The sequence below is a fragment of the Adiantum capillus-veneris genome, chromosome 17 (assembly GCF_014529385.1).
Source record: "Adiantum capillus-veneris isolate H3 chromosome 17, ASM1452938v2, whole genome shotgun sequence".
In the NCBI taxonomy this organism is placed as follows: domain Eukaryota; kingdom Viridiplantae; phylum Streptophyta; class Polypodiopsida; order Polypodiales; family Pteridaceae; genus Adiantum; species Adiantum capillus-veneris.
In genome coordinates, this window is record NC_140947.1 from 90,428,890 (window position 1) to 90,500,978 (window position 72,089).

A 72,089-nucleotide genomic window follows, 5' to 3' on the forward strand; every position below is an offset into this window, starting at 1 on the left:
AATGTACACAGCTGTATTTACAGTTTCAGCCCAGAAATGATGAGGCATGTTCTTCTCATTCATCAATGCACGTGCAGCCTCTGCATTGTGCCTCTTTTTCCTTTCTGCGACCCCATTCTGCTGTGGAGTATATCTGCATGTAAACTGCTTGCGTATACCATGCATTCGCAGAAAATCTAAAAAATCATTGGAGAAGTACTCTCCCCCTCCATCTGACCTCAATGTCTTGATTTGCATATCTGTCTCCTTCTCAATCATGACTTTGAAGTTCTGAAAGTGACCAAACACTTCACTTTTGTTATGCATGAAGTAGACCCATACTTTCCTTGTATGGTCATCAATGAAAGAGACATAATACATGCAACCATGTATACTTGCAATATCGGTTGGACCCCAAATATCTGTGTGCACCACCTCAAGTGGATTTTTACATACATTGCGCTCATGTGGAAATGAGCCCTTTGACTGTTTTCCAAACCGGCATGCTGCACACACTTTATGCATACCATTGACCTTGAATTTGGGCAAACCTTTTACGATCTGTTTTGATTGCATGCTGCGCAATCTCTGCTCATTAACATGGCCAATGCGTTTGTGTCAAATGTCCACATCAGCCACAACACCTGTGCCTTGTGCAAATAATGTAGCTTTTACCTCAGGCATGTCTACATTCAGCGTAAACATTCTGCCCACACATTTGCCCTCTCTGATCAGCTTACAGCCATTCTGGAAATCTTCTACATAACAGCTATTTGGATTGAAGCAAACCTGCAAACCTTGCTCAACCATTTGTCCAACAGAAACAAGATTCTTTGTAATGTTTGGGACATGAAGTACATCTGCTAAGTACTTTGATTTCCCACTCTTCGTATTTAGAGGTATGTCCCCTACATGAGCAATGGGGTGAGCTGTGTCATCTCCTGTCTGCACATAGCCTGACACATCTGGTTTGCACATATCTCTAAACCACTCTCCATGAGACGTCATGTGATTAGAGGCACCTGAATCCACATACCAAACATCATCTTGGGTGGAATTCTCTGCAGTCATTGTATTCATTACATGCTGCATAACAAACATGCGCTCGTTTTTGCTGTCATCTGCATCTCTGCTAGTAGATGCATAGTTGCCCTGTTCTCTCTTTCCACTTGCTTTTCCCTTTGGACAGTCACGTGACATGTGACCTCTTTCACCACAAGTCCAACATTCTTTGTTATCTGCAGTATGTTGCTGCCTGCTTGATCCTGCACCACGACCTCTTTGACTCCCCCTGCCTTGAGACTGGTTTCCCCTGCCACCTGTATTGTTTTGATTTGATTGACCTTCTTGAAATTGGCCCCTGCAACCACTTGGGCCTCGACCACGACCTCTACCTCTACCTCTGTTGGAGTTAGAATAGAAGGCCTGTTCAGACCTATTTCTGCCACGAGAAGAAGATGTGTCAAGACCAAGGTTCTTCTCCTCAAGAATAAGCATAGAAATCAAATCTTGGAACATGGGGATGTCGTCTCTTGTATTCATGGAAGACCTGAAATGTACATACTCATCTCCTAGACCATCCAAGCATGCACGGACAATGTCATTGTCTTCCACTGAGACTTTAATAGATCCAAGAGCCTCAATGATACTCTTGATCTTCAAAGCATAATCATTGATGGAGAGGTTGTTCCTCTTAACCTGATTTAGCTCCGACTTTAGTTGAAGCTTCCGGGCTTTGGTGTTCACCTCGAACACTCTGCCTAAGTTTTGCCATGCAATGGCGGGGCTTTCAGCATCCTGTAGATAGCCCATCATGCCATCTGTGATGCTCATAGAAAGCCAATACATCACTTTGCTCTGGCCTTGTTGCGAGTCCCTCAAAGATTTCCTTTGTTCTGCTGTAGCATTTGTCTCGGGAATCTCTGGTTCCTTTTCATTGTCTCCTTCTACATAGTCCCAATAACCTTTTCCTTTTAGGAAATTTGTTATTCTAAACTTCCATGCAGGATAGTTATTTTTCTCAAGCTTCTCAGTGACAATCTGACTGAAACCGTCAGACATCTTGAAGCACTAAGACAAAATAGCTGCAATCTGCAAAAACGTGCAAATCTGTTGAACCTGCTATCGTGGTACCTGTAACGCTTTCTACACTCAACGAGTGTCCACAATCAAGCGTACATACAACCAATGTACTTGTACAGTAAATCTCTGTGTACTACACTTTGGAGACCTATTCAGAAACTTGTCGTGGATTGTGAACGAAGGGATTGTGATGCTCTTGCTCTCTTAGCCTCTCTTGCATGCACCAGGCTCTGATACCATGTAAAGAATGAGGATGCAAGAGAGCTACACAAGACAAGCACAAAGCACACAGAGATGGAAAGCTTCTTCTTCTTCGCACAGAAAAGAGAGTACAAAATGACTAAGTGCTAAAACTGAAAAGTAGCACATATGTACATGCGGTCACTAAGCGTGAACACGCTAGAAGCGCACTAGGCTGGCACTATAAGTGTAGTCCAGCTTTAGAATCACTGGCAGAGATCCTCCGTGTCGGTCACCTAACGCGCCAGTGAATAAATGTCGTAAGCGGCCAAGACCCGTAGTGGATGCCAGCTCAAGATGTAGAGCTCGACATCTCAACAAAATAGAACTGCGTCCTCCTTGAGATTGATAGAATGTTGATGCAGTTAATTATCAATGTAATGGAAATTGCCTATGAACTTTGAGAGTAGCGGAATTAATAAATTGGGTGAAGCGCTTTTGAGAGATTCTTTGTGAGCATAGTGGTTGAACTTAATTGATGGTAGCAACATAAACATGGTACTTAGTTAACTTGGCATGAACAATACTTTTGCAAGAGAGAAATTTTAGAGAACGTGACAATAGTTGAGGACTGATTCATATGGACTAATATGGTGTTATATCCATCATGCAACAAAAGAAAAAGGTTGCATAGAAGAGCCTTGACCTTCAAAGAGAATGATTGAGTATTGTTTACATTTCCCAAAACACATCTAAGCCATACAACGGGAAAGGGGACACAAAGATGTCCAACGGGTCATCAAAAATATTATGCTAAGCTAGCTAAAAGATATTATGGCCCATTCCAGATCCTCAAGCCAATCAATGAATTGACTTACAAGTTAAGGTTGCACTTGGCTCATTCATAATGCTTTTCATGTAAGCCTTTTGAATCCTTATAAGGGTGAGCCACCCAAAGACCTAGTGACCAAAGATCCACCCGAGTTTGAAGGTCAAGAAGAGATCTTGCAGGTCGATAGTATATCCTACGACTTGAGGAAAATGTTTTAAGAAGTGGTAAGTCTAGCGGTCGATGGTTTAAGAATTATCCTTTCGAAGATGCAAGATGGATGCAAGGCATCTAGTTAAAGGATAATGCAAAACTTGTAAATGCTTACAATGACTTACATCAAAGGTAAGAACCAAGTATGAACAAGCATAATTTACAAAGAATTTTCTCTTATTTTGACTCTAAGATTCCTTTTATATATTCATAAGTTTTTTTTTAAGTATATGCATACAATGAATCATGCTTGCGGCAAAAATGGTTCTCTCAAGCACCAAGTAGACTTTGCCAATCTACTCTAAAAGATGCAAGGGCTTTAAAAAATATGCTTGCGATAGCTAAGTCTTCCAAGCACCAAGTGGAATTAGTCACCACTGTGGAAGGATGTCAACGCGTAAAAGAGATCCTCTATCTAAAGTAAAAGGACTAGCAATGACTATATTTTCCCTACTCTAGTCGAGGTAGACTATGATTTCAAGGGAGAGGTAATGTGAAAGGACGAGAGTAATGCGTGTGCTAGTCTCCACCTAACCATGCTATCTTATAGCCTACCCCTAGTGTACACATTGTCCGACCGTGTCGCTGGCCTTGCCCATAGGATCCATGTCCCCCCCCCCCCCCCCCCCCCCCCCCTTTGGAGAATCGTTTTCGTACTCGAAAATGAACGTAGGAAAATGTTTCTTAAGTGCAGAGACATTCTCCCATGTAGAACCTTCTTCATGTCTATCTAGCCATTTTACCAACACCTGTCATCTGACATGTGTCTGGTGCGAAGCTCACAAGAATCCAAAATCTTTTCGGGTTCATGAGGGATGCTTGGTGGTTCGATAAGTTCAACTAACATATATGTGTCAATGACATTATCATTTTGTCATAAACGGCTAACATGAAAAACAGGATGAACTCGTGAGTACTCGGGAATAGCTAACTTATAGGCCACTTGACCTATACATTTGAGGATGGTAAACGGTCCACAATAGCGTGGTGAAATTTTAGCAACTTTTTCCGTCTTCAGACTTTCTAAATGCTCCGAAACTTTGAGGAAAACCTTGTCTCCTTCTTCGAAAGTAGCAAGATGATGATGCTCATTTGCGTACTTATTACATCGATCTTGAGCTTGCTTAATATTTTGTTGAGCAACTTGAAGCATATCAAAATAGTCTTGGAGAAAATCCTTTGCTTGTTGTATCTTCTCCTTAGCCAACCCCACCGTAACGAGTGATCTGGGTTGAAAACCATATAAAAGAATAAATGGACTAAACCCTGTAGTCACATGCTTTGAACTATTATAAGCAAATTTCAATATAGGTAAGTAGTTTTCCCAATTGGTTTTCTTCTTGCTAACGTACATTTGTAGCATATCCTCTAGCACTTGATTAACTCTTTTGGTTTGACCATATGTTTCTAGATGATCAGCCGTACTAAGATTAAGTGTAGTTTCCAACTTTTGAAACACAGCTCTCTAGAAGTGATTATCAAACTTTCGATCTCTGTCACTAATGATACTAGCTGGAAGACCATAGAGTCTATATATATGCTTTACAAATTCCGTGCTACTTCCGGCGTCTTAACCGTAGTCTTAGTGGGAATGAATCGACCCATCTTTGGTAGACGGTCTACAATTACCCATATGGCATCATGACCACGATTTATAGTAGGTAGTCCTACCACAAAATCCATAGAGATACTCTCCCACTTACCTTGTGGAATCTCTAAAGGATGTAAAAGGCCACCTACCTTGAGGCGCTCTTCCTTATTTACTTGGCACTATTGGCAGTTTAGTACATACTCTTAAACATCATGATGTAGGCCTGGCCAATAAAATTATCGTCGAACTAAGGCATATCTTACGAATACCTGGATGACTAGCACTAGGACTATCGTGACACTCAAATAATATTTAACGTCTAGTGTCCGAGTCCTTCGGCACACATACTCTACCCTTGTGGAGTAAGTAGCCATCATTAATGAAAAATTTATTCCATCGCTTAAGCTCTTCCTGAGTAAGGGTGGAGCTCTATGTGTTGAAATTTTTATATGCGCGTGCAGAGACATGTTGATCTGGTTGTACAGAGACATATGAGTGTGAGGGATCCCTTCTTAAAATTGCACTCCACACTTTAGCATATGATTGATCTTGTGCACACTTGCCACGTAATGACTCCTAAAATGCACTCTTTATTTCCATGAAAGCAAGTGAATCAATCAGGGGAATCCGACTTAGTGCATCCGCTACTACATTATATCGCCCCTTGCGATATCGTAGCTTACAATCATAAAACTTGAAGCATATCTGTCCATCTAGCTTTACGACCCTTCAAGTCCATTTGAGTAGTACACCATTTAATACTCTCATGGTCAAAAACTACTTCAAACTCGGCACCATATAAATAGTGTCACCACTTTCTTAAAGCGTGAAGTATGGCATAGAGCTCTCTCTCATTGACATAATAATTTTGTTGAGCTCTATCCAATTTTGTACTTTCAAAGGCTATAGGTCTTCCCTCCTAGAGAAGTACCGCACCAGTTGCTTTATCACTAGCATAAGTCTCTGCCACAAACGGCTTAAGTGGGTCAACGATTGCTACGATGGGAGCAGTAGCTACAGCTACCTTGAGTTGTTCAAAACTGCGTTGTTGGGCTTCTTCCCAAGAAAAGGTCTTACCTTTTGCTTTAAGTTGATCCGTCATAGAAACAGCGATTTTGGCATAATCACGGATATATTTTTGATAAAATCTAGCCATGCCTAAGAAGATTTGAATCTCCTCAATCGTGTTGAGATGTGGCCATCGAAGAATGGCAACGACCTTGTCAGTGCATTTTGATGCCAGAATAAGAGATCACATGACCGAGGTAATGTATCTCTGTTTTAAAGAAATCCCACTTGCTTTGCTTAGCATACAAAGTGTGAGCTCGTAGCTGTTCGAACATTAAACGTATGTGTTCTATGTGTTCATCTTCAGTCTTACTATAATTGAGAATGTCATCAAGGAAAACCACAACAAATTTTTCAAGATATGGACGTAAAACACTATCCATGAGTGTCATACATGTAGCTGGAGCATTGTTTAGACCAAAAGGCATAACCAAAAATACAAAATGTTTGAACCATGTTCTAAAGGCGGTTTTAGAGATATCTTTCAAAAGGATACGCACCTGGTGGTAACCTGAACGAAGATCTATCTTTGTATAGTATCTTGCCCCATGGAGTTGATCAAACAACTCCTCCACTCGAGGCAGAGGATACTTGTTCTTGATGGTTATGGCATTTAATCTGCGATAATCTATGCACATGCGCATAGTATCATCTGTCTTTTTTACCAATAGAATTGGTGATGCTCAAGGCGAAGTGCTAGATCTAATGAAACCACGGGCGAGGTAGTCAACCAACTAACTCTCAACCTCCTTGGCCTCACTAGCACTCATACGATAAGGTGATACTCACTGGTTTAGTGCTCGGCAGGACATCTATGTCATGCTGCACATCACGTGTAGTGGGTAAACCTGACAGTAAATCACTTGAGAATACATTACTATACTCCGTGAGTAAGTGAGTCAGCTTTTGCCGTGCAAAAGAAGAAAGTAAACTAGAGTTATGTTAGGATGGAGAATCTTATAATTCCTGTAATATTTATTTTACAACAGTTGCACGTTGCTCAATAGAATTAAAATTGAAGCACTTTGCTCTTTAACACTTTGCTTAAAGTTCATTGCACTTTGCATACCATAACCAGAATTCATAGCACTTTGCTCTTGAGAATTCACAAGACTTGGAGACAAGCAGTAACACAAAAAGACTTCAGCTATTAAATCTTCTTTTTGAAAAATAGAAAGCTCCACTGTACATATAAGAGGTGCACATGGTGTATTTTTCTCATCAAGCAAAAGCACATGGCCATAAAGGATAGGGAGTTGTGTTCATAACTAGTGTGCAATGTGTTTCTTAAACCATGCAGCCACTCCCATCCTAAACTACATCAACACCATCCATGTTCATAACTTGAAATTCAAGCATCATCGTATGATCTTGAACAATAAGCTCAACCCCTTGAACTACCGTGTCCCATACTTCTTTATCATTTCCAGACATCTATTCTACCACATACCTGTAGGAGCAGGGAGTCTGTGTAAGCTTCAATTTCTTGACTAGCTTATAGTTCAAGAAGTTATAACTTGCACCATCATCCACTAAAATACAAACACGTTGTCCGTAAATAGTGTCGTGCATGCGAATCAACTCATGGGGACCAAAGGTGGACTGCCACATTGAAGCAGGCACACAACACTTGTGCTTTTCTTCCATAGGAAGAACCTCTATAGCACAATAATTAGGAGATGAATTTAATGTGAGGCATTGCACCGTGGGCATGGCCTTTTCTTTTCCTTGCAAAAAAGGACAATCCTTCTTGTTATGTTGGTCCGAAAGACATCTGAAACACAAATTGTGTTTCTTTGCACGCTCAAAATCAGCAGTGTTGAGAGGCCCAGGTGGAGTATCTCGTGATTTCTTAGGCTTCTTAGCCTCTTGTGTGGACGTGGAGAGGTACATTGTCTTTTATTCCTCTTGGAACGTGTGGGAGATCTACCTCGCCATTGACTCTTAGCCACATTGCTCTTAGCAAAATTATTCCTAGAGTAGAGAACATTTTCCTTCCTCTTTTGGTTATCATCATATCTTTGGGCATGACCGATGGCTTCTTCTGAAGTTTTTAGATATTGGGTCTTGACATGAAGACGGTAGTCTTTGTCAAGACCCCTATTAAAACCGTGTATCTTTTGGAGTTCATCTAGACCTTCTAGTTTTAATGTTATTCCCAATACTTGGAAAGGTACTGACTGAGAGAGAGGCCAAACATGTGGCATGCATCCCATGCTAACCAATTCTTATCCTCTTCATTGGAGTCCAAAGAGTGAAACGCAGCCCAAGACGGAGGACGAGCATCTATTGGAAATGCCATCCATCACTTATAGGCCTTACCTTTAAGAGATAAACTTGTTTCCACAACTGTCTTTATATCCGGGGTGTGTCTCAACCTATGAATACCACTCCATTTGTGTAAGAACGTATTAACCGCATCCTTGTTGCGATCACGCTCTTCACCGTGAAACTCAAGAATAGTGATATTCTTAAGCAATGCATTACTACCTTCTGCATCTTCTGAAGCACTTGTCTCTTGGACTCCTTGAGTCGTGCAAGCTTGGGTTCCTTGAATAATGCCACCTAGGGCTCCTTGAGCCATCTGTGAATTCATAAATTTCACAAGTAGCTCAGTAAGGTTGGTAACATTTGTATTTAGTGCAGAGAGATTGCGTTCAAGTACGCTTTGGCGATTTTCCAAAGTCTTGAAAGCAACCATGTCTATAAGGCCATGATCTCCTAGATCATCATCGTCAGGCATATTAATATCGGTAGCACACGTGGTGTCCAGATTTTGATGTACGAGCTCAAAATCGAAGTGTGTGTAGGTGGAATATCCTCGCTGCCCATGGTAAACACACACTAACGTAGAGAGAAAAAAAAACGTCAACTTGTACCTTGTAAAGCTTGAAGTCTTTATGTTTTTTATGCTCGATGACTTTTGCGATGCATGCGAATCTTGCCTTGCGAAAATTGTAGGCTTCACGTGTCGTTCGTCGTAAGAACACCTTCGTTGATTCTTCATAAAAACTCGTTGTTTTTGTGAAAGCTTTTGTTCACTTTGATTGAAGGAAAACTTGTTTTTCTTAAAGAAGTTAAAAGGAATGGTGAAACTACTTCCTTGAAGTTTGTAGCTTTCCTTGTCAACTCAAGTATGCTATCTTTCCTTGTTATACACAACAAGGTTCAATAGCTTGAATGGTAGAGTATTGGCCTCTTATCCTCATGGGGTGGGTTCAACTCTCCTTCATGCAAGGGTTTAGAGGACCTTCCTGCGCGCACCCAATGGTGCCAACGGAGCCTCGATGTCGTAGAGTTGCTAATCAAGTTTGCCTTCGTCATGCGTTGTGGAGGACATAGATGGAGCGGCTGCAGTCGTTGTCCATTGATTGTCTCCTCTTGGTGCGCACAGAACTTTGTGCATGTCTTCTTTTTGTTGCGTTGCGGAGGCGTTGTTATCCATGTCTACAGATCATGGGAGAGAAGATGTGTATCGCATACACATGCAAGCCGCTTTCTCCCTTTCCCAAGAATAGCTCGGATACCAATGAAAAAACGAGAGTAATGCGTGTGCTAATCTCCACCCAACCGTGTTATCTTATACCCTCTCCCTAACGTGCACACTATCTAACCGTGCCGGTGGCCTTGCCCGTAGGATCCATGTCCTTTCATAATGTCATGAAAATTAATTTCTAACCTTTTAAAAGTATTTTCCATCTTAAATTGAACAAGTCTTGGGAAAAACAAAAGAGAACAAGAGAACTTGATTAAAGTGCTTATGGCCTTATTTAGGTCAAAAGCTTGGAACTAAAGAAAGTTTATAAAAGAGCAAGAATAATTGCTATATAATTATCTCAGGTCAAAGGTACAAAGCAAAGAAGGATAAAACTATCCCGCGCAACCTTAATCAAAGGCACAGGACAAAGGGGGTTAATTAGAGCAATTATATGAGTCTAAAAATAGAAACTAGCTGTATAAATTATTAGCAATCAAAAATACTCATTAGACTCAAAGTATGAAGTTTGAAAATCCTTAGGGTAAAATTTAAATTTACTAGAGAGAGTTTGAATTTAGCAGGTTTAAGAATCAACTTTTCATCCGTATTGTGCTCTTTGTCGAAAGTTGGTAGTGCAAGGAAAGAAAGTGGGCAAAATGTTTGCTTCAAATGCAAATGTACCCAAGGCGAATGATGTCGTGTTTGCACAAGGTGCAACTCTTATGGTATCTTTGTCAAAGAGCACAATAAGGATGAAAAGCTAGTTGCATAATGAAAGAAAGTGGGCAAAATGTTTGCTTTGAATGTAAATGTGCCCGAGGCCAATGATGCCATGTTTGCACAAGGTGCATGAGTTATTGTAGGTGTGTGTGTGTGTGTGCGTGTGTACTACACACACACACACACACACACACACACACATATGTGTGTGTGTGTGTGTAATTTGAGACAAATGACCATGCGTTTTACAATTCAACAATGGCTTGAAGACATTTTTAGTTTCAAATGCAACATGTGCCGATTACACTTCTTGAAACTCCAAAACTTGTCAAGGATGTCAAAATGCAACCGAAGATGCAATGAAAACACATCATACTAGCCTTCCTTCCGGTGGACACCTAACCTCCAATCTGGGTCAACTCCGAAAAGATCCTATGACACTAGATAATACTTGCAATGCCACAAACATATACAAGGCAACTATGGAGAAGAGAAATCACTAAGATAGAAAGAGAGGACATCAAAGAATATGAGAGAGGGCTTTCTGTTGCAACTTGCACGCCACCCCTGTAGAACTTGCAAAGCTGCCCTTGCCATACATGTAACCTGTCGCCCTACCCTTGCTCAAGTGCACTTACAGAGCTCGTCTGCTACACTCAATCCCTCATTTACCCTACACTCTTGGCTGCTACAACTCGACGAGCTGTCCAATTGCTTCAGATATACATACATGTATGTATATATGTGTAGACATACATGTATATATACATATATCAATTGATATGCCATACATTCCTATTCCTCTCACTAAAGGTACGAGAAGAATGATGTTGACAACACTTGTGACCCTTGACAAAATAGTTCAAAATCCTGACCAATGTAACTTCCGGGACAACATGGTGAAAATACTAGAGTAACTATTCGTCAAGATAAACGGGCCCCTATGACTCAAATCCTAACAATGCCAGACATTGGCACTACCTTTAACTCCGATCTCGGGGGGGGGGGGGGGGGGGGGGGGGGGGGGGAGGAGAGGAGAGAGAGAGAGAGAGAGAGAGAGAGACTATAGACAAAAAATAAAAGAATAATAAAACACTCCTTTGAAAATTTAAGGGTGCTCCATTGTACACACGCTAAAACTCCCTCTGCATGCACCCTCCCTTTCTACTGAAAGGTAGCGCCAACAAAGAACGAACAAAAACCCGATTCCCTAAAGAATCAACAATCTGCAACTTTCTCACACAGTTCTCTCGGATCCAACACTCACCTCAATATCTTGGAGGCAACGTGAGACAACATGATCTAATGGCTCTACCCACTGCTCAATATCAAAAACTGTCGAATATTTCTCACAATGGCCTACACATACGAAAGACGACGCCAGGTTAATGCCTCTCTTATAAGAAATAGGAAGAAAAGAAAGTCTGCCATCGTAACATACCATGTGGCAGTAATCCAAAAGCTTAATTCGACATCCACAATTGCTCCAAAAGGGTATGATGCTTTTACTGATCACTACTCTTCATGTCAACACATGCCACCAGAAGTCAAACTTGCCAGAAGAAGCATTTAATGTCTTAGGTGGTGAGAGAAGCAAATCTTCAAAAGGCACTAGTCCCAAAACATCAAGCTCCTATATAGAAAAGCAAAAAGCTAGAGCTGCCCTTGTTCTCAGAGTCGTCTTCACACAAGCTTTCAGTTAGTCTCATAACTGTTACCGGGAATCCAGTGTTAGGTGTAGTGAGAAAACAAGGTGAAAAAGTCGCAATGGCCCACAAAAGACTATGTGACCCACTTTTCAATATCCCCTCTATAACATCGAAAAACAAAATGTCCACTCTCTCTCTAACGGGCTGACATATATATAAGACAATGCTTAGTTGATGCCCCTCTTACAAGAAAAAGGAAGAAAACAGGTTTGCCATCATTGACTTGCAAAGTGGCACTAATCGACAAGCTTTATCTGAACTTTCCACAATTGCTCCTAAGAGTTCCATGCTTTACTAACCCCTTCTGTAGCCAAAAAGATTACCAATACTTTCTTATCTGCAAAGCACTATCTTTTAACTTAATACAAAGCCCTTTCTCTAACTGTTAAGCATTTTGCTGGACACGACAAGGCCCATGTTCAATATGATACATTTGTGTATACATTCGGAGAGCGGCTTGTATCATGTACCTTTAAGATATCCAAGCCATAATGACAATGGAAACTGTGCAACTGCAATAAATAAAAGTAAATAATGGTGCCTGCTAGAGTCCCTCTCATAACTTCTCACTTCAGCAAAGACGACGCGCTTCATTGTCTTTACCAAGAAAACAGCCATACAAAGACTAGTTAACGGCATGAGGACGTAATACGAGTAATGCCACAACATGCGTGCCATCACTGAGAGCGATACACCAACAAAGGCATAGCCCCCATATGAGAGTATGTCGAATATCGCTGCATCACCGTTACCAAGAGCATAAAGAGAGAGCTTGATGAGTGTAGCATTCACCAACCAGCCAAGTAGCCCTTTGGTAAACTGAATACTGAGCACATCTGGGCTAAATCTGAAAGTTTCAAAGAAATTTTGCTTAATCAATCTTAAAAACGAATAGAAGCCTAAGAAGAGATGAATCAAAACCTCAACTTATAAAACCAACTTGATACACAGATAAATCATCATTGTGCCGCTTGGTAAACTACAGGGCCCATAATTTCATGAATGGGCTTAGAATTGATTGGCCATTCATGAAATTATGGGCCCTGAAGTTTACAGAAACTAATGGGGATTAGAAAAAAAAAGGGACATGAATGTTGATGATGAATATAAACACAAGTTTTGAAACTGTTTTGATAGATTGATGAAAAAAATCAAAGACAAAGAAATTGTACAAGCAAATATTAGTGACTCATTCTGGTGCAAAAAGCACAAGAATTAATTTCTATACCTAGATGAATCCAGGATAAACCCTTTATTCCTTTACTTTGAGTTCTTGAAAGGTCTCTGACGTTCTCTAGCAGTTGAAATGTGACGAGCCAGTGACCTGGCATTAGAAAGCCGGTGCACTCACACATTCGACAAATGCAGAGGGCAGCAGCAGGAGCTCTCTCTCTCTCTCTCTCTCTCTCTCTCTCTCTCTCTCTCTCTCTCTCTCATGCAACAGGACCATCGCCGAGCATGTATGCCTAAAGCTTGTCTCTCTCTCTCTCTCTCTCTCTCTCTCTCTCTCTCTCTCTCTCTCTCTCTCTCATGCAACAGGACCATCGCTGAGCATGCATGCCTAGAGTCAAGAAAGCTCGTAAAGAAGGGGAGAAGGCAGTATATGGAGATGGTAGGGCCCTCATTGATGGCAAGACTGTCGCATAAGGACTTGCGGCCTATGCGACACGCTGAATTTCAGCCAAGAAGGTCAACTTTCACGCGAGATTTTGCAATTTCGTCGCCAAAGGACTCGTCCCCGGACACTAGAGAGCTCCTGGCAACCCAAATTGACACAAAAAAGGCTGAAATTAGGTCAAAAACAGCAAATTACAGGTTATGACAGCAAAATACAGGTTTTGCAAATGATGTATTAAGGTGTGGGAATACTTTAGGTTTTGCAAATGATGTATTAAGGTGTGGGAATACTTTTGCTAAGTCCTTGATACCCGAAAGCTCTGAAATTGCCGAAAAACAAGACCTAAAACAAGTGTTTTAAGCAAATTTCAGATTTACGCAGGTTTTTGCAAGTGTTTTTATGGTGCGATTACATTGGGGAAAGTGCAAATTGATGCAATCTACGCACATTTGACAAATTTTGGCAATGTATGACCATTTGTGGCTCAATTTCATGCAATTTTGATGCTACAAATTGGGGCTTTTGCTCATGCATGCTTCTAAAGGCTGCGTATTAGCTTTATGTATGTTTTGTGAGGCTAAAAACAACTAAATTTGTTGTTTTAGAGCACAAATTCGCTCGCTGAAATTTCCTGCGCATAAATTTCAAAATTTGATTTTTGTGCCCAAATCGACCTATTTTGCCCCAAATTGCTCATGTGACCATTTGGAGCTGTAGTGCACATCTCTGTGAGGCTATACTCCGATTTTTGCGCATTTTGCCTAAAAATTCAACGTATTATCCCTCTTAATCCGTGCAAATGGCCTCATCTTCTTCGAATGTGAAGAACCTCTTCGAGATTAGGAGGTTCGATGGAACAGGTTTCGATATTTGGAAAGACAGGATTCAAGGAATTCAAGGATTCGTATTTCTTAAGGATTGCAAAGGGGCACTTGAACAAGTGAAGCCACAGAATATGATGGATGAAGCATGGGTTAGCATGAACAGGAAGGCCGTTACATACATTAAAATGGCCATGACCGATGAGACCATCATTGATGTGAAAGGTCTCACAACTGCTTTTGATGTGTGGGAGAAGTTAAAGGGAATGTATGAAAATACAACGTCTGTCAATGTCACCAGCGTGTGACTACTATCTATCCTTTTTGTTGATTTCTTTCTTATTATCTATTTACTTTCACTTTTTGGAAACACCCCTCGGGAAATCTAACTGCCCTGCATTGCATAGCTAGTGTGGAACTGTCCAGAGGGAGTCCAGGCCTGAGGGCAAGAGAGCACTAAGGTTGGACAAGGACTATGGTTAGCCAAGTGGGGTCATTGACTAGCCAAAGTGGAATCCTTTGCTACAGAGGCTACATTTCAGTTTTGGATGTGGCCACAGTGTACAAAGAGGGTCGGATGACCTAGAAAGATACAATGGCAGCATCTCCTAAAATTTAGGGAACTGCTATTTTGGGACCTGAAAATGTCTTCGCGTCATTACGTGCAGTTTGACATGGGGATCATTTTGTTACTCTGTGGCCAAGTCAACAGAGGCTGCAGGTGAGATATTTTTAGACCCGAGGGTCTAAAGCGGGAAAATGCACAAATGAGTGACACTTGGCACTCTGAGGCCAGTTTACTACTTATAGAGAAGGCAAAAACGTGATTTATAGCTGGGAGGCTCATTTTGCAAGTCTCTGTCACAGGTTAAGAGCTATGGAGTGCTTGCTTTCCCTCTTATGCACAGTGCGGTGCCAGGAGTGATGCCCTGCACGCTACGCACTGCCCTCTCTCTCCCCTTTGGCAGTATGTTATGCCCCTCTAGTGGGCTTTTCATTTGACCAATGTACAGTTGTGTGGGTTCATGCGCGATTGCCGAGGCAAGAGCCTCTTGCACAGGTACTGGATTAGCTAGCGGCTAATCCCCCCGCAGGTACAGGTGAATTCGGAGAGGTTTCACGCCAGAAATCTCGTCCGATTCAAAGGGCAAGTAGCCCTACAGGTGCGGGAGCTCGAGGACTTGCTAGGGATGCGACCGGCACGCGGAACGGAGCCCGAAACAGTGAATTACAGCCTGCTGTGTATTTTTGCAGGTTTAGGGTTTTGGCCCTAAACGGACCCTAATACCCCCAGGAGGTTCGGGGACGCAAGGGGACCGCTGTACAGGCGATCTGGCGCATTTTCAGGGCTGAAAACAGAGAATTCAGCGTGCTGCAGATTCTCGCCAGGTTTTGCAAAGTGCCCGTATGCGTCGGGAAAGTCAGTCAATGCGTGGGAATACTGACCGTGAAGGGTTCTAGTACAGTTATGCTGCCGAAATCAGGCTGGAACAGTGGAAATTCAGCCGAGTTTGTGCGGGGCAGCTTGTAGGGAACCACAGCGTTTATTCCCTCTTTTGAACAATAAAGAAATACCGAAAGGGGCGCCTAAGTTAGGGGCCAATCTGGTGTCCGTCTACTCATACAGGTGCAATCTATCAGCCTGTATCCCTCTCCCCTTTGTTGTGTCTTGAAAGTACAGGTAAAATAGACGACTAATAATGGGTGAAAGCTAAATCAAGGTTTGAAGTAAAGTCTACCGCCCTTTTTGGATTGAACAGGCCTGTCAACCAGGTGCACTTGATGTGAAAACTTGTTGGCATGCAACTAAATGAGTCCAAGAGCACGGCAGAGCACTTGTCATTGTTCGCAGGTACTTTGTTGCAATTACAAGATTTTGGCTTGCCCCCTTTTGATGATAAGCTAAAAGCTATCTTCTTGCTTATGACCTTACCTGAGTCATGGGAAACTTCGGTGGTTTCGTTGTCCAATAACCCCAATTTGACCTTTGATGGTGTTAGGGGTTCTATCTTGAATGAAGAAATCAAGAGGAAAGCAAGTGGAGAGGAAGGCAGCTCTACCAACATGGTTAGAGACAGGACAGAAAAGAAGAATGCTTATGCACAAAGGAGTAAGAGTAAGAGTAAAGAAAGGGGAAATGCAAGCAAAGGCAAGGATGATGTGACTTGCTATCAATGTGGCAGGAAAGGTCACAAGAAACCCGATTGCAGGTACTATAAAGCTGAGTTAGAAAGGAAAAAGAATGGCGGAGACAAAAAGAAAGAGAAGAAGGAAGTCAAGGCAGATGCACAGGATAGCTCAAAGGACAAAGAGAAGGCCAATGTGGCTTCTAGTGTCGTGATTGAGGAGCTGTCAGATGTAGAGGACATCTAGTGTGCCACTTTGTCAGATGATGATATGACCTTGATGCCTCTCTAAATGTTCATTCACAGGACATGCAGATCACCAAGAGTGATCTTATTGATGCTTTGTTGACTGTCAATGATCCATTGTCCCAGACTTGGATTGTTGATTCCGGTGCTTCATTTCATGTGACTCTACTTTTGATGTAGGCAAGCGTGGCCATGTATACCTTGGAAACAATCATGCATGTTCCATTGAGGTATTGGCACTGTGCATCTCTCCATAGATGGCACAAATGAGCTTGTCTTGCATGATGTTAGATATGTGTCGGGAATCAAGAAGAGTCTGCTTTCTGTTGGTCAGATGGATATGCATGGTTACAACATCTTGTTTGAGAGAGGATCATGGAAAATGACTAAAGGCTCAAGGCTGATTGTAAAGGGCACAAAGAAAGGGACACTTTACTGCATGCATGGGAAGGCCCTGTTGGGCAAGCAAGTTTATTGCATTGGCTGAAATTAACTCTCACATGGAGTTGTGGCACAAGAGGCTTGGCCATATGAGCCAAAAGGTTTGTACTTTGAACAAGCTTGATGCTAAAGGCACAAAGCTTGACTTTTGTAATGAATGTCAACATGGCAAGAAAGTAAAGCGTTCTTATTACTCTGGTGTCTCTCGTAAATCTTGTGTGCTTGATCTTGTACATTCTGATGTATGTAGCATGCCTACTAAGTCTATGGGTGGTGTATGTTATTTTGTCTCCTTTGTTGATGATCATTCTAGGAAAATTTGGGTTTATTTGCTTAAGTCTAAGGATGAAGCCTTTGCTGCGTTTAAGAGATTTCATGCATTTGCGACCACCCAAACAGGTAGAAAGCTAAAATGCTTGCGTACAGACAATGGGGGGGAGTACACAAGTACTGAATTTAACAAGTTTTGTGAAAATTTGGCATTCAGAGGGAGCTTATTGTGCCATACAGCCCCTCTTCTACTGGTGTGGCTGAAAGATTCAATAGGACACTTTGTGAGAGAGTGAGATGCATGTTGTCCACAGCTAATCTCTGTCATGGATTCTGAGGAGAAGCTTTGAAAACTGCAATGCATATATGCAATTGATCCCCTCACGTGTCTTTGAAAGGTGACATCCCTGAAGAGGTTTGGTCTGGCAAGCCTGCTTCATATGATCACTTACGCATTTTTGGTTGCAAAGCTTTTGTGCATGTTAGACCTGAGTTGAGGAGTAAACTAGATGCGAAGTCCATTAAAGGCCTCTTCATGGGATATGGTGAAGAAGGCGAAATGGGTTACAGGATTTGGTTACCTCAGCTCAAAAGGGTTGTCCGCAGCCGGGATGTTGTTTTTAATGAGGCAAAGCTGCTTCAAAACAATTGTGCCTCAAAGCATGACCATAGAAGGGTGAAATTTCAGCATGACCAACCACCTGTTAGGCCTATTTTTGACCCTCAGGATGCACCACAAATGGCTGAAAATGTAGATGATCCAGTGGTATTTGAGCCAGATGATGTTGGACAGCAAATTGAGGCTCCTGAAGGGCATTTGCAGCCAAAAAACAATGCTGAAAATGGTGCTGAAAATGATGTACAGCAGCCCATTGTTGATGGTTTTATCGTGCCACCTGATGTAAACCCATTGCCGGATAATGTGGACCATTGGGTGAGGCGGTCTATTCGTCAAAGACGGCCCGTGAGTCGATATGACCCCTCTTTGCATTACATTATGTTGACAGACGAGGGAGAGCCACTTACGTATAAAGAGGCAAAGACATGTGAGCACAGCGACAAGTGGGAGCTTGCTATGCAAGAAGAGATTAAAGCTTTGCATGTTAATCATACTTGGGATTTGGTTGAATTGCCCAAAGGAAGGAAGGCTATTCCTAACAAATGGGTGTATAAAATCAAAATTGTTGATGCAAAACCCAAGTATAAGACAAGGCTTGTGGCAAAGGGATATGTTCAAACCAAGGGCATAGACTTTCACGAGGTGTTCTCTCCTGTTGTGAAGATGATCACTTTGCGTGTACTGTTTGCCATAGTGGCTGCTCTTGATTTGGAAATGGACCAAATGGATGTACATACCGCTTTCTTGCATGGTGATGTGGAAGAAGAGCTTTACATGAAGCAACCCAAGGGTTTTGTTATCCCTGGCAAGGAACATTTGGTATGTATGCTCAATAGAAGCTTGTATGGGCTGAAACAATCATGTAGACAGTGGTACAAGAAGTTTGATCGCTTCATGCTTAAACATGGTTACAAAAGAAGCCATGCAGACCATTGTTTGTATACCAAACGTGATGAGGATGGCAACCCTATCATTCTTGTGCTCTATGTAGACGATATGTTGATAGCTGCAAAGAAAAGAAGCATTGTTGATGCTCTTAAAGGGCAGCTGAAATCTGCGTTTTCAATGAAAGACTTTGGGACAGCTGAACATATACTTGGAGTGCGTGTTACACGGCAAAGAGACAAGCGCCTATTGTATTTGTCGCAAGAAAAGTACATTGAAAAGGTGCTGGACAGATTTAACATGGCTGAAGCAAAGCCTCTTGGTGTGCCATTACAGCCATATGTCAAAATCTCCAAGGATGATTATCCCAAGTCAAAGGAAGAAGCCAATGACATGCAAAGTGTGCCTTATGCTTCAGCTTGTGGTTCACTTATGTATGCTATGGTTGCTACTAGGCCTAATATAGCCCATGCAGTGGGAGTTGTTAGCCGATTTATGGCTAATCCAGGCAGGTTGCATTGGGATGCAGTGAAGTCCATTATGAGGTACTTGAAAGGGACTAAAAACAAATGCCTCTGCTATGGTAAAGGACCAATGGAGTTGAAGGGATTTTGTGACTCTGACATGGCTGGTGATGTGGATACACGAAAATCCACAAGTCGCTATGTATTTACTCTTGCAGGAGGTGCTGTTTCATGGTGTTCTAGATTGCAAAAGATTGTTGCATTGTTTACGACAGAAGCTGAATATATTTCAGCCACTAAGGCTTCCAAAGAAGCTATTTGTTAGCACGCCTATGTAGTGAGTTTGGTTTGCCTGCCAAGGCACCTATGCTTGGTTGTGATAGCCAGAGTGCCATATGTCTGGCAAAGAACGCCATGTTTCATGCACGCACAAAGCATATTGATGTGCGGTATCACTCATACGAGAAGTGCTTGAGGATGGCCTTATTACATTGGTTAAGGTCCATACATCACAAAATCCAGCCGATGCTCTCACTAAGTGCTTACCCAAAGCACAACATCATCTATGCATAGAGATGGTGGGAGTCACGTAGCTTAAAGGCGCAATTTATGCCTTTAAGTGGGAGGTTGTTGGGTTAAAGGCCCAAATGGCCCCCTTTTAATGTATATTTTAAAGGTTACTAACCTTTAGCCAAGTTCACATTGAACTTGGCCACTAACTTATTAAATTGGTCCTTATACAAATAATAAAGGGATAGTGAGCTTTTAACAACTCAACTCACTAATCCCCTTGCAACTCACGAGCACTCTCTCTCTGCTCCATCATTTTGCTAGCGCCCCCTTCCTCAACTCAACGCCTCCTCTGCAAAGCACACACCCCGCACACTCTCGCGTGCTCTTTCACTTGCACACACCGCCGCGCACTCATCACACATCCAGAGAGGCTTGAGGAGGTGATGAGAGGATGGGACCTCATTCTTCTGACAGAGACACATGAGAGCCCAGAGAGGAGTCTACCGAGGATCCAGGGCTTCCAATGGGAGTCTTCACATCGAGGAAACTCGCAAGCACACCACACGAGGGTGAGGAGGGGTCGCTATACTCTTCAAAGAGACTCCAAAGCAAGATACAAATTGTCGCACGGGACCCACAAGCCAATTACCTTGGATCCGCTTTGAGCTATCACGAGACAAGATTATCTACATCACCCTATGCTACTTCGCCCCCTAAGGCTCCAAATTTGCTACCACAGAGACAGAGTGGGAGGGGGAACCTTCTTCTCTTTGTAGTGCTCAGGCCTCTCGTCAGTCTTTTCTTCATGAGGATTATGGATTTTTTTATTTTTTCTTAATAATAAACAAAGAGAATCTTTAAAAAAACTTAACAAAAGAAAAATCATTCAAATAGAAATCTAAATGCTATGTACACAATACACATAAGCCTAGGGGCTCATATATGGATTTTGTCTTCATACTCCTCTGTAACACTACTATGAGGGCATATACTCTAAATTTTGTCAAAAAATTATCACAATAAAACGCAAAAATTCAATGCCTCTCACAAAACGTTGCCCTCTAATAGTCATAATGTTAGGTCCGCATTCAGAATGCCTCCCCCCTTCCTATTTGGAGTCATCGACAGGGTATCGCAAAGGGTATGTGTTGCGCTTGGGCAATTAAAAGTTGTGCTATGCAAGCCTTGTAATGTAGCCCTATTATGCATACACAGTCAATGCATGGAAAAGATTTATGTTGTGCAAGATGTGGGTATAAGCAATTTGCTTATTGGCATTTGTTGGCGAGGCTTCCTATTCTAAGCAATGTAATGGTCTTTGAAGCTCCTGTATCGTTGCTTGATTGAAGCAACTTGCTCTCTTCTAACTGTATTGTAATCGTAGGAAGAATTGTAAGAATTCAAACGGCGATGCACTGACAGCAGTTTTGTTGTTCTTCTTTGGGACCCATTTCTTTGCGATTATTGGCTCTTTTGTTGCTGGCTCTCGTTTGGGAACCCATACTTGCCCGTGCTTTGTTTGTGTTTGAAGAGACTTCTTTGGGATCCACCTTTTTGTCGTGTGAGTCAACAGTGGTCTTTGCTGCAGCCCTTGTACGCTTGGTTGGGGACGGGATTCGGGCTTTGAAAGTTGATACTGTGGTTGTTTTGGAATCCAAATGGATTCCTGACTTTTTCGTGCTTGAATCAACTTCGTTGGAGCCCAAACCTGAGTTGTGAAAGCTTGCAATTTTGTGATATTCTTACCTGTTCGTGCACGCTTTCCTTGTTTTTGTTTTGGTGTTGGATCTTGTGATTTGTCATTAGAGATCTTTGTCTTCTTGATCCATATCTGTTTTTGGCCGATCTGGCTTTTTGGTATCCAGATTTGTCGAGCTTTTTGGCTTTGGCTGGTTGTCCTGTTCTTTTGACCTGTCATGGTTGTTGGTGAAGGGGTTGGTGATAGTGATGGCTTGAGTTGATGATAGGGGATGTCGTAAGACTCATCATTATCGCTAATATCCTCAGTAAGGTTGACTTCTTGTACTTTCCCTTGATTTTTTGGCTGGTAGTGGAAAGTTACTGTCTGTTTGCTCGTGGGTGGTAGTTCTTAGAGGACTTTTCTAGCCCATTGATTAGAGCATTGTTAGCTCGTTGCTCTGGTCGTATTCCTCCTAGCTGAGTCTTTGCATCCTTATTAGGAGCCATGTATAAGGATGCTTGTAATGGCTGTGTCTTCACGGAGGACTTTGGAATCCACTTTTGATGCACATTATTCGTGTAGCGATGACATTGATTCCCGAGTCGTTGATCTTCTTGAAGCTCGAAGTGTTCTACAGAGTCATAGAACTCGTCGTCTTCTTCATCTTTTGATTCTCCACATTTCTTTGTTTGCTCCTTATTTCGAGAGCTTGTTGATGTCTAGATCTCTTCGTTTTCCTGGATTACACTCACTGCAAAATAAGGAACGACATCATAGCCATTTTCATCACAAAACTTTGTTGTGGGAGCATCCTCCACGACGCACACGTCCACAGTAGCCAAGATGTGTTCCCATCCAAAAGGCTCTAACTCCTCTTCAGGAAATGGTTCTGGGATATAGTCCATATCCTCTATAACCTGTTCTAGGATACATTCCTCACGTTTCAAGCTACCACATTGTGAAGCTCCACACATCCACAGTTCTTTAGGCTTACGTAACCAAACTGGAAGTTCTGATCCTGCTACTGTGGCGGAATCAAACTCCTCAACCGGTGTTCTCGTCACATCCCTATAGCTATGGTCCCTCAAGTTTATCTTTGTTATGGTTTCCATATGTCTCAGGTATATATGGTCATAACCCCAATCTTGGACCATTTTCAATTGTCGCATGAATGGTATTCCCAGAATGATGTCATAGTTGTTCTTCTTGCCAAAGTCAACAACAGCAAAAGTGTGTTCATATTCAATGCCACAAGAAGTAACAAGTACTTTTTCTAGCAGTCCTAGGGGCTTTTCCTTGTGTCCGTCTGCAAGCTGCAGGGTCATTCGTGTGGATATCAAGGCAGGTTTTCCCCATTTTTTCCAAACCTCTTTGGTTGCAATGGCCACACCAACTCCACTGTCAAGGATTGCCATGATTTTTACATTATTGAATTCCATAGGAAGGGTGGTTTTTCCATCTTCTCCTTCGTAATACTCGCCTACCTTGTTTAATGACACTGGCCTAGTATTTAGCTGAGGCATTTCAAGCTCTTTGATGCCTTCCTCGATTTGAGTCATTGGGGTTTTCACACCAAATTTCTCTAGACATTTACCCACATTAGCCCACATGTTTGGTCTTATTCTGAGCAACTCGGCTAACATTATTGTACAGGTGACTAGGGTAGATAGAATATCTACTAGTCCCTTTGAATCGATGGCCTTGTTGGGAGACAGTCTTTGTGATGGTACTGCAACCACATCTGACTTGGTCTCGTACTCTCCCATGTAGGACGGTAGTGTTCTTAGTGAATGGGGTTGACTATCCATAGATTGTACACATCCTTTGTCGCCCTAATACGATCGCACGTCTAGATTCATTTGAGATCCAGTCTCAAATTCCTCTATTGGTGGTAGAAACACTCCTCGTTCATCACCAGTCTTGTCTACTCGTCTTCTTAGGTCATCGGTTTCATTGGCCTCTCTGACTTGTTTCCACAATTCGTCAAGACTATCTATCTCTTTACAATCCTCAGGTATAGCTTGGTGAAATCCCTCGGAAGAGTTATCCATGGTATTCAGTACTATCCTTGGTTCTAATGCTTGGTCTTTGAGGTTTGGTATGTGCTCATGACTAGAATCTGGCTCTTTTAGTTCCTGGTTTGGTGGGATTACTTGTGTAGGCATGACACGGATCACATTCTCAGGTTTTGCAATTGGTGGTTCTTGTTAAGCTTGGGCTGTTTGAATCATTTTCTGGCACATTTCAAACCTTTGCTTTTCTAGTTCCGCATAGAGATATTTCATCTACGTGTGTTCTTGGGTTTGGTTGTTTTTGAGCCTCACATCATAGGCTTTCAAGAGGGCATCTAATGTCTCATTAACCTTCTCTGCCAACACAGATCCTCCTGAACTAGCACTTCTCGGTTTCTCATCCGTGGATGGTTCTTCTAGAGGTTTAACCATCTGTGTAAGAGAAGGTGCCTCCTTTTCCTCATGTTGTTTTATCTTCTCCTCAGCTTCGGTAAGCTTCTCAGCTAGGGATTTTTGCTCTCGTTCCCTGCGTGCTTTCATCCTAGTCTTTCTAGCTTTCCAACTATTTCGTTTGCTCTTGGTTTTCTGACTAGGTGCGTCTGTCTTTGGTCCATCATCTGTCTTTGGACTCGTGTCACTTTCCGTGTTCTTTGTCTCTGGATTCTCATCAGCTTTCTTTTGAGCTTGTGCTCTCGTAACCACTTGAACTGGTACGACATTTTCATTTTCTGAGCTACTAGGGAGCTGAACAATCCCTAATACATTCGTCGTGATTTTCCTGATTTGGTTTGGGTTTTTCGGGCAATCGGGGATCAAGTGAGTGATGCCACACTCAAGACAATAGGCATTTACTTCAGTGATCTCCGTATGAGGACATTGTTTGACCAAGTGGTTGTCACGACTTTTGTGACAATCTGTCTCTGGTTGAGGAGATTCTTTTAGCATTTCCTCTTGGCTATAAGCAAGCTTTGACCTAGATAAGCCGCTATTTGCAATGAATCGCAATGTCCTTTCGTCCATTTCATACCTTCTTTCTTTCGACTGAAACCCAGGAGGTGGAGGTTGTACCGGCCTCACCACTCCATGTGTTTCCCTCACATTTTGTTGCTCCGAAGGGTAGTACTCACTTTGGTTGCTATACCACATTGTAGCTGGTACTGGCGTTGGTTTATTTGATGCTTCCATCATTGGCATGTATCTCATGTCTACCGGCATTCTAGCACCTGGCAGCGGGGGTTGTTGTCCTAAGACAAGCTGTGGCCTTAAAACTCCTATTGGTCTTGGCACATTCTCCGTAATGTATCTAGGTGGAGTAGGTGCTTCTGGAACAGGTTGCACATACCTCTCCCTAGCATTTTCCATGCTATAATAGCACTCTTCCCTCGTATGGTTCGTCCATTTTCTCTCAATTTCACACCACTTCGGCTCTCCCAAATCAGACCTTACAAGAGGAATCAACGTCTTGACCAAGTCGTCGATAAGCTTTTCTTGATCAATAGGTGCCGTTGGCTTAGCAATGGACTCACTTATCTGTGAAACAGTGCTGAGAGGATGTGTCATCTCCTTGACTCTTTAAGTCCTTTTCTTTGTATGCCTCACAGTTATCCACTAGATAAAGAGCTTCTTTGATCAACTCGTTTAGCGTCATCCTCCTTATCATATGCAGATCTTTCTGAAGGCCCGCATGTCTCATTCCCTGGATAAAGATCAGCATCAGTCGTGCTTGTGTAGGTAATTCCGCTCTCGGACAGAGCTTAACATATCTCTTGAGCCGTAATGATGCTTTGCGTACTGATTCATTCTCTTTCTATTTGAATCTATGGATTTGCGAGACCGTGTTGTGAGCAATGCCTTTTGGCGAGAATTCTTCAATAAACTCCTCAAACAGCTCATCTGAAAATCCCATTTTTCCACCGAGTCGAACCATGTAGCTGCATCATCTTCTAGACTCAATCCAAATCCCGCAAACTGTGTCGCAAAATCTGAAACTTCCTCTGCTCTAATCACTCTTCTAAAAGCCGTTACGTGATCTCTCGGATCTTTATCTCCGGAGTATTTTCTGTTTACCCATTTTTGGACTTGGGATGGTCTAACTCGTCGATTGTCTACAAGTCTAACCAGAGACTCTCCCAATCCTTCTGTCGTTATCGCTCTTGAAGGGAATCCTGGTGGCTCTCTTCTTGGAATTCCTATAGGAATTCTCGTGTTTGGTGGAGGCATTTGTGGTCCTTTATTGACCAAATATCCACCTCTTTCTAGTACAGTCTGTGGATTTGTGCTTTCTACAACTCTGTATTCTCGTCCATACTTGTCGACAACTATAGATCTCCATTGACAGTCAACTCCGTATGTGTAGACATATAAGAGCTTGTAATCCGTTATCTCTTCTAGGTATGGATCTAAGCACCTATAAAGATTGACCTCATTGTCGTCAATGTATCTATATAGTCCTTCACTCTCATGACCAATCATCCAAACTCTCTCAACAAGATGGATCTTTATCAATTGCAAGTTTGGAAGATCCATTGTGGGAGGATATTCCTCTATCGTCGGGATCTCCAAGCTTGTGTAAGCTGCGTTTGAATCTAGGGTAGACATGATTTTTGGGCTTAAGAGCTTTTGCTTGGTTCAAGTAGACTTAGTCCACTGTGTTCAAGTGCTTTGGTTAGGGGAAAGTCAAAACTATGTCCAAAACCGCAACCGTTTCGTCACAATTCTCGCAAATTGTCGCTTTTAGACACCCCTAACTTGCGGATGTATTTTGAGTCCTCAAACGACGTTTTTTTCAAAGTTGACCTAAATGGTTGCCGTTGGCATGCATTTAGTTCAAGTTTTGCTCTAAGATCTATAGAGTCGCTCTCAGGCTACGTTTTGATATAAAAACTTTTCCGATCCGATACCGTTTGTGAAAGTTATGGCCAAAATAGTGAAATGCAGTTTAGACTGGTCAAAATGAGTCCAAATTCAATTTTAAAAGAAGATTTGGGATATCTGTGACACTATGAACACTCCTGTATGGTCAAAAGTACAGTTGAGAGATTATCCCCATACACATGCCTGTCAAATGAGATCATGGAGTACTCTACACTAGGGAAAGTCTTCCTTATGGGAGACTTCAATGCCAGGACATGCTAGAGCCAGTGTGAGACATACGACACAGAGGACCCGGTGGCACTATTCGCCATATAGGAGGAGGCCACCATGAGAGATTCGACAGACAGCTCGCATTACAGAGTACAGCCATCATTCGCTCAGATTAGGCTCTAACCACCGTCTCGTTATTTATGACGGGCTGGCACAGTGGCCCACCTCATGAGGGCTGACATGCACATCACACGGAGTTGCAGCCCGGAGGGGGGGGGGGGGGTACCGTGGATTACATCATGGATCCAGAGAGGCCACCCACCTACTTAACTCCTTCACCCATAGAAACAGGGGACGGGGGGACGCGGCCCTAAACAGGCGGGACGTGACGGGGGACGCGGAAACGAGGGACGGGACGCCGTTTTGAGACACAGGGACGTCCCTCACAAGGGACGAGGGCGGGACGCGTCCCAGGACGCGGGTCCCCAATGACGGGGCAACATGGAACACGGACAGGGGGCGGGACGGACGAGCGGCAAGTTTTGAAATTCAAAATTCAAACTTTTTCAAACGCCTCTCAACGGCCAATTTTGGGGGCAATAGTTTGCTATTTAAGGGCACACAAGGGAAGGCCTTGGCAAGCCTACCCTTCTAACTTCTAAGTGCTCTCGAGTCCCATGGGCGGCGGGCCATCATCCATGCCACATGGGTCATCTCTCCTCTCTCTCTCTCTCTCTCTCTCTCTCTCTCTCTCCTCTCCGAGCTTGAAGGCTTGAGACTTGGGCCCTTATCTACTACCTAGTAGCCCTTTCTCCTCCTCTTCGAGCTTTCTCTAATATTCGAAGCTTGAGGCTGAATTTTCAAAGAGGTCAAAGCTAGTTCTTCTTAAATACTCGGAGACTCGCTTCGCCTTCAACTTCATTATGCTCAATACCTTGAGTTCATGTAGTGGGGCATTGAGGAGACTCTTCATTAGTAATGAGTTCTTGGCAATGCCCGAGTCAAAAAGTGTCAATGGAGTGGCATGCCGAGCACAGGCCGACATGCCGGAATGGTGGGAGGAAGTAAAGCCAATCTCCAAAATGGTGAAGCCTATCATCCACCTCCTACGGGTGTTGGATTCCATGAAACCTTGCATCGGCAAGATATATGTCACGTGACACATCCAACCCTATGTGTCCGTGGACAAGCTACAGCATGACCAGGGTTCAGTTCAGTCAAGTCAGTCTAGAATAGGAAGTGATCTGGCACTTTTGTGAGTCTGTTTGCAGACCGTGCATGTCCAGACACCTAGATTAGATGCATATCCTCTGGTTGCACACAGCATGACCATCACATTTCCATCATGAGCATTTTTACAGTGCATAGACCTATTTTCCCTATTTTTGACATTTTCTACTTATTATTTTTAAGTGACTTTTGTTGGAAAGTAGGTAGGGCAAATTTTCTAAGTTTGTATAAGTAGAAACCTAGCGCTAGCACTTTCTCGCAGAAGAGGCAGCAGGAGCACTTGCTCAACAGGCAACTTCTCAGCAAGACCAACCCCCACGACAACTCTAGCGTGTTCTCTCACCAGAAGGCCTAGCGTTTTTACACCAGATCAGCCAGCGTTTTTGCACTTGCAGATTCCCGACGACAGTAGACAGCAGATCAGCCCTAGCGTTAGTAGATTTCCCCGAAACAACAGATCAGCCCTAGCGTTAGCAATTCCATCAACAAGGATAGTTTTTAGCCCCTAGCGCTTTTGGTTTGCAGATCAACCTCAGTGTTTTGCAGATTACCGCGACGGAACTTCAAGAACCATCAGCGTTTTCAGTTTTCAGCCCTTAGCACTCGCAGATCAAGTCCAGAACCTCGCAGATCTCACCTTCCCGCAACAAATCCTTGTCGCGCAGTCAGATCCTGCAAAGTTCGCAGTTTCAGCCCAGAAAACACAGATTTCAGCATCTACGTTTTCAGCGTGTCATCGTCGCCATCGACATCGTCATCGACATAGAGTCAGAATTCAGCAGATAAAGATTTGCAGATTTCAGCCCTTAGCGTTTTCAGATTTCAGCTTGTCTCGTCGTCCTCATCATCGTCGGCAAGTCCAAGCATTGCAGAGATTTGTGCAATCATAAGTAGACCACTCTCGCCATAGAGAGTGGGGCCTTCGGAGGAGGGTTTTACAACGTCTCTGGTGTCGTATTCTCTTCTCTATCTCTCAGTCTCATGCACTTCCATTCACAGTGTTCATCCACTTTGTTTGTGTCCATTGCACTCTCTCACTAAAGGAACGGAAGGCTCTCCCAAGGCTCTCCCTTCCGTAGGTAAAGGAACCTTGAGCACAGTTCGGAGCACTCATCTTGAGCAAAGTTTAAACATTCATTCTGTTGCACCTTACATTGGTATCAGAGCTTTGGCAATGTTCTGTATCACTCAAGGAAAGAACCACAAGAACCACATGAATTTTTTTGCTTGTTGGGGTCGCACGAACCCAAGTTCACTTGGGCGTGTCGATTCCTAATCGTGTTTTTGAAGAGTGACAGGAAACCCAAGAAAGAAGGGCTTGTCCAACCTCCCCTTGTGCCTCTTTTCACTCATTGAGAGCGGACCGTGCACTTAGCGGCCGGCCAATCGACGTGAGGTGGGAAAAAGCAACCTTGGTGTGGGCGCAAGGCCACCAAGTGAAGAGAAGATCCTTCTCTAACACAGATTGCAAGCGAAAGAAGAACCTCAAGAACTCAAGACCCTCAAGAACCCAAGAACCCAAGTTCCTCGTGAACTTCAGAACCCAAGACCACAAGAACCCACAACTTCTGTAGATGTTCATACTTGAAGCGGAATGGATACTTCACTTAGAGGTGATGAGCATGAGAGAGGCGAAGAAGAATTTTCCCCACCAGAAGGTTTTTCCGACCTTCCCCATCTACGCCAAGGATTGCACTAACTCCTATGGAGGAGTTGAAGCAAATGTTTATGGAAAGGAAGTTAGAACGCGAAGCAAGAAATGCAGAAATAATGGCAAAAATGGAACGCAGACACGCAGAAAGAGAAGCAGAAAGAGACGCAGAAAGAACGGCAGCCAAAGCAAGACAAGAACAAAGCGACCGACACAGGAAAGAGTTCTGGCGACTCTTTTCTCAAGTTCAGGCACAGATGCAAGAGATTTGGGGAAAGGAGACTCTCTTAGTCTCTTCTTCTCCCAAGCATGACACACGGGATTTGCATGATTATGAGAAGCATGATGATTTGAATGCTGATGATTTGAATGATAACAATGAGCATGATGATTTGGATGACATTGACAAGCATGATGATTTGCATGATCAAGATGTGATTTCTCACAAGCATGATGAGTTGCATGAAGATGACGTGATTGTTCACAAGGATGATGTGTTAGTTGATGCTTTTTCTAGCGAAGCTAACCTCGTTGCAGATTCAATCAATCACGAAGGATCGATCTTTGCTCTCGAGCCGAGGTCCAAAGGACCCCCTCAAGAAGAACCGATCTTGGCTCTCGAGCGTCGGTCCAAAGAACCCTCACAGGAAGTATTATGTGTTCGCATGATTAATACGCACGCATTGTACGAGTGTTTCATTCGTGATCGTTTCCTGTATTTTTGTCAGCGTCTTTTTGTGATCCCTTTTCCTAGGCATGATATATTGTTCGTTGAGCACGTTTGACACATGAATGAGCACGAATGTATGCGGATTGTTCATGAAAAGCTGAAAAGTAAGCATTTCAGGAAGTCACATTCCATGTCCCTTCCTTGGCATGACACATTCGTAGGAAGAGCACATGAAAGTATGAGCACCAAGCATGGGCATTTTCGTTGTGAATTGCCACAGTTGATTGATTTAGATCAGCACGACAAGATTCGATCTCATTGTTTGCGTGTGGGTGATGAACGGTTTGGCACTCCGTCGGTTTGTTCATCTACATTGCATGCACAGTCTTTGAGGAAGACGAGATTTTTTCAAGTCACTTTACATGGAATAGCTATGTTCAATGTTTTTGCGTTGGAAATGGTTTCAGGAATTTTCAACCATGGAGATTCTTGAAGAAGAAAGAAGCATGACTCTAAACGAAGTTGAAGCATTGAAGGAGCCTCAGAAGACTTTGTGTCGCTTTCGGCGTAGCCCAAAGAAGCAAGCGTTGCAGACCTTTATGAAGTTCAAGTACCGCACGACCCACACATTAGAGTGGGCCGGCGAAGTGTCCCTTCCAAAATTCCGGATCCTATTGGCGATCTCCCTCAACGCCATACAGTTCGGTACCAGTACCTCACTTTGAAAAGGAGGGGATGTCACGTGACACATCCAACCCTATGTGTCCGTGGACAAGCTACAGCATGACCAGGGTTCAATTCAGTCAAGTCAGTCTAGAATAGGAAGTGATCTGGCAATTTTGTGAGTCTATTCGCAGACCGTGCATGTCCAGACACTTAGATTAGATGCATATCCTCTGGTTGCACACAGCATGACCATCAGATTTCCATAGGGAGCATTTTTACAGTGCATAGACCTATTTTCCCTATTTTTGACATTTTTCACTTATTATTTTTAAGTGACTTTTGTTGGAAAGTAGGTAGGGCAAATTTACGAAGTTTGTATAAGTAGAAACCTAGCGCTAGCACTTTCTGGCAGAAGAGGCAGCAGGAGCACGTGCTCAACAAGCAACTTCTCAGCAAGACCAACCCCCACGACAACTCTAGCGTTTTCTCTCACAAGAAGGCCTAGCGTTTTTGCACCAGATCAGCCAGCGTTTTTGCACTTGCAGATTCCCGACGACAACAGACAGCAGATCAGCCCTAGCGTTAGCAGATTTCCCCGAAACAGCAGATCAGCCCTAGCGTTAGCAGTTCCATCAACAAGGATAGTTTTTAGCCCCTAGCGCTTTTGGTTTGCAGATCAACCTCAGTGTTTTGCAGATTACCGCGACGGAACTTCAAGAACCATCAGCGTTTTCAGTTTTCAGCCCTTAGCACTCGCAGATCAAGTCCCAAACCTCGTAGATCTCACCTTCCCGCAGCAGATCCTTGTCGCACAGTCAGATCCTGCAAAGTTCGCAGTTTCAGCCCAGAAAACACAGATTTCAGCATCTACGTTTTCAGCGTGTCATCGTCGCCATCGACATCGTCATCGACATAGAGTCAGAATTCAGCAGATAAAGATTTGCAGATTTCAGCCCTTAGCGTTTTCAGATTTCAGCTTGTCTCGTCGTCGTCCTCATCGTCGTCAACATCGTCGGCAAGTCCAAGCATTGTAGAGATTTGTGCAATCATAAGTAGACCGCTCTCGCCATAGAGAGTGGGGCCTTCGGAGGAGGGTTTTACGTCGTCTCTGGTGTCATATTCTCTTCTCTATCTCTCAGTCTCATGCACTTCCATTCACAGTGTTCATCCACTTTGTTTGTGTCCATTGCACTCTCTCACTAAAGGAACGGAAGGCTCTCTCTTCCGTAAGTAAAGGAACCTTGAGCACAGTTCGGAGCACTCATCTTGAGCAAAGTTCAAACATTCATTCCGCTGCACCTTACACTACAGCATGACCAAGGTTCAGTTCAGTCAAGTCAGTCTAGAATAGGAAGTGATCTGGCACCTTTGTGAGTCTGTTCGCAGCCCGTGCATGTCCAAACACTTAGAATAGATGCATATCCTCTGTCCTCTGGTTGCACACAGCATGACCATCAGAACCCATCAGGAGCATTTTTACAGTGCATAGACCTATTTTCCCTATTTTTGACAATTTTCACTTATTATTTTTAAGTGACTTTTGTTGGAAACTAGGTAGGGAAATTTTGCTAAGTTTGTATACATAAGAAACCTAGCGCTAGCACTTTCTGGCAGAAGAGGCAGCAAGAACAACTTGTTCAACAAGCACCTTCTCAACAAGACCCCCCACCGGGGATAAACCTAGCGTTTTCAGCCAAGGACCAAAGATCAGCTAGCATTTTCATTTGCAAGCAGATTAGCCAGCGTTTTGCTTTTGCATATCCAAACCGGCGATAGCAGAACCTGCAAAAGATAGATCAGCCCTAGCGTTAGCAAATTGCACAGCAAGGGACTTAGCGTTTTTGCAACAAGATCCCAAATCAGCCTAGCGTTTTTGCAGATCTTCGCGACAGAACCACAGTAGACTCAGCGTTTTCAGTTTTCAGTATTCAGACTCTGCAGTAGCACCCCCAAACCTCGCAGATCTCACCATCCCGCAACAGATCCTCGCCGCACGGTCAGATCCAACACAGTTTGCAGATTCAGCCCAGAAAACGCAGATTTCGGCATTTGCATTTTCAGCGCGTCGCCGTTGCATCGTCGTAATCGACATAGAGTCAGAATTCAGCAGATAAAGATTTACAGATTTCAGCCGTTAGCATTTTCAGATTTCAGCCCATCTCGTCGTCGACATTGCCGGCAAGTCCAAGCATTGTAGAGATTTGTGCAATCAATAGTAGACCGCTCTCGGCATAGAGAGTGGGGCCTTCGGAGGAGGTTTTGACAACATTCTGGTGTCGTATTCTCTTCTCTCTATCTCTCAGTCTCAGCACCTTCATTCACAATGTTCATCCACTTTGTTTGTGTCCATTGCACTCTCTCACTAAAGCAACGGAAGGCTCTCCCTTCCGTAAGTAAAAGGAACCTTGAGGCTTGAGCACAGTTCGGAGCACTTATCTTGAGCAAAGTTCAACATTCACTTCCGCTACACCTTACAATATATGAGGCCATGGACATTGTAACCAAGTCAGACTTTGTAAATAATTAATTTATTTACGAGAAAAGAATTATCTAATTAGTTGTGTGCACATCAGAATAGATTTAGCAGTTCTGGGGCCTCAGTTGCGCCCAAGTTTGGGCAAGTGCACCTCAGGGAGACCCTAGAAGAAAATACCCTGAAGCCTTAACGATTGGGAAATCGGGTCTTCAATGAAGGGGTAGATAGTCGCCTCAAATTTCAGGCTCAAAAAATTACGCGCGCTAGTGCAAGCACAGGAATGAGATGGGGTCCTTAGAATATTAACCCTAAGGCCTGATTATTTTACGGCCTTAGGATAAGTTAGTTAAAGTATTCTTAAATGATTTACGTTGGACCAAATGGCCGGACAAGTGCGAACAGGTAATGCCAGAGCAGTGTCGGTACGGCATTGCGTTGGGGAGCAGCTAACAATTTAATTGGTTGCATCTATGTGTGCAGTTGTGCACTTAATTGCACATTTCATTAACTAGCATAGGATTTTTAAAGCCAAAAGTTGAATGGTTTTTAAATTTTAAAGTAAGTGTGACACTTGGCACACTTTCCCATGCAATCTCTCTCTCTCTCTCTCTCTCTCTCTCTCTCTCTCTCTCTCTCTCTCTCTTCATGCTAGCGCCCCCTCTTCTGGGAGGCTATAAGAGAGCAGCCCCTCCCCCTCTTGCCAGGTTGACAGTGCACTACCCCCTCTAAATTGAACGTCCTCTACGCAGTGAAGCTCTCCATTGAAGCTTGAGAGCAGCACCTTGTGGTGTATGTGGAGCCTCTGTGCACCCATCACCTAAAACAAGGCCTCTCATGGTCATAGGCAGCTGTGGGAGAAGTTTCATCGCGTAAAGTAGTAGAAAACTCTTTTTCTCTCTCTACTAGCTGTTGCAAATTCTCTGTTTTCAGCCCCTAATCACCTGTATTAGGGTGAATTTCAGCAAAGCTTTAGTAGGAAACTATTCCTCTCTACCTACTATACACACACAAAGTTTGGAGCATTTCCGTCACGAAAAGGACCTCCGTTTCGGCATTGGAACGCGCTCAGGTAACAATTTCTGGTTATGTGCAGAAAATTACAGCAAGCATGTGTGCGTGTGTTTTGCATGTTTCCTTCGTGGGTTGACTGCAAGAATGATCATGTCCGAAGAGACATAGTTAGCGGAAGATAAACTCGTTTTTGAGAGCTTCCGATGAGTTTTGTGGAAGATAGACTCTCATCTACGAGAGCTTCCCAAAATCTCACAGAAGAGGAAAGATCCTCTTAGTAGTAGAACAGTTCTTCTACTCTCTCAGTCAGAAGGAGGAGGACAAGAAAGAATAGAGGACTGGCTTTTGCCCCATTCCTGTGCTTGTAAAGAATTCTCCCTTAGTAATAAGGATATTCTCTTAATGGGGGGGGGACCAGCCCATCTTCTGGTCCCCAATGATGTGTCAAGCTTTCTCTCTTTCTCTCCAAAGTCTCTTGAGTATATAAATTGCATTTAACAGTCAGTTTTCGCTTCCGTATTTTTGTGACAGTGGTATCAGAGCAAGGTCATCTCTCTCTTCCTTAAGGGATTCACGACTCTTGGCAGACTGCAGAAATGGGGGAACGCGAGATAGAGTTCTCTCTCCTTCAACAGCAGGTGGAAGTGTTGCAAAAAGCTCTCCCCCATCCACAAGTCCAAAAGATTCTCCATATTCTTGAGAAAGGGAAGGAGAAAATGCCAATGGGATCGGGAGAAATCCCGCAGAACCCAAAGGCGCCAGAACCAAGAAAAGATCCTTTGATTGGAACCTCCCGCATGCACGAGAGGCACAGGAAACCTCCAGAACGTCATGTGCGGTTTAACCCAAAGGTTCAAGAGCAGGATCCCCCTGATTCCCCTCAGTTCTCTTTCATGAAGGATCTGGATGACATCGTTGCTCCGGAAGACATGTTTCTTGACGATCCGTCGCAACAAGAAGTGCATTCAAGGGAAAAGACTCATGTCCATAAGGAGTCTAAGCATAGAAAGAAGGAGTATCATAAGAAGAAGCACCACAAGCAGAAAACATTCAAGTCAGGAGACAAAGATGTGAAATTCGACACCTACAATGGGCGGCGTGATAATGACAAAGCGTTGGCTTTCATCCGCCAATTCGAAGTTGCATTTGCTGAAGGGAATTTTAAAGAAAGATCCAAGCTTCGCCATGTTAGTATGTACCTGAAAGGCACCACCAGCAGTTGGTGGTTAACCCTTATCCTGGAAGATCGCAAACCCCAAGATTGGACTGCTTTCAAGAAGGAGTTCTACGCACAGTTCCTTCCTCCAGACTATGAGGAAGAGGTAAAGAAAGAATGGGATCGACTTTCACAGTTGGAGAACGAAACTGTTCCACGCTATGTGGATAGGTTTTGGGACGTTCTCTTGAAAGTTACTCCATTCAAGAAGATTGACGATTCGGAAAAGATGCGCAAGTTTGAAGCACGATTGCATGAAGCCTTGCAAAAGGCTATGAAGCTTTACCCTCGAGGTAACTTGCAGATACTTATGGAATCACCCCGCATAGCTGATGGAATACATGACAAGGGTACTCCCAGGAAGATGGAGCAAAGCACTTACCATGCCAAGCAGAAGGCTCTCCATGAGCAGCCTACCTCTACTTCTTCTTCTCAAAAGAAGAAAAGAACCGCCTCCGAAGCAGAAGCAAAGCCAAATCAGACCAAGAAAGGGAGATATCTCTCTCCTGCTGAGTTGCGAACTTACATTAGTGAAGGAAGATGCTTCAAGTGTGGACAAGTTGGTCATATGAAGGGTGATTGTCCTACCAAACCTCCACAACCACCCTCTTCCAATGCAATCCCAGATGTACAGGGAAATACAACCAAGGATGGAAAAGAAAAAGCTCTTCTTAAAGCATGGGGTAGCATCAACAATCAACGGGCTCTCATTTTGTTTGACCCTGGCAGTACAGACAACTTCATCTCTACCAAGCTAGTTGATAACCTGAACTTGCAGCCCAACCGTTTTGGAGTTTCTATTCAAGCACAATCTGCTTTCAAAGGGCAGAACTCAAACTCTACTCCAATCATAGGGAAGTTGAATCTAACGGTCGACGACTACAAGGATCAAGAGTCTTTCTTACTAGCTTCACTTGAAGGATGCGATGTTATCTTGGGAATGCCTTGGCACTACAAGATGCATCCCATTCCGGACTATGTTCAGAAAACCTTATCCTTTGCTCATAAAGGAAAGGAGTATCTTGTACTTGCAGATGCAGGTGATTGGCGTATTCCTATCGCCAATCACATTGCCATCAAGAAGGAAATGAAAAAGTGTGTTTCAGCGTACTTGATTTTTGCAAGAGAGAGAGAGATGTGTCTATTTCACAACTTTCTTCCTCTTTAGAGCAAAAAAGACTTAAGTTATTAGAAAGTTATAAAGATTGCTTTGCAGATGAACTTCCAAATGAACTCCCACCTTCGCGACCTGAGGATCATACAATTGATTTGATCCCAGGAAGTTCTCCTCCAAATCAGCCCCCTTATCGAGTTAGTCTAATGCAGCAAGAGGAAATTCTCAAGCAGGTTAACGAACTTTTGGAGAAGGGCTTAATAAGGCCTAGTACTTCTCCATATTGTTCACCTGTCTTGCTAGTACAGAAAAAGGATGGCACATTCCGCATGTGCATACATTATAGATCTCTAAACAAGATCACAATCAAGAATCGATTTCCAATCCCTCGGATTGACGACATTCTTGACAAGTTACAAGAGCAAGTGTTTTTAGTCGTATAGACTTGAAGAGCGGTTATCATCAAATCCGCATAGCTCCTCAGGATGTGCATAAGACGTCATTTAGAACAACCTTCAGGTTGTATGAATTCTTAGTGATGCCTTTTGGACTCACTAATGCACCAGCCACATTCAATAGAATGATGGATAGAATCTTCCACTCATATAGAAACTTCACAGGTGTTTTCTTTGATGACGTCTTAATCTTCTCAGAGACGGAAGACGAACACTATAAGCATCTCGCCTTAGTGTTTGAAGAATTACGCAAACACAAATTATTTGTGAATGCTAAGAAGAGTGAGTTCTTTCTAAAAGAAATCCACTATTTGGGCCATATAGTATCTCACAATCAGGTGAGAATGGACCCTGATAAGATTCAAGCAGTTGTAGAATGGCCTACGCCAACTACATTACATGATGTACGAAGTTTCCTTGGCCTCTGTTCCTATTATCGGCGTTTCATTCGAGCTTTTGCCGCGATAGCAGGTCCCCTCCATGACCTGACAAAGAAGCCGATTCCATTACATTGGGGGTATGGACAAAAACAAGCTTTCGAAAAGCTTAAGTATCTACTCAGTCACGGACCTGTTCTCACCGTCCCTGATCTTCGCAAACCTTTCGAGGTATACTGCGATGCATCTGGAGATTGTGTAGGAGCAGTTTTGAACCAAGAGGGTCACGCGATAGCCTATGAAAGTCGGCGTCTTAAAGATGCAGAGTTGCATGTCTCCATATACGAGAAAGAGCTAATGGCAGTACTTCATGCTCTTTCCATTTGGAAACACTATCTATTAGGAGCTGATTTTATTATCAAGACAGATCATCAAAGTCTTCGCTACTTTCTCACACAGAGAAAGTTATCAGAAAAGCAAATGAGATGGGCCAACTTTCTTTCAATGTTCCATTTTCAGATTTTACATACTTCTGGAACGAAGAATGCAGTTGCAGATGCTCTCTCCAGGCGTCCAAAGATCAATGCACTAACAACAATTTATCATGAGGAACTAGAATCGCTCAGCGAGATGTATCCTCAAGATCCAGACTTCGCCACAATTTGGGCAGATCTTCAAGCTGGTCACTCAAAGCCACCTTATTCCATCAAGGATAATACACTCTATCGTCAACAAGCAATATGCATAGCTCAGCCCTTACGACAGAAGGTGATGGATGAAGCACATAATTCTCCTTATGCCGGGCATCGGGGAATTGCTTCCACACTAGTGCCCTCGAAAGGTATTTATTTTGGCCAACACTCCGTGCGGACATTGAAAAACATGTACGTGAGTGTTAAGTCTGACAAAAAGTAAAATATGGCAGACATAAAGTTTATGGCAAGCTTCAGCCGCTCCCTGTGCCTAACACGCCATGGGAAAGTATTGCCATGGATTTTATTACGGATCTTCCTCGATCCAAGAATGGAAATGATGCAATCTGGACTATAGTAGACAGATTCAGTAAGCAAGCACATTTTCTTCCAGTAAAGAAGACGATCAAAGCTGATCACATGGCTAGAATATTTCTAGCTCAGATTTTTAAACACCATGGATTGCCAAAGACTATTGTCAGCAATAGAGACCCTCTAATGACTAGTCCATTTTGGCAGGCATTGTTTGAAAACTTGGGAACTAAGCTTGACTTTTCATCAGCTTATCATCCTCAAATAGATGGTCAAAGCGAAATCGCTAATGCCACTGTTTTAGATCTCCTCAAGTTGTTTTAGATCTCCTCAATTGGTAAAGCTCCCTTCGAAATTATTTATGGGAAGCCACTCTTACTTCCTATTATGGTTACCAAAGAAAACATCTTCGCCGCAGATGAATTTGTGCGCAATATTGATATTGCCCATCAACAAGTAAAGCGAGCGATTCTTCGTACTCAAGAGCAACAGAAGAGAAAAGCAGACAAGCACAGAAGGAATCTCAATCTAGAAAAAGGACAATATGTCCTGCTTCGGTTTGAGAAAGCTAGATTGAAAAAGCGGGTCGGCAAAGGGAAAGTTGTCAAACTTTCCCATAGATTTTACTGCCCTTTCAAAATTACAGATAAAGTCAATGACGTGACTTTCAGATTGGATTTGCCTTCTCACTGGTGCATCCATAATGCTTTTCATGTCAGTCTCCTCCGACCATATGTTGGACCTCCTCCAGTGGCGCCAGTACAAGAAGATCCTCCAGAAGTCGAAGAGACTGAGGAAATCCTTCAACCTGAACAGATAATCCACCACTCGGAGAGACAACTCAAGACGGGGAGTCTACATCGAAAGTATTTAGTCAAGTTCAAGAATTACACTCCTTTAGATGCAAAGTGGATGACTGAGTCCGATCTTAAGGACTACCCAGACATCTTGCACAGTTATGTTGACGCTCTACAGTTGAGGTCAACTGTTTAGAACCAAGAGGGATGTAACTAAGTCAGACTTTGTAATTAATTTATTTACGAGAAAAGAATTATCTAATTAGTTGTGTGCACATCAGAATAGATTTAGCAGTTCTGGGGCCTCAGGTGCGCCCAAGTTTGGGCCAGTGCACCTCAGGGAGATCCTAGCAGAAAATACCTTGAAGCCCTAGCGATTGGGAAATCGGGTCTTCAATGAAGGGGTAGATAGTAGCCTCAAATTTTAGGCTCACAAAATTACGCGCGCTAGTGCAAGCACGGGAATGAGATGGGGTCCTTAGAATATTAACCCTAAGGCCTGATTATTTTACGGCCTTAGGATAAGTTAGTTAAAGTATTCTTAAATGATTTACGTTGGACCAAATGGCCGGACAAGTGCGAACAGGTAATGCCAGAGCAGTGTCGGTACGGCATTGCGTTGGGGAGCAGCTAACAATTTAATTGGTTGCATCTATGTGTGCAGTTGTGCACTTAATTGCACATTTCATTAACTAGCATAGGATTTTTAAAGTCAAAAGTTGAATGGTTTTTAAATTTTAAAGTAAGTGTGCCACTTGGCACACTTTCCCATGCAATCTCTCTCTCTCTCTCTCCCTCCCTCTCTTCATGCTAGCGCCCCCTCTTCTGGGAGGCTATAAGAGAGCAGCCCCTCCCCCTCTTGCCAGGTTGGCAGTGCACTACCCCCTCTAAATTGAACGTCCTCTACGCAGTGAAGCTCTCCATTGAAGCTTGAGAGCAGCACCTAGTGGTGTATGTGGAGCCTCTGTGCACCCATCACCTAGAACAAGGCCTCTCATGGTCATAGGCAACTGTGGGAGAAGTTTCATCGCGTAAAGTAGTAGAAAACTCTTTTTCTCTCTCTACTAGCTGCTGCAAATTCTCTGTTTTTAGCCCCTAATCACCTGTATTAGAGTGAATTTCAGCAAAGCTTCAGTAGGAAACTATTCCTCTCTACCTACTATACACACACACAAAGTTTGGAGCATTTCCGTCGCGAAAAGGACCTCCGTTTCGGCATTGGAACGCGCTCAAGTAACAACTTCTGGTTATGTGCAGAAAATTACAGCAAGCGTGTGTGCATGTGTTTTGCATGTTTCCTTCGTGGGTTGACTGCAGGAATGATCATGTCCGAAGAGACATAGTTAACGGAAGATAGGCTCTCGTTTTTGAGAGCTTCCGATGAGTTTTGTGGAAGATAGACTCTCATCTACGAGAGCTTCCCAAAATCTCACAGAAGAGGAAAGATCCTCTTAGTAGTCAGGAGAGCAGTTCTTCTACTCTCTCTCAATCAGAAAAAGAAGGAGGACAAGAAAGAATAGAGGACTCGCTTTTGCCCCGTTCCTGTGCTTGTAAAGAATTCTCCCTTAGTAATAAAGATATTCTCTTTATGGGGGGGGGACCAACCCATCTTCTGGTCCCCAATGATGTGTCAAGCTTTCTCTCTTTCTCTCCAAAGTCTCTTGAGTATATAAATTGCATTTAACAGTCAGTTTTCGCTTCCGTATTTTTGTGACAAACATCATGATTGCCTCTCTTGAAAAACTTGTGACCGACCCCGATAGGTATTCACGTCGCACAAGCCACTTTTAAGTTTTTCCTATGCTTTACAAGTTTACTCTCTTGAGTTTGTAACTTTGTTTTGAATCTTGATAACGTAGGTACGAGGAGATCAAGAATTGTGTGTGTCAAGGTGGAAAGCCTACCATTCTCCTCTTCATGCGGCCGCTTATGTAGTGGATCCACAATTCCAACAAGGGAACCAATGGAAGGACAAAGAGGTGATGAACGGTTGGCAAACCATCCTTGCGCGCCTTGTGCCCAACCCAAAGGAAATGACTGAGATTCGGAGGCAAATCAATGTCTATAGGAATGGAAAGGGAGAAATTTGTCGCATGCTTGATGCACAAGCATCTCGCTTTGAGATGGGGAGTGCTCCTTGGTGGTAGGAGTTTGAGGCGGGATTGGGCGGTTTACAGGATTTGGCTATTCGCATTCTTAGCCAAGCATGCACTACGAGTTGCTTGGAGCAACTTTGGAGTGTGTATGCTCATGTTGCCTCATAGAAGAGGAATCGTCTTGATGTGCAGAGAGCCAATGATCTCATATATATCTCATCAAATTTGAAGATGCTTTCCAAGTCAGACCAAAGTGATGGTTTCGCGGAGTGGGCACTTGCAAAGGATGATACTATCCCCGAGACACAGATAGATGCATAGGGAGAGATTGAGACAACACCACTTGAGGATGTTTTTTTGGATCAAATGGACTATGCAGAGCCAGTTGTCATTCAGTTGGCACCATGGGCCAACATGTAGAGTCTAGACTCTCGAGTCTTGAGTCTTAACTCTTGACTCGAGTCCTTCCCTTTTTGACTCCCATTTATGTTGAACTCTACTTATCCACTCTTCACTTGTACATCATTATGTTTTGCCCTTTGGCGAGGATGATTGATGCTTGATCACCACACCAACGGTGTCGCGCACGCCGCACACCCTTTGTTATATTTTGGTATTATGTAATATGAGTGCAAAACCCACTTTTTCTTTGCAATCTTGTGCTCTTAATGTTCACTGTTGTCTCAGTATTAAATTTGCAAAGAACTAGTGTTTTTTAAAGCGCGTCCCCCGTACCCTGTTTTGCCACGTCCCCGTCCCCGAGACCAGTCCCCGTCCCCATGTGACTATGCCTTCACCATCCCACCCATACCGATTGGAACCGACCACACCTATCTTGCACTCTCCCTCATTGGCGACGTCACACCCCACACATCCATGACACGCATCCCACACACCACGATCCATTTCACACACGAGCTAGCCCCCTTATACTCAACAAAGGTCAAGAAGGGACTCATGCTCCACCACTACCTACCCTTGCCTCCCACATCACATCCGTTCTTCAGACATCAACCATCAGCTCTTTCCCACACACCACCCATACATGCCACTCCCCCGCCCCCGCCCCCGCCCCCCCCCCCCCCCCCCCGCCCTCCACAGGGACTGTCACAGAACCGCTGCTATGATGATGAGTGCAGAGACCTCTACCGCCAGCTACGTGCGCAGCGAACTCTTGAAGAAATCACTAATCGAGAGGCCACACGCAAGATGAAGAGACTCACGCGCCGAAAGCGACGAGCTTTCGAGGAGGCACAGGAGCTAGAGTTATACCACCTATTCATGAGCATGGACAGTGCCCCACAGCATGGCGCACCCTTCAAGAGCCACGACCAGCTACTCCTATTGGGGACCCACAGGTATGGCACGATTATGCAAAGAGAGACTATGAGGTACAGAACAAGCCTCTGATTCCACAACCACCCGGGCTCGACCCACGAGCTCTTCCTTCTTCACAGCAGAGATAATCAAGAAAGCCATTCACCGCCTGCAGCACCATCGATCAGCAGATCATACAGGATTACAAATTGAGCACCTCATTTACGCAACCGCCACGATAGCCCTGTTGGTCGCACATGCTTTCAACCGCGCTATAGGGGAGGGCTTCCCAAAGAAGTGGACCAGGCACACCATTGTACTGATCCGCAAATCCAAAGACACCTTGGACCCAAGGAATTACAGGACTATCATGATTGGCCATACAACGGCCAAACTATATGGGGCACTTCTCAAGGCTGAGCTCAGTTCATCGGGGAGGCTGAGGGCCTGATGGCCTATAGGCCCCTGGCCAGGCAGGGTTCTGGAAGACCTTCTCCACCATCGACCACATCTTTGTTCTGCGCTACCTCATTGATGGAGCAAAGGTGCGGAAGAAGAGGTTCTATTGCTGCTTTGTGGACTTCCGCAAAGCGTTCACGGGAGAGGCTCTTTCAACGCCTTCAGAGTTTGAGGATACCCTCAGAGATGATATGGGCCATCTATGCTCTCTATGAGAGAGTGATTGGGAGAGTTCGTTGCCCAGGCGGTCTGTCAGAGTCTATTGCTAGCACTATCGGTGTTAAGCAAGGATGCCCCTCTCCCCGACCCTCTTCGGATTCTACATCGTCGAGATCTCCGACTAAAACTGAGGGGAGTCGGGGTCGTACCGGAAAGGTAGCAAACTCTCAAGATCAAGCCCATGTGCTTCGAACCATGCTCTAACCTGTGTACCATGCTCTATCGTACCCAGCCCATAGTCACAAGGGACGCATTCCGGGACGGGGGAACGGGGGACGGGGGACGGGGCTGAAATGGATTTTTAGTGTAAAAAAGAGAGCGGGACGGCAAGTGGGGACGGAAAAGTGGGGACGGGAAGCCCGAAAAAGGGCGTCCCCTGTTACTATGACCCAGCCTCTACTATCTGTATAGCTGATTCAAATGCGCGCCGTGTGAGTCTAACGGTCAGGAGCTCTCTCACTCTCTCACTCTCTGGATAAAGCAAATCGTTTAAAAAAGTGCCTCCACTATGGGGGGGGGGGGGGGGGGGGGGGGCAAGCTCTGCTCTGATGATATCTTGTGGCACTGTGTGCTTGTCTTGAAACACGCCATAGATGATAGATCATATAGATCTATGGTCTCTCAATCCGTGTCCACTGGCCATTTGTGTCAAGTGCACATCTAACCCTATGTGCATGTGGACAAGCTACTTCAAGACCAGAGTTCAGTTAGCCTAGCTTAGGAAGTGTTGTGGCACTTTTGTGAGTCTGTTCGCAGACCGTGCATAGCCAGACACTTAGAGTAGATGCATATCCTCTAGTTGCACACAGCATGATCATCAGCATTACCATCAAGATCCATCAGGAGCATTTTCCAGTGCACAAAACCTATTTTCCCTATTTTAGCCATTTTTCACTTATTATTTTTAAGCGACTTTTGTTGGGAACTGGGTAGGGCAAATTAGCAGAGCTTGTATAAAGGAAACCTAGCGCTAGTGGAATCTGGCAGAAGAGGAAGGAGAGCACAGGCATCAATTGCAGCAGGCCCTCCAGAGACCTTCTCAAGCAAGAACCTCCACAGCCACATACATCAGCGTTTTCAGCCTTAGCAAGCTAGCGTTTTCAGCCTTGAACTACCAGCAAGTTCAGCGTTTTCAACCATCAAGTTCGGCATTTTCGAGGCAGCAAGTTCAGCGTTTTTGCACCAACAAAGTTAGCATTTTTGCACCAGCAGACTTCAGCGTTTTCAGCAGCAAAATCAGCAATAGATCCAGTGATTTTCAGCAGATAAAGGACAGCCCGAAGATAGAAAAATCAGCCAGCTGCTCTCGTCATCGCCGTCGGGTCCAACCAAGATCCACAGTGCATCATAGCTTCACAAACTTACATCAGCATCTTGTACCAGATTTGTGCAATCAATAGCATAGACCTCTCTCGCCATCAAGAGAGGGGCCCCGGGAGGAGGGTTTGACAACGTATCTCGTGTCGTATTCTTCTCTCTCTATCTCTCTATCTCTCAGTCTCAGCACCTTCATTCACAGTGTTTATCCACTTTGTTTGTGATCACTTGCTCTCTCATTAAAGGAACGGAAGGCTCTCCCTTCTGTAAGTAAAAGGAACCTTGAGCACAGTTCGGAGCACTCATCTTGAGCAAAGTTCAACATTCACTTCCGTTGCACCTTACATTGGTATCAGAGCTTTGGTAGTGTTCTGTATCACTCTAGGAAAGAACGACATTTTTTTTTTTTTGCTTGTTGAGATCGCACATAACCCAAGTCCTCTTGGGCGTGTCGATTTGTAAATCGTGTTTTTGAAGAGTGACAAGAAACCCAAGAAAGAAGGGCTTGTCCAGCCTCCCCTTGTCTCTCTTTTCACTTATTGAGAGCGGACCGTGCACTTAGCGGCCAGCCAATCAACGTGAGGTGGAAAAAAGCAACCTTGGTGTGAGCGCAAGGCCGCCAAAGGGTGCACCGCGGAAAAGAAAAGAGCTCGAGTGAAGAGAAGATCCTTCTCTAACACAGATTGCAAGCGAAAGAAGAACCTCAAGACCCTCAAGAACCCAAGAACCAAGAACCACACGCACCTACGTTCCTCGTGAACTTAAGAACCCACGACTTCAGTGTATGGTCATTACCAGAAGCAAAATGGATACTTCGCATGGAGGTGATGAACATGAGAGTGGCGAAGAAGAATTTTCCCCACCAAGAGGTTTTTCTGACCCTCCCCCTTCCCCATCTACGCCAAGGATTGCACCAAATCCTATGGAGGCCTTGGTCAAATCGATGATGGACATGATGCTACAACAAGAAGCGCGACGCCAAGAAAGACCAGACTCCTTGGATCACGAGCGTGAGCAAGCGTGCTTGGCGGCCGAGGAACGAAAAGAAAGAAAAGAGGCGGCCGCAGAAAGACAGGCAACCATTGAGCGTGAGCGTGAGCAAGCGCGCTTGGCGGCCGAAGTAAGATAAAGGGCAACCGAAGAAAGACAGGCATCCATTGAGAGTGAGCGTGAGCAAGCACGCTTGGCAGCCGAAGTAAGAAAGGAGGCAGCCGAAGAGAGACGAGCGGCTTTGGAGACAGAGCGTGAGATACAGAGAGACCTACGCATGCAAGAGTTGGTCCGACACGTTCTCACCTCATAGTCCGAGCCAGCCAGAGGTGTTGGTGGTTCATCAAGTGGCGCAAGCCGAGATTCGAACTCCAACAACCCCGTCACCGAGAAACTGACTTTCAGTAAGTATGACAGTAAGATGGATGATGCGATTATTCATTCTTGGTCGCATCAATTTAATGCTTATTTTGCGACAACTCAAGGTTTTGACGGCAGCTATGTACCTTGTTGGTGATGCCATTAATTGGTACCACGCATGGCAAGAAGCACAGTTGACTGCGCAACTAGAGGAAGCCGAGGAAGGCACACCCCTTTCCTTCAATTGGGTCGACTTCCAAGACAAGCTCAAGGCGCGGTTTATGCCACCACAGTACCTCGCACGATTGAAGGACGATTGGCACGGTCTCAAGCAAAATGGTATGGCAGTTATTTCTTTCTCTAATCATGTTTTGCAGCTCGGCACTCAATTACGCAAATCAGATACTGAGCACAAAGAGACATTCCTTTATGGATTGGACGAGTATATCAAGTTTGATGTCGAGGTACTTGATCCAATCGATCTCAACAAGGCAGTAGAGATTGCTCTTGCACAGGAGATGAAGCACAATAAGGGAAAGCCTAAGGAGAACAAGACTTCTCAAGGAACCTCTCAGACTTCTCAGAACCCGCAGAACGGTAAGAATGGTAAGAATGGTAACTCTTCTAGCCCATCTTCCTCTAATCCTTCGGAAAAGAACTCTAAGCTAACCCCGGATGAAAAAGCCTCACAAGGAATTATAGGAGGATACATAACGGTTGAAGAACAAGTGATTTATACTAAGGAAGGTAGATGTTATCAATGTCCCATCAAGGGTCACATTAAGAAGGCTTGTCCTAAGACAGCCCCACCTAAAGAACCTAAGGCACCCACAGCAACCACAAGCACTTTAATTAACCAAGCTGAATCTTCTCATGTCTCTAAAACACCCATTGATGAGTCTCTCATGAAGTGTTATGATCATGTAAAGGGTCAACGTTTTATCATATTGTTTGATCCAGGTAGTATGCATGATGTGATTAGTGCCTCTCTTGTAGAGAGAGCCCGCCTAGAGGTTAGTCAGAAATCTCCTCTCGAGGTGTCTGCTTCGCTCCCCTCATCACGAAAGAGTGCCTTGATGTGTTGTTTACAGTTCAACAAGCTGCTTTCCGTAGGAAAATTCTCGTGTTTCCTCTCTCAGGATGTGATATGCTTTTGGACATTAGATGGTTTCGTGAGCATAACCCTCTCATTGATTGGGAGGCTAACACTCTCACATTAAATGCCAAGAGTGACTCTCCCATGATCATTCATGATGAGGAGGGTCTGCATTCTTTGCCTCTCATTTCTCATGTGTAGGTAAAGCGTGAATTACGACGAGGAGCACAAGCGGCATTCATCTATGTTGCTCCAGTTACCCAGAGCATTCAGGCTCCAGACAAGTATTCAGCTTTGTTTACCAAGTTTAAGCATCTCTTTTTGCAAAATGATCTTCCACCCCATCTCCCACCCAAGCGGCCGGAGGACCAGCATCGAGCTTACGGAGGGGACACAGCCTGTCAGTAAGGCTCCCTACCGTTTGAACAAGACACAGGAGGGAGAGTTAGAGCAGCAACTCACGGAGTTGGTGGCTAGAGGATTCATACGTCCTAGTGTAAGTCCTTTTGCTGCCCCTATTTTGTTTGTCCGCAAGAAAGATGGTTCGTCTAGTTTGTGTGTTGATTACAGGACATTGAACAAGATGACCGTCAAGAACAAGTTTCCGATACCTCGCATTGAGTATATTCTTGATAGGCTCAATGAGGCAAAGGTTTTCAGTAAGGTCGATCTCAAGAGTGGATACCATTAGATACGGGTATTCAAAGGCGACATCTTCAAAACCGCTTTTCGCACAAAGCGAGGGCAATGGGAGTATATTGTTATGCCTTTGGATTGACAGACGCCATGGGTACATTTAATCGTTTCATGGTAGGCCGTTTCGGCGATATGGTTGATGTATGTGTGTTCATCTTTCTTGATGATATTCTCATTTTTTATGCATCGTGGGAACAACATGAAAAGGATGTCCAAAGGGTACTAACCCGTTTGGATGAGTGTCAGTTGTACATTGCAGCTAAGAAATCTGAGTTTTTTCTCACTGAAGTTACTTATCTGGGTTATATCATTTCTGCAGAAGGCGTCAAGCTAGACCTCGCGAAGGTGGAACAGGTATGTAATTGGGATTTGCCCAAAACTGCATATGACGTGCGTTCTTTTCTTGGTTTATGTCTAGCATATAGTTCTCACACTAGTTCTCACACAAAGAATTTTGCACGCATTGCCGCACCTATGACTGATGTTTTGAAAAGGGCAAAGACTCGTCGTCAGTGTGTAGACTTGCCCGAGGCAGCTATTGAGGCTTTCACAGCTCTCAAGGTTGCGGTGACAAAAGCGTCGTGTCTTATACTTGCATCTTGGAATGACCCCTTTAAGGTATGGACGGATGCGAGCAATGTCGCCATAGGCACTGTGCTTCAGCAGCATGGTCGTCCAATAGCTTTCCTTAGTCGGAAGCTCAATAGTGCAGAAAAGAACTATTCAATTTATGATAAAGAACTTTTGCTTGTCATTCACTCTCTTAAGCATTGGAAGCATTTTCTTTATGGTAGAGAGTTTACGGTTCACGCAGATCACCAAGCCCTCAAGTGGCTCCAGTCTATGCCTAGTGCACATTGGAGTGATCGCCAAGCACGATGGTCACAATTTTTTGAGCAATTTGGCGGTTTGATTGAGTATGTGCCTAGAAAAGTTAACCCTGTTACAGATGCGTTGAGTCGCAAAGGACAGATTTTGGCTCTTTAGTCAAGATCCACAGTTTCTCTTCAAGGTGTGCGTTTTGACAGCATGAAGAACCAGTATGCGGATTCCGAGTTTAGTAAGACCTTTTCACGATATTTCAAGGGATTTTGTGACAAACCTTCCACCTAGTTTGCATTCAAGGAACACTCAATGTTTGACAATTGTTGATCGTTTTAGCAAGTTTTGCATGTTGCTTCCTTGTAAGGCCACAGTCACCGCACAAGATGTGGCACGGTTGTTCATAAAGCATTGGTAGCCCCTTTGTGGTTTGCCAAAATCGATTGTTTCAGATAGGGATGTTAAGTTCACGTCCAATTTTTGGCGTGCACTCTTTGAAAATTTTGGCACTAAGTTGAATTTTTCATCGGCTTTTCATCCATAGTCAAATGGTTAGACAAAGATTTACAATCAGTTTGCTTTTGATGTTTTAAAGTCATATGTGCATGATCAGCAGTCTCATTGGGAGCTCTATCTCCCATTGGTTCAGGCTATTCTGAATGACTCTTTTTCCTCTGCCATTGGTCAAACTCCATATGAGGTAGCTTTTGGCCGTCCGTTCCAGTCACTTTTGACTCGCTCGGTCAGCCAAATGCCTGATGCCAATGCTGAAAGTCAGTCATTGGATGAGATTTCTAAGAGTGTGAAGCTTCAGCTAAGCAAGTCTCAAGAATCTTATTCACGGCAGGCTAATAAGCATCGTCAGGATGTTTCGATCAAGGAAAAGGATTGGCTGTATTTAAGAATCATGAAGCAACGTCTTAAGCAAGTTGAAAAGAAGCATCCAAAGTTCTCTTTCGAATGTATGGTCCATTTCCTGTCATTCAAACGATAAATGAGGTTTCAATGAAATTGCAATTGCCTAACTCATGGTCAATGCACAACGTTTTCCATGTTTCATCGTTAAAAGTGTTTTAGGGCACACCTCTGAAGGACATTTCCGAAGAAGAAGAACCGAAGATCATCGATGAAGCAGAAGTCATGGAGCCATAGCAAGTGTTGTTGCATCGGTTTCGACATGGTTCAAAGAAGCAAGTGAGACAATAATTTTTGAAATTCAAAGATCGAGGAACCAACGAAGCAGTGTGGGTCGACGAAGAGTTTTTCAAAGATTACCCAGAGTTGTTGGCAGACTACAAGGAAGCCACGCAGCTCAGTACCAATACCTCACTTTAAAAAGGAGGGGATGTCACGTGCACATCTAACCCTATGCGCATGTGGACAAGCTACTTCAAGACCAGAGTTCAGTTAGCCTAGTTTAGGAAGTATTCTGGCCTTTTGTGAGTCTGTTACACCATGCATGACCAGGCACTTAGAGTAGATACATATCCTCTGGTTGCACACAGCATGATCATCAGCATTACCATCAGAATCCATTAGGAGCATTTTTCAGTGCACAAAACCTATTTTCCCTATTTTAGCCATTTTTCACTTATTATTTTTAAGTGACTTTTGTTGGGAACTGGGTAGGGCAAATTAGCAGAGCTTGTATAAAAGGAAACCTAGCGCTAGTGGAATCTGGCAGAAGAGGAAGGAGAGCACAGGCATCAATTGCAACAAGCCCTCCAGAGACCTTCTCAAGCAAGAACCTCCACAGCCACATACATCAGCGTTTTCAGCCTTAGCAAGCTAGCGTTTTCAGCCTTGAACTACCAGCAAGTTCAGCGTTTTCAACCATCAAGTTCAGCGTTTTCAAGGCAGCAAGTTCAGCGTTCTTGCTAGCAGCAGATCAGCGTTTTTGCACCAGCAAAGTTAGCGTTTTTGCAACAGCAGACTTCAGCGTTTTCAGCAGTAAAATCAGCAGTAGATCCAGCGATTTTCAGCAGATAAAGGACAGCCCGAAGATAGAAAAATCAGCCAGCCGTCGTCTTCGCCACTCTCGTTGTCGCCGTCATCTCCAACCTAGATCCACAGTGCATCATAGCTTCACGAACTTACATCAGCATCTTGTACCAGATTTGTGCAATCAATAGAATAGACCTCTCACCATCGAGAGAGGGGCCCTGGGAGGAGGGTTTGACAACGTATCTGGTGTCGTATTCTTCTCTCTCTATCTCTCAGTCTCAGCACCTTCATTCACATTGTTTATCCACATTGTTTGTGATCACTTGCACTCTCTCATTAAAGGGGGCTTTCCAACCACGAGCAAAGAAAATCCAGCGAAGCTAATTTTCGAGCAAATATGAGCAGCACCCTTGACAAATTGATACAAGAGCATGCTATATTGAAGAAAATAATCATGTCATGCTAGATTTGATCAGCACCTCGATGCAAAAGGGTTGTACATCTAAAATCAATGCAAAGCAGCAGAGGCTTCAAAATCTCAAAACCTTTGTACATGTTGAGGCACTAATTCTAGAGTCCACAATTGTACCAATACTTGCTAGACTCTAGACCAATCAATCCTTTCTTAGGGGCTTGTGTCAATCGACCCTTGCATTGAGTTTTAGTAGCATAAACATGCTCTTCCATATTATTTTCCTTGCGCTCAAGCTTTACATGCTTTCTTGACAAAGTGAGAGGACTTGGCATGTTTAGGTGTGTTCAAAAATGGCCTCTCTTCTTTGGCTCAATGGAATAGTGCCACCATAGATAGTGTAGGTCTTCCGCCCTCTCATTTGAAATCCCTTTCCATATCAACTAAATCTTTGAAATACTTGCTTTGCATTAAATGGATAAAAAATGTGCATACCGACCATAAAAAGAATTACCTGTTAAAATTTTTTAAGGCTTTAGGGGTTGACACAAGGATGGGCATGCTCTTTTTTACTGAGACACGTAGCTAATGGGCATGTTCCTTTTTAATGAGATACGTAGCTAATGGGCATGTTCCTTTTAATGGGACACATAGGCCAAGTGCTTTTCCTTGAAGGTTGGTGGCAGTAATCAATGTTGGGGGATCTTGGAGGAGCAACCCGCTTCCTTTAACTTGGAAACTACAACCTTAATGTACCTTTCTTACACGTAGGTTGGCACGATTTTGAGGAGATTTGTTAGAGGGGAATCTACAGAGGTGCCTTGGACTATTGAAGAGGACGAGATACCAAAAAGGAATGGATGGGTGTGGCCACAAATGCGAAGAGATTTGTGGAGCCCGGGGGGTCAGGTGGTGCGAGGCCGGGATGTGGCCCTGGAAGCCACGAAGACAATGCAGGAGATCGTTTTTTAGTTGAAAATTTTGCATGTAAACCAAGCAGGCTAGCATGTGTTGGGTTAAAGGCCCAAATGGCCCCCTTTTAATGTATATTTTAAAGGTTACTAACCTTTGGCCAAGTTCACATTGACCTTGGCCACTAACTTATTAAATTGGTCCTTATACAAATAATAAAGGGACAATGAGTTTTTATTAACTCACTCACTTAACCCCTTGAGAAAAAAACGAGCGCTCTCTCTCTCTACTCCATCGATCTGCTAGCACCCCCCTTCTACAACACTGTGCCTCCTCTGCGAAGCACACCCCCTGCACACTCGCGTGCTCTTTCACTTGCGCACACCACCGCGCACTCATCAGCATGGCGGTGCTCTCTTTGAGGGAGATCACGTATTGATTTCAGTTGGCGCCACGTTTAGAAGAGGTCGAATCTGCCTAATGGAAATGCAGTATAGCCAGTAGGCAATCATTGGCGCAATCCGTCAAACCAGTTTTGCTATTTTTCATTTGTGCACTAGGTTGCGGCATCATCGCAGCAGGTACAACAAGAGAATTTTGCCAGGTCATTCTGCAGTAGCGAGAGGAATCTGGGAGTTGGGCATGGTAATTAGTAACTTGAGCATGCAGCCACTGATTCATGTGCATATGATGCCTTCCGTTTCTGCAATCAGCCCCTTGCCATGCCTCTGCAATCTTTTTGATCGAATTCAGTTAGTATTCAAATATTGTTCTTGCAAATTTACGCATTCATTTATGTATCGCTCCTACAAATTTTGACATAATTAACAAGGGTACATCTTGTTATTATATTCGAGTGTTCTCATCTCATCTGTGCACTGCACCTGCACCTGATCACAGTTGCCTTGGTCAAGCTGGCTACCCTCAGTACGTGCTCATAGTCTTCTCTGCATTCACACTTCTCCGCATTGCAAGTGCCCTTGTAAAACCCGTTGAAACGAGTCCGCGCCAGCGCGGACTGGTTCCAGTAGGTTCAGCATGTTATACAAAGAACTTTGTCAACACGCTGTACAAAGTAGGCTTTTTGGTTTTTTTTTTTTTAATCGGCTATATGAAGCACATATTGCTAATTTGGTTTAAACCAGATATGGCTATAAAATCGCATATGGCTATGGTCCAAACCACTTCGCGCCAGCATGGACCGATTTCAGCATAGGGCAGCACTACGGTCAGCATCGACAGATCCGTGTTTCAACAATTTTTTGTTTCTGTTATAAAATTAGCTTCTTGGTTAAATTGAATCACATTGAGAGGTAAGAGGGGCTTCACGTTAGTTTTCAATCGAAGCTAAGCACTAAAATTACACCTAATTGAGGCTTTGTGCACAACTGATCCCCACAATTTGACCGACTAGCTCAGGGGAGGAAACTACCATGTGCCAACTACTGGTGCCCCGTCGACTTGAGGATGCAAGTCAAAATTTGAGAATATATTGCACTGAGCATATGTAGCATTTTGAAATATTCAACCAGTGCAGTTTGGCAAACTTTGCCCATTTGCACAGAGCCACACCAACTATGCATGGTTAACCTCCGCCCGGAGATGCGAACCCCATCAAATGGGAGTCAATTCCCTCCCGCGAGAAACTCCTCTTATATGGAAAAATTTCCCACCAAGCATGTTGGAGAAGCCGAATAGTTGTTGAAACAAGCCTACGGCACCACCGACCCATTTCAATCCAACTTCTCCAACATGCTTGAGGGATTTTTCCCCCCTATATATGTTATCCAATTTAATGCATTCATCAATTATTAATACATTTATATAAATGTAGTCATCTTATTGGTCAATTGGAAGTATACACATAGAACTTAAAACTGCGACACTGAGGGCATTTAATCATGTGTCCAGCAACTGGTCCAAAAAAAACTCGCTCGTTTTTTTTGTCGCTCAAAAAAAATCGCTCACCAGTTTGTAGAACCCTCGTTAAAGGAATGGAAGGCTCTCCCTTCCGTAAGTAAAAGGAACCTTGAGCACAGTTCGGAGCACTCATCTTGAGCAAAGTTCAACATTCACTTCCGCTGCACCTTACAATTTGTCAACTCGGGTGCCCACATTGGCAAATTGCTACTGCATACATCCGGGCTGAAGTGACTTATGTGTCAAATAGCCACCCCTTCGTGCGGGGTTCCTGAAAAGGTGTCTGATGGCATTTGCGCTCTAGCGTCATGTTGTGCTTGTCTGAGTGCCTCTATTCCACATAGGGGTGCACACAAAATATGTGGGCTGCACTACATTGTTCCTCCGTGCTTTATGGCTTCGACACTCCCTTCCTGGACCCGGAGCAGCAAATCGCTAGAGAGAGAGAGAGGGCTGAATTGAGCACTGAGAAAGAGTGGGCTCTTTGTATCTGAAAACTCCTGCAGAGTGTCCCCAAGAGGAAGCGCTAACCTTCCTATGTAGACTGGCGGCAAAATTTGCCAGATGGAGCTGCATGTGAGTGGAGAGAGAGATATCGAAAACTTCCTACGCTGGTTTGCAGTTTTTTAATGCTACCAGCTGAATTTTTTTAATGTTTAATGGTTTTGGCCACGTTCAAACTGGTCCGTCACTTGGTCTTAAACCTTTCAAGTAAAAACAGGTATAAAAACTCGGTTTTCAAACCAAAAGAGAGCATAATTAACTCGGTCGTCTTCATGCCTCTATCGACTCAACCTGCCTACTCCCGCCGGGACGTATTTACACTGTGTCCGACCGGCCACTTGTGTGGGCGGCCACAATGAAAATATTTAATTATAACTTTTCTGAGCCCACTAGGGACACCATCTTATTCATGCGCTTGTTCTCATATGTTATGCATTGTGTCCGACTACTGCTCTACTTATCATACTATCCGGACACAAATAAATTCCTAGATTACAATGGAAAAATTTACATGTTCTATTTTAAATAATTAATTGGTACCAATAAATTCATAAGTTCATAAATTCATTCTGTGTGCACAAAAATCACTTTCATATTATCTGTAGCCGTAGCTAAAATATTACAAGGAATGTGTGGTTTGCCAGAAAGTCGAGTACGATCGGCATAAGACGCCTAGGTTACTCCAACCTTTGTCTATGCCTGATCAACCCTGCGAGAGTATTGCCATGGATTTTATTATGGATCTCTCAAAGACTCGGACTGGAAACGAGGGAATCTGGATCATTGTTGACAAATTTAGCAAGCAAGCTCAATTTATTCCAGTCAAGAAGACGACAAAAGCAGATCATATGGCTAGGATTTTTCTAGCACAAATTTTCAAGCATCATAGGATGCCCAAGTCTATTGTGAGTGATGTGATCCTCGTGAGATAGGAAATTTTTGGTGTGCTTTGTTTGATAACCTTGGCACGAAGTTGGATTTTTCTTTTTATATACCATCCCAAACAGCTGGGCAGAGTGCGATTGCTAATTCCACACTATTAGATATGTTGAAATCCTATGTATCGGACAAATAGTCTCTCTTAAGAGAAGTATTTGCCCCTTGTCAAGTACGCGTATAATAATACCGTACATTTGTCTACGAGGAAGGCACCCTTTGAGATTCTTTATGGTAAGCCTTTGCTTCCACTAACCTTTTAACTAAGGATAAGATAGTTGCAACGGATGAGTTTGTTTGGGATATGGACATTGCCTATGGGCAAGTTAAGAGAGTAATACTACGTTAAAGGAATTTGGACTTAACAGTCGATCAATTGATATTACTCAAGTATGAGAAGGCAAGACTAATGAAACAAGAGACTCATAAAGGGAAAGTGGTAAAACTTTCCAATCATTATTATGAGCCATTTTAAGATAATTCACCAAGTGAATGACGTGACATTTCGATTAGAGCTACCGCCTAATTAAAGGATCCATAATGCTTTTCATGGCAGTTTACTCCGGCCATATGTGGGACCACCTCCAAGTCAGCCTATTGTTGAGGAACCGTAACTTGTTGAAGGAATTGTTCTGTAAGTTCGGTGGGAGAGAGACCGAGAAATGGGTATTCTTGGTGCGTCACATGATGGGTGACAAGAGCGTTGATAGGAAATATTCCATTGGTCTGGGAGGAAATCCAAATTGAATAAAGGAATACGCGTAAAGACACACGCACAAGAATAAAGATAGATTTTGAGAAGCTTTTCCTAAAAAGCAAGATATTTTCAAGTGCTAAGCAGATGCTTTCAAACGAGGAAATCTATGTCTGCATTGCATCTGTGTTCCGTAAGTTCGGTGGGAGAGACCGAGAAGTGCTTTTCGGAAAAGCAGATGCTTTCAAACGAGGAAATCTATGTCTGCATTGCATCTATGTTCCGTAAGTTTGGTGGGAGAGACCGAGAAATGGGTATTCTTGGTGCATCACATGATGGGTGACAAGAGCGTTGGATAGGAAATATTCCATTGGTCTGGGAGGAAATCCAAATTGAATAAAGGAATACGCGTAAAGACACAGGCACAAGAATAAAGATAGATTTTGAGAAGCTTTTCCTAAAAAGCAAGATATTTTGAAGTCCTTTCCGGAAAAGCAAATGCTTTCAAACAAGGAAATCTATGTCTGCATTGCATCTGTGCATGAAGTTGCATCCACGGACACCTAGGAAGCGCTGTGTAGCATCGATTTCAGCTCACTAAGTTTTTATCGAGTTTTTGAAGAGGTTCACATTATTTTTAAACTTGACCAGCTGCCCCCTTTATAAGTGGACAGTCCACTTTAAAAAAAGAGTCAAAAAAAAGGAGCGTCCTCTTACGGCTGAAAACAACAACAAAGCACCGATCTCTCTCCTCTCTCTAAATCTGCCACCAATCTTTTTTTCCCCCTCCCAGTTGGCTGTTCCAGCGCTCTTTGCCTCTGCTATTGTTGCTAGGAGATCGCCGACTATTCCTACCAGCCCCAAGGACCTATAAAAGCAACCTAGCATCCCCTCTCCGATCTCAGATTCTCAGATTCTCAGATTCGCCAGCGCTACCTAGAGCATACTGCCGCCACAACTCTGCAAGTGATCGCGTGAGTCGACGTGCAGATTGTGAATATGCTCTACAAGTTGTTGTTTTTGTGTTTGTGCTTTTTTTGCACGTACTCCATCGCCAGAGGAGGGAGACGGCCTCGGCCCATGCTCAAGGATTCTGGAATGGTCTGCGGAGTTTTACGCTCCGAGCACGGATGGAAAAGGAATGGAGAGCTCGCCTCTCAATATTTCCCTCGCAGGAAGGAAACAACCATAGAGTCTAAGATCTAGAACAGAGGGGTTTTCTCCAGTTCTTGTGCTTGTAAAAAGATTCTCCTTGAATAAGGATTCTCTTTTAAGGGGGGGACCAGCCCATCAGGTCCCCAATATTGTGTGGATCTTCTCCCTCGTCTCTGTTGGTCAAAAGTCTAATTATTTTCACCTTATTGATTATTGTGTGCACTCCCATTTGTGACAATTGATGTCCACACTAAGTTTTGCTCTAGCAATCAAATCTTTCGCTTTGCTTTTCTCTCCTTCCCAGTTTTTTAACCTATTCAAGTTTGTTGATGGTTTTGAGGCATTTGAAGACCTTTCAAGTTCAGTAAAAATCAACTCTCAAACATGCCTATATATCAGGCAATACATACTTACTGGCCTGCAATGTGTACATGTCACATGTGTGCACCAACAACACTGTCTACCGGCCACAACACTAAGAGTGCGTAACATATTGACAGAAACCAGGCTGGCTTCCACAAGTTAAAGGTACAAATCAACTTACTTGCCCAGAAGCCCACTAGCAATCCCACACAGAACAACATACGTTCCAAATGCCATAAGCGGAATGTATAGATCTGGAGCATTTATGTCAAATATTGGGGGTTTGAAAGACAACCGTCCTGCTACTTGGTCAGATATCCTGGTCCAATGACCCTACAAAACAAGATAAAATCCTGTCTCTTATAGATCTTGTGAAGGTAAAGAATAATTCAGCAGTCCAGTTTTGAGTGCTGCTTAACTGCTCAAGTAAATGTGAAGCTTGCATACAGAGAAGTGAAGAAAAATGTTACCCTATGTAGGAATGGGAACAGTATAACTTTAAGTTTGTTCCTCACATACTGATCATTGACCTGAAAATAATATTGGATATCTTGGCCAGAAAAATATCTATTGATCTGCAAAAGGAAGAAAAAACTTACTCAAAAAAACTGCACCCTTGTGCTGCACACTAGATGTAATAGTCTAATAGTAGAAATTCGCTAATTTAGCTACGAAATCAACTAGATTGGCCCAAAATCATCTAGTATAACCAAGTTCACTAGTGTGACGAAAACAAAGAGCATCATGGAAAGAGTTAAATTGCTCACATTGCTCTCAACATACTGCCTTCCAGTTCCAAACAATTTCTCGCCATACGCTCCAATTCCTGTTCGCAAAATGTCTGAACCCGCGCCGTAGATGAGGGGGTTAGGAACAGGGCCTCTTATGCCAGACGCAATAGCATGCTCATTGTACATAGGAATCTGCAAAAGATCGAAAATGTGTTGACCACAAAAACAATTTCCCTTTAAGTTACAGAGGCACAAGTGATCTGACGCTCTGTGCACTTAAAGCTAAGGAAATACCTGAGACTGCTCGTTGTACATGGGTATCTGCAATACGGAAAGAAAAGACGTTCAAGACGTGGCATTGCCAAGGTACCCTGAAGCGCCTTTGAGAAGACGAGATTCTCACCTGAGTCTGCTGCCAAGCCATGACGAGCCAGGCACTCCCCACAGTCGGTTTGAACGTGGAAGCTCTCCTAGCCTGCAGCGTAAAATAAAAGTTCTCTTCGTCTCTTTTGATGCCCCCTCTCCCAAGGCTCGCTACAGTGGTTTAGTATAAATTTTGAGAAATTTGAAGGTGTAAAAACCTTCCAATTTAGCCAATTTATCTCTAAAATGAAGAAGCCTCTCTCTCTCTCTCTCTCTCTCTCTCTCTCTCTCTCTCTCTCTCTCTCTCTCTTTGGAGCTGATTTCTATTACTTAAAAATTCCCCAACTAGTGTCAATATTGAGGGCAAGTATAGACTGAGAGAGCAAGCAATGATGAAGTTGATAGAGAAGAAGCAACTAGCATGCCAGGAGATCCACCGAAGAATGCCACAAGAAGGTCAGTAGAACTATAAGTCAAGCTAGCATGGAGATGTCAACCAATATGGTGAATAGACCACTTGCTGAAAGTGACTCTCGATTCAGGTGGCTCCTAAAATCCAGAGCAAAGGATGAAACTCTAAGGAGACAGGAAAGGAACTCTTGGAACCATCAAATGAAATCTTGTGGTAGAAGAGCTGGCAAAGAGAGCAGAGCGCCAACCCGAGCATCCCAGCATCCCAAAACAAAACACAAAACCGAGACAAAAGCAAAAAGAAAGCAATAGAAAACAAAACCAAAAACAATAATAGGAACAGAAACAAGAAAAGATAGCAAAACCAAAAAAAATGTAAAAGCAAATAAATTTCATACTCAATAGACAACCTTCACGTACTCACACACAGACACCATGAGGCAAGTCTTGAGGGAACAAAAAAATTGTGGGAAAAATCGTGCTCCACTCACTCACACACACACACACACACACACACAGAGAGAGCTGGGAATATGCATGCAAAAACAAGAGAAAAACATAACAAACAAACAAAACAAAATAAACATCCGGAATGGAAAAAGGTGGCCCGCAAAGTGAGCATACACCATATAGGACCACTAAAGGCCAACAAGCTGCAATCACCCAGAGTTGAGGCATGCAATGGGAGAGCAACTCATCCGCAACAAGGCAAAGGCAACAAGCAAAACAGAACGAGGCCAAATCGCTAACCTCCAACACATCCATCTTCCAACCCTCAAAATCCACCAACCTTGTCTCTGTAATGGTATTTACTTATGGTATACTAATATATGTATCTCAAGATTTATCAATTGATGTTGCATGCACACGAAAGCTTTGTTGTTTACAAACTCTGTCTCTATATTTTTGTGACTCTTTTGAAACTAATAAATAAGGCTCACATGGTTCATTGAGGGACCCAAGTGGGGGAAAGTAGCTTGTCCCTAGTCTCGTGCCAATCTTCTCTGCTCGATCTCGCATCTCCTCTCTTGTGCCATGCGTAGCACTCAACTCTAAGAGGTGTGCATGGATGCCCTCTCATGTTCTCTGTCACTCTCTCCAGCATGATGCAACCATTGCCAAGGTATGCGTACTTGATGTTACTTTCAAATGTGGTGTTATGAGCGCGTCTAGAGCTAGAAGAAAGCAAGAGGAGGAACTCACAATGTACAAGAAATTGGGACTTGATTATAAGATTAATCTTGATTACAAGACTTAATACTTTATTAAAAGAACTTGATACAAGACTTGGATTACATAACTCGAGTACAAGACAAGGCTTGATTGTAAGGACAAGACTTGAACATAAGACAAGAACTAGAAGAGGGCTTTCCTCATAGGAGCCTCACAACTGGTGTTGAGAAGACTGATTACAAGAACAAGATCTAGGAGAGGACGTACCTCACGAGTCACACAACTTGTGTTGACAAGACTGAAGGGCTTGTAGCCCAGAACCCCTATTTATACTAGTGCTTGAGGAGGTTAGAACTATCTAGGTTCTTCTTGAGGAGGTTAGAATCTTCTAGAACCCTCTTGATCCTTCTAGTTCTTCTAGAACCTTCTTCAACTTTCTAGAGCTTTCCAGAAACTTCTAGATTCTTTCGAAATATTCTCCAAGCTTCTAGAAACTTCTAGATTCTTCTTCAAGCTTCTAGAACTTTATAGACTCTTCTTTCTACTTCTAGAATCTTCTTGATACTTTTAGAACCTTCTAAAATCTTTTGGATCCTTCTAGATTCTTCTAGAGCCTTCTAGTGACGATGCAGACGATGACATAGGTGATGATGCAGGCGATGACACAAGTGATGATGTAGGCGATGATGTACGCAATGACATAAGTGATGATGCAAGCCATGTTCTAGAACCTTCTAGCACTTTCCTCAATCTTTTAGAATCTTCCACGCCATTCTTCTAGAATCTTCTAGTGCTTTCTTGTAGGAGACTCAAGAAGACTGACTCTCAAGCATCGGTGACATGTGGTGGTTTTCTTGTATTTGCACAATTGATGTGCCTCTAGTCTTATAGTGGTTTCAAAAGCAAATATAACCCACCAATATCCTCTGATGTCACTCCAACAATGGAGGTGTGGCAACCCTATAAAGATAAGAGAACCTCCGCATACAAAGACAAAATCAACTGTGCATACCGGGTGCATACCTTGACAATGATCTTATCATGCAAGAGAGTTAGAGTGAGAAAGAACACGAGAGTGCATGCATGCACATCTCCTAAAGTGGAGCACTACCTATGCCACAAGAGAGGAGATGAAATATTGAGTAGAGAAGTATGAGACTGATTCCAAGCTACTCATCCCCCCCTTCCCCATTTTGTGCCCCTCAATGAACATATGTGAGCCCCATTTATTTGTTTGAGGGGTACAATTTCTCTCTCTCACACACACACACAGACACACGGAGAGAGAGAGAGAGAGAGTTTGTGAACCAACCAAGTGGGCAATGAATTTGATATTATACAATGGGAACATTGGGTTACTTATATATTACCTGAAGTGATTTTCCCTGCCTAGAATCATGTGAATAATTCAAAAAAATACCTAAAGAAAATAATTAACTAGGATCACATCGGGCATTCACTGGAGATGCATAAACTTTAACACCCTCTTTGCAGTTCATCGTGGACATATGTAGGAGGACCAAGTCAATGAAGAAATTATCATGGACACCCCAACATCAAATACACCTTGGATTTGCAATCACCAACCTATCCTTGAATAGAATGCCATCTTGAGCACAATTTAATCCATAGAAAGTTGAACCATTGACCACACTACAACCAAGAACCCCCATTCCAATATTTCAAAGACAATGAAATTTGGAATGCGGGCCACAACAACAACAATGGATTGTGAGTACATCCATAATCTTTTGTATACCTTGCGTTGGTTCTTGTGAGATGCATGCGCCTTGGATTCCAACACACGGGGTTCAAACATTGATAACTTGAACTCTGACATGCGGGTCCAAAGCATGTAAAGGGAGCTCAAAATGCTCCTCTTTGCTACTCACAAGAATCTCTCAGGCTAAAACATGTTGCGGCAACTACCACGGGGCTAGGAATCTAGAACACAAGCCACTATGGCCGCGTGAATTGTGCCATGTCAATCTCCTTGGTGGAAAAAATGCCTCTTCCATCCTTGTCAAACTTTCCTTTGCCTTTGTCCTTTTGTGAGCTTATGCATTATTTCCCTTTGGCTTTACACAAATGAACCGTCAGCTCACTTGAGAGCTCCACTTCTGCATGGGAGTGAACCAAGTTATAGCACTATCCATAGTGAAAAGTTGATATTTTGCCAATGGAGATCACTGTAGGAACTAAGCTTCAACAATGGACAACAACCTTTGCTTGAGGCTCATGCTCGAGTATCTCAAGACTGTTGGGGTATAGGCGTCTGTGCCTTGCCCAGTCGCCCAGAGTCTGGGCGCCCACTGACTTGTATACCTTATACATAGCATAAGTGTATAGTGGGCTGCTCATTCTTTGAGTCTCCCCACCCATATCTATGTGTCGTGTGTCTCCTTCTCCCTCTCACTCTCTGTCTGTGGTGCTCCCCGATCCCCTTCAATTGGTATCAGAGCGTAGGTGCGGAGGGAGCGCATGTGTGCACAGTCACGACAACAGCGGAGAGCACGACGGCTTTGAGAGCTTCGAGGCGATAGCTCGCTCGCTCTCGACGGTGGAGTTCGATCACGGAGTTTCACGGAGAGCGATTTTAGCTTGAGGAGCATTGTCTTTGGAGCTTAGGAGCTTGGTGTGGTCAAGCTTGGTCGAGGAGGCGGTTGCGGCTTCCTTGGTGAGAGGAGCTTTTGAGCTCAGTGGAGCTCGTTAGAGAAGTTCTCGGCGGAGGAGAACTTGACATTCGAGTGCTTGGATGTTGTTGTGGCAGAGCTCTTGCGTTGGAGCTTGCATTGAGAGGACATTGCATCATGCAGAGTGGAGTAGGAGCAGGTTCAAGATTGTGTGCAACTCGTTTTTGCCATTTTCGGGCTCTAAAACACAGTTTTTTGCATAGCTCCGTCATTCAGTGTCAGATCTACATGATCCAGGAGTCTAGGTCAGGGTTTTGGCACGCTCCGGACGCGATGGTGATGTCTATTTTCTGAAATTATGCTTTGAATTACAGCAGGCACAGCAGCAGGTTTATTTGTGCACTTTCGGGTCCCAAAAACACTGTTTTTGGTATATCTCACACACACGGAGTATTTTCTGCAGCAACCAGCAAATTCATAGGTGTACATAGGTTTTTGGATATGCATTTGTCCAGAGAGCCACTCATGCGAGAGTGAGCTATGTTGCCATGGTCTTGGCGGTTTATGTATGCCATATATGGATTTGTGTATTTGTTTATGGCTGAGATTCTTTGAGTGGTACTCCGGCAAGAGCGGGTATGCTCATATGTATGACTTTGTGAGGTGATTCCGGTCGAGTTTATTCCCGGATTGGCCATCGTGGCATATATTATTGTCTCTTTGAGGTTTACTGTTGAGATTTTGCTCCAGTTACAAAGGAGACTCTGCCAAAATTTTGTCAGATATTTATGCGTGATTAAGTCATATCGACTTGTGATTTTGTGCAAGGTTTTGCACGGTTATTGGTGCAACTTTGCATCAGGTTTTGAGCCATATTTGCAGACTTTTGTTGATGCGATTCGAGCCAGTTTAGGGCTGATTTGGTTGACATTGCGGGAGCTCTATTTTGGAGTGTGTCTCACAGGTTTTACATTGTGTTTCTGGCCATATTGGTAGACAGTTTCCAGGTGTTGTTGGTGAGGTGATTTTTGCTTTCTAGTTTGCTACATTGTGCTCATGGCAGAGACAGGTGATCGATCAGATTGTGACCTCTCACAGATGCGCGTGTTTGATGGGTCAGACTTTGCGGCATGGAGAGAGTGTATGCTTGATGCATTGACACAACGAGGGTTGCATCGACCATTGAGTGGTGATGCAGGTAGACCTTCAAACATGTCTGACGATCAGTGGCAGGAGCTAGAGGAGATGGCACTATCTACACTCTCTTTGCACCTTGCGGAATCTGTATATGCTCTTGGTATGTATGAGGCTACTTCGAGAGCACTTTGGCGCAGATTACATGATATGTATGATAGATATGAGTCATCACGGACTCGTGTGAGACATGTACATTCACGAGCACGCCGACAGGTGACATGTTGGTATTGTGGTCATTCTGGACACGTTAGACGGCGTTGTTTTCGTCGTATGCGACATCGTAGGAGACATGGCAGTCTCAGAGATGTATGTAGTGATGCCATGGACTCAATTGCTTTGACAGTTGAGGCAGATGTAGTGTCGGAGTATACTAGTGACGGGGATGTCACTTTTACCTCGAGCTATGCACGAGATGCTATACATGTGGATAGTGGACTCCCTTCGCAGTGGTTGCTAGACGCAGATGCTATGTTTCATGTCATGCCGCATCGTGCATGGTTTTGTAGCTATTCTAGTGGGATGCTTGGTAGTGTACGTTTGACCGATGGATCGGTGCATGCGATAGCAGGTGCAGGAGATGTGAGATTGTCATTACCGAGTGGTGCATCTTACTTGTTACGACATGTGCGCTATATACCAGATTTGACAGTGAGTTTGATCTCGATTGGTCAGCTTAGAGATTGTGGATGTCAGAGCGAGATTTTGTGATGCATTTGGGTTCGCTAGTGATTGCGAGAGGTGCCAAGAGTGGTACAGGTTACCCATTGCATGTGGATCACGGGAGAGACGGTGTTGTCTCTGTGATCATGCAGCCAGGTAGAGAGCGAGAGAGCAGGCGAGTCTCTTTTGCTCATGGGTTGCAGGGTACTTTGCATGGAGTGCAGAGTAGTGAGCTACAACGCACACAGTTGGGGCACGACTTGAGCAGTCACACAGAGAGGTGACGGAGTCAGACATGCATGCTTTGCTAGTGACTGAGCAAAGCAGAGAGTCAGTTGTGCGAGATACTTCTATGCAGGATAGACAGGTAGAGCGGTCTTGCTCTAGTGAGTCACGACAGGAGGACGTTGTGCAAGAGTCTATGCATACAGAGTTAGAGCATGAGAGCTCTATTGAGTCACAGCAGATTGAGTGGTCATGTTTGCAGTGGATGATTGCAGAGGAGACTGAGATGTCAGCGATTATGCAGTCATTCCTTTCTATGCTCGATAGTGAGCATGGGGATATAGTTGTGCAGGATATGTCTTCCAGCAAACACCTAGAGCAGCTGGTTTGCTTTGAGGTTGCACGACAGGTTGATGCGTCTTTTGTGGACAGTCATGAGATGCATGTGGCTGACACGCCTTGTCAGTCATAGATGCCTATTGCCAGGGTTATATATGTTGATGCATGCTCTGTAGAGCTAGCAGGGCCCGCTAGCATTGCATCGGCATTTGGTGGTCTCATGTATGAGATGCTGATCTTGAGACCGGATATCGCAGCTGCAGTGGGAGCATTTGCAGTTGGGGTTGTCAGTCGTTTGTTGACTGATGATGGCATAGTGCACGAGGGAGATATGCAGGTATTGCGTACATACTTGCAGTACGTGTGCGGTACGTCTGGTGGTGTATGGACTTACACGGGAGTAGGATAGCCGGATGCACACGATCACAGCCAGCCAGTGGGCATCGATTGAGAGCGGTTTTCTCTCACCTTTTGTAGTCTTTAGACTAGGTTCCCTTGCTTAAAGGCACATTCGCCTTTAAGTGGGAGGTTGTTGGGGTATAGGCGTCTGTGCCTTGCCCGGCCGCCCAGAGTCTGGGCGCCCACTGACTTGTATACCTTATACATAGCATAAATGTATAGGGGGCTGCTCATTCTTTGAGTCTCCCCACCCATATCTGTGTGTCGTGTGTCTCCTTCTCCCTCTCACTCTCTGTCTGTGGTGCTCCCCGATCCCCTTCAAAGACGCTATACATGGAACCTTAGATAGGCAAAAAAAGTAACTCATTTGGGCCCTCTTCTTAATGTATTTCAAAATGCCCGTCTAATTGGACCACCCCTTTTTTCACCATCTTCAATGGCCAGGCTCGAAAGGCATAAAACACTGGCAAATTGTAGCAACGTTTCAAAACATTGTTTTCTACATGTATGAAATTGCAGGGGCTTGAGGCAGTAGAACAAGATTCCCTTACATCCTTGTAGCATTTCAAAATTCTTGGCATAATATTGCCAAGCACATCTAGCAAGTGGCCCTATCTGCCCCAACGTTTCAAGATAGCCCACAAATGGGCTGCCCCAACATCAAGCAATGTACCTACGTTTCAAGGCGCCTATTCCCCATTGCATCAGCATTTTGAAATGCCCTGGAGAGAAGTCCTCCCTCGCGTATAGCAAATGTCCCTTATAGAAGCCCCTTGCACCTACATTTTAAAACATTGAAGCAGGCCTTTTCACGGGGAACTATGACTTCTACGCGTGTCAATACGCCATGGTAGCAAGGCAAAAAACACTCCTATAGGGAACACCACCAAAATCAATGCCAATCAAAACACCACCAGCAAACTGCTTGTCCTCTTCTATTCCTCTTCAATGCATGCAGCTTCTCCCACAATCATCGAGCACGAAGCTTTGATACCATGTCAAATTCGGCAATGCGAAAGTGTACAACGTGGGAGAGAATGCACTAGAGAGAGAAAGAGAGGGAGACTTTTTGAACCAACCAAGTGGAAAAATAATTAGACATTCTACAATGGAAGCATTGGGGTGCTTATATACTACATATATTTCCCCAACCTAGAATCTTGTCAAATAAGCAAAATAAATACCTAAAAGACAAATAATTGGCTATGATCACTTTCACTTGAGATGCCTAAATTTTAACACATCTAACATCAATCGTTAGATATTGAGAGACAATCAAAAAATGGTGATTACTTGTTGTCTATCAGCCATATGATAAACATATATTAGTACACCATAAAAAAAACCAAGTGAATAATTGTAGCTATTTTGAGAATGGACCTAGTATGTAAATTAAGTACGTGCAAGAGGGACATGGTCACTCTTGTGTGGGGGGAGATTACACCAAATACTTGTGTCATTTGTTACCAAATATGTGATATTGATATATGCGAACACACTTAGAACCGTCGGGGCACTTTTTCCCTCACTAGGAGTTGCCCCCCCCCCCCCCCCCCCCCCCCCCCCCCCCCCCAACCCAGCATTGTATATACACCCATCACTCTAGGGCTAACTTATCTTTCTATTTGTGCACTAAGTAGTACACTCTTTATTACGTGCCTTAAGCTTCTTCATCTTCATAATTCCAACATTTGGTGTCATAGCAAGTCACGTCCTTCTAGTATTGTTGCCAAAACTCCTTCGCTCATGTTCTCACATTTGTGCTGGCTTTCATGAGTGTCAAGGTTGACTAATATTTTGAGAGCGATCATAGAGCTTTGTGAGCTTAGATTTTTTATTCCGGCTCATATCAACCTCTGTTTCCATTATAAGGAGTACTACGCAACCAATTTCGTCCTTTTTGAGCAGTATTTTTATCAATGTAATTTTTTGCAAAACAAGTTCGTTATGCTCCTCTTCAAGTTGTGCTTTATAGCACATGTTAGTCCTACTTTGTTTTTCCTCTTTTGGGGAGTTTTCGCATTAGATGAAGTCACTCGCCCATGGCTGACAACAACACAAACGTTTTCATGATGTTTGATTTTGAGGACGAATTGGATGGGAATAACTACTCAATGTAGACTTACATGATGATGCTTGTTCTTGTGTCAAAGGGCATTTGGAATGCCGTGCAAGGCATGGATGTACGTCCACCTTCTATGGATACATATTATGTTGAGGATGTTGTAGGTTCTAGCAGATATTGCTAGGGTTGTTTTGCCTCTGGCTGAGCGATATCGTTGGGATGTAAGAGATTCATATGCTCATACATTGATTGCATTATTTGCGAAGCACACTATTACTCCTCACATTTGCTCAACAAAATAAGCTTAAAATACTCAAGCTAGTTTTTATGCAGTCGCAATGAGGCTAAAATTGCATTGCTGCATAAAGAGCTGGAGTCAAAGATTATGCAAGAGGAAGATGACATGTACACTTTTTTTCCTGGTATCAAGGATATCAATGAGCAGCTCATTTCTGCGAGTTATTTTTGGCAAATCACTTGTATAGATTGTTCTCGACGTGTTGCGAGACTCTTACAAGACCTTTGCTAGTACTTGGAGACTTATGCCCCCAGGAAATCTTCAAGATGTCAAGTTTGATGCATTGTGTGCATTATTTTTGGTCACTTACAAATATTGCAGAATGTATGGTGTCAAGCTTACCACATTTGTTTTGGCTTGAGGTTGTCATGTGTGCTATCCATGTACTAAATAGGTGCGCGCCCTACTAAAGCTTTGCAGTCTAAGACTCTTTATAAAGCATGACATGATAAGAAGCCATCTATTGATTACATGTGTGTTTTTGGTTGTTTAGCTTATGCTTTGCTGACACAAAAGCGATGCAAAGAATTGGATGATAAGGCTATCAAATGGTTTTTTATTTGTTACAGCTTGAAAGCAAAGGTTACAGGTTATACCATCCGCAAATAAAACGTATCTTGGTTTCATGAGATGTTGTATTCGTTAAAGATTCTGTTCAACCTTTGTTATCATGTACCAAAGATGGTAATGTAAGTTCACAAGACATTTATGACACTTTCTTGCCTCTTTTTAATGGTGGAAACTTGAATATAAGTTCTAATGAGGAAAATGTACATCATTTGGTGTTAAAAAAAATGGTATTGATCAACCTATTACTGATGTAGATGTAAATGATGTACTTGATGTGGAAAGGGCTGAAAATGGTATTTCATAATATTGGTGTTTCAAAAAATGGTATTGATCGGCCTATTATTGACGTAGATGTAAATGATGTAGTTGATGTAGTAAGGGCTAAAAATGAAGAGGCTAGGGTTATGCCAAGATGGCTAGTGCATACTTTGCGTGAAATTAAACTGGATGCACCTATTTCTAGTTGTACTCATTCAAGTTTGTGTCATGCATCATATGCATCAAATTGTTATGCTTTGGTTGTTTCTAGGTTTATGTGATGAATAGGAACCCCTTTCTTTTGATGAAGCACAAAATTTGGAAAATTGGATGGCTGTAAAGCAATCAGAAAATGAAACATGAACTTTGTTTCATTTGCCTCCTGGCAAAAAGGTCATTGGTACAAAGTGTGTTTACAAAGTTGAAACCTAAGCAAGATGGTGAGATCGATCACTACAATGCTAGACTTTTTGCAAAAAGGTTTGCAGAACAAAAAGGCATGGACTATGAAGAGACTTTTGCTCCCACTTGTCCCATAACTATTGTCCATTTTCTATGTGCATTAGTAGCTCACTTTGGATGGAATGTACATCAATAAAACATTGTTATTGCTTTCTTGAATGGCGATATATTTGAGGAAGTATATGCAGTGCAGCCTCATGGTTTTGAAAATGTGCAAATGTGAGAAAGCTTTATATGGGTTGAAGCAGTCTTCTCATGCTTGATATAAGAAATCTCACACTCATTCAACTAAGCAAGGTTTTTGTAACAGTCCAACTGAAAGCACTTTGTATGTCAAACATGAGGGTGATGTATATCTCATCATCGTTTGTATGTAAATGTTTTTTTGATGTTGATTGCCACTAATTTACTTTGCATCGTATCTCTCTCTACTCTCCTTGCTACTAGATCCTATTGTGTGTCGCATTTCTTACATAGTATCAGAGCACTAAGTGCTCGCTTGGGTGCTTGTAGCTAAGAAAGTACACGAAGTACTTGTATTACCATGAAAAATGAATCATGTTGGTGTCTTCAAGTGCTACTCCACTTCGTATTTGTCAACCAACCTTCACAGTAGTAGGCAAGATTGATGACACCAACTACACATTGTGGAAATTCAAAAACTTTGCAAGTCTTGGATTCATATGAATTGATTGATGCAGTGTTGGGGCCAAATGGTGCGAAGCCGGAGCCACAACAACAATTGATCCGAAAAATCCAAGTCTTGTAATTCCTCCAGATGTTACTCTTCTACTTGCATGGAAAAGAAGGAATGAATATGCATTATGCGCCATTGTCATGTGTGTAAGTGATTATGTTCTCACTTTGATTTAGCATACCACTAAAGCACATGATGCTTGGAGCATATTCGCTTGCCAACATGAGACGCACAATCACACCAAAATTCAAAGTGTGTAAGATCAACTTGTTGTTGAGAAACTTGCTAACAAAGAGAAGGTGAAGGCCTTTATCAAGCAAATTAAGGGCCTCCGAGATCAATTAGCTATTGTTGGTGTGGGTATTTCTTTGGAAGATTTAGCTCGGCACTGCATTTGCATACTTCCAGCAAGATATGATGGTCTTGTCACGACACTCAACACTTAGGCTCATCGATCCCTCTTATGTTTGAAGTACTGAGTGCAATGTTTCTTGAAGAGGAGCTATAACTTGGGACTAGAGATGGCAGGGGTGATGTTGCTTTCACAGCCAACACAAAAGGCAAGGGGTCTATGTCAAATACCTCTAAGAAGAAGACCAACAAGAAGAAATTTTAAAGTAGTTGTTTTATTGTGACAAGAAGGGTCATGTTGTTAAAGACTACAGAAAGAAGAAAGCAGATGAGAGGAATGACACCATGAAAGCTTTTTGGAAGGAAAGAGAATACATCGACAATGTTGAGGCAAACCTTGAACTATGGGCTGTCATAGACGAGGTATGATCATTAGCACAAACTTTGTTTGTTGATGGTTCTTGGATTTAGAAAGTGGTGCATACGGACATATGATTAGTAAGAAAGACTAGTATAGTTCCTGGAAGCCTCCAGAGGACCATCAATGTAATTGTTGGGAGTAATGCAAAATATCCAACCGAACGGTCTAGGAAAATTTCTTTTTTAGTAGCTACAGGTGAAACTAAGCAACTCTCTAATGTGTTGTACGTGCCTCAAATCAAGAAGAATTTGCTCTTGATTGCTGCAATCACTGATTGTGGTCTTGAAGTTTGTTTCAAGGTAACTCGAGCATAAATCTTGGATTCTGAAGGCAATACAATAGTAAAAGGCGTAAGTTGCAACAATCTTTACAAACTTTTTGCCCTTACGATAACTACAAAAAAAGGTACAACTCAATTATGGTATGAGAGATTTGGTCACCTAAGGATTTCTATGCTAAAAGAGATGCACATATATGGGATGGTGGCACACATGCCTCAAATCTCAAAAATTAATGAAGTATGTAAGGCTTGTATGATGGGCAAGCAACAAAGAAAGACATTTCCACAAGAGAGTAGTAATTAGCTCAATCTCCTCTAGAGTTGATATGTGCAAATCTCTATGGTAAGAGGTCTACTTTTGCTTTGAATATGGATCTTTCTATTTTTTATTGTTAGTTGACGACTTTAATAGAAATATGTGGGTGTATTTCATTCGTGAGAAGTCTGAATCTTTTGGAAAATTTGAAGTGTGACACAAGCTTGTAGAAAATGAAATAGGAAAGAAGGTTAAGAAGCTTCACAAAGATAGAGGAGGAGAATTCATCTCAAATGAATTCAACAACTACTGCAACAAGCATGGCATCAAACATCATCTTACTACAGCTTACACACCACAATAGAATGGAGTTGTGAAACATCATACAATTAGACTATGGTAGAGATGGCAAGGTGCATGCTCAAAGCCAAGGGGATATGCCATATTCCTTTTCAAGTGCACGAGTGAGAGCATGTGTGTCTGTGTAACAATGGAGAAGAGAGAAGAAGAGAGGAGACATAGGTTTTGGTGGACTCCAAAACAAAATGCTGTTTAGGGTTATGAGTCCTTAATAGCTTTATGTAGAATGAATGGTCGGTGTTAGTTCCCGATTAGTCTTTGATCTCCCAACACTTAGGCGTGACACATTGGGCTTTACCACCCCAACACCTTTTGGGCCAAAGCAGTAAGTACAACAGTGTACATCCTAAATCAAAGCAACACAAAGGCTCTGAAAGGAACAACGCCTCAAGAAGCCTATTCTTGTAAGAAACCTTTGGTCTTACATTTAAA

General features: G+C 43.4%; 1 protein-coding gene across 1 annotated transcript; it reads right to left on the reverse strand.

Annotated features, from left to right (window-relative positions):
* Positions 1-12,151: 12,151 nt before the first annotated feature.
* LOC147437687 (uncharacterized) lies at positions 12,152-58,774 on the reverse strand. Its single transcript, XM_086487184.1, has 6 exons — positions 58,643-58,774; positions 58,534-58,560; positions 58,276-58,431; positions 57,979-58,083; positions 57,690-57,841; positions 12,152-12,696 (listed from the first exon to the last, which is right to left on the reverse strand). The coding sequence occupies exons 1-6, from the start codon at positions 58,661-58,663 to the stop codon at positions 12,312-12,314; spliced, it is 846 nt and encodes a 281-aa protein (XP_086343310.1). The 5' UTR covers positions 58,664-58,774; the 3' UTR covers positions 12,152-12,311.
* Between the last annotated feature and the right edge of the window lie 13,315 nt (positions 58,775-72,089).

What these genes read in the sequence shown, in the direction of transcription:
- LOC147437687 (XM_086487184.1), bottom strand. Translation starts at nt 58,663, where the DNA reads ATGGCTTGGCAGCAGACTCAG. An exon ending in GGCAGTATGTTGAGAGCAAT is followed by an intron (nt 58,084 to 58,275) that starts GTGAGCAATTTA and finishes TTCCTTTTGCAG; the next exon opens with ATCAATAGATATTTTTCTGG. An exon ending in TGTTCCCATTCCTACATAGG is followed by an intron (nt 57,842 to 57,978) that starts GTAACATTTTTC and finishes CTTGTTTTGTAG; the next exon opens with GGTCATTGGACCAGGATATC.